Here is a 55,094-nt window from a genome sequence, read left to right on the forward strand (position 1 = left end):
CAGTTGGCTGTTCTATGTAGATTTTTTCATCTAACTCACCATTTAAAAAGGCTGTGGTGACGTCAATATGATCCATGCACAAATCCAACTGATTTGCAATAGCAAACAAAATTCTCAAGGTTGAATGCCTAACCACAGGTGAATAGGTATCAGAATAATCTATCCCTGGTTTTTGACTATAACCACAAGCGACAAGTCTTGCTTTATACCTATCTAGATTACCCGTGGAATCATATTTCTTCTTAAAAACCCATTTGTTTCTAACTATGTTTACATTTTGTGGACGATCAACTAATTCCCACACATTATTTTTAAGCATTGAGCCCAACTCATCCTCCATGGCACCATACCACTCGTCTTTCTCTGGTGAATTCATGGCATCACGAAACGTAAGTGGCTCACAAGATGAACTTGCCGCAGCAACGAGAGACGATATATGATAATCATTGTACCTCTCAGGAAGAGTACCTCGAGTACTCCGCACCGGGCGAGAGTTGGCCGGAGCAACAGGTGCTTCCACCAACGTCGGCTCGTAGTCCGAAGATGCCGAGAGTTGTGGCGGCGAGGTGACAGGGCTGGAAGGCACCTCATCCTCACCACCATCCTCGATGGAGTCCTCGGTCGTGCGATACAGCTCAGACAGAGGTGACTGCACTGGTGAGCTTGTCGCCTCCTCTGAAACAGTTTTAGAGTCTCGATTAGGTAAATTATAATTGACATCATTATCATCGTTTTGAACATTATTACAATTACTACTACCTAAACTAGTATCACAGTTAGTGTTCAAAACATCATTGCAGCAAGAATCATTAGCACTTTCTCTATTATTATTTTTAAATTGATTACTGTCATTAATAAAATTATCAAAAATAATAAAATTTGCTCCATTTGCCGCAGCATTAGCATGTAAAAGATTTTTTTCTATAAATTTGTCCTCAAGGAACACAACACTCCTAGAATAAATAACCCTTGTAGGATTAACAGGATCTATTAGGCGGTATCCCTTGCATGATTCACCATAACCTACAAAAATATGCTGTTTTGCCTTTGCATCCAGCTTACGTCTCCTCTGATTGGGTACATGGGAGTATGCGACACAGCCAAATACACGTAAATGACTAAGATCTAACTTATCAGATCCGGTCCATTCGCAAATGGGAATTCTACCAGACAATGCTCTGGTAGGCGACCTATTTTTTAAATAGATTGCTGTCATTACAGCCTCGCCCCAGTAGCGATCAGGTAACTGAGATTCCTGTAACATGGCTCGAGCTTTTTCAAAAATGGTCCTAAAAGCTCTTTCGCTGGTACCATTCTGAGAAGGTGAATAAGGACAAGTAGTTTGATGAATTATGCCTTCTTTTTTAAGGAAATCGGACAAAGTTTTATTGCAATATTCAGTACCCTGGTCAGTACGCAAAATTTTAATTCGCAATCCAGTTTGGTTTTCGACTAAAGCTTTAAAATGAACAAAACAAGAACTCACCTCAGATTTATTCTTCATAAGGTAGCCAAAGGTGCGTCTTGACCTGTCGTCAGTGAATGTCAGCAAATATCGAGCTCCGCCCCAGCTAGCAACATGCACTGGTCCGGCAACGTCACTATGCACCAGGTCGAGGAGATTGGCAGCACGCCCCGAGCTTGACTGCGGAAACGATGTCTCACACATCTTCCCAGTAAGGCAGGGAATGCACCTAGTAGAAGTGTTGTCTTCAGGCTGAAAAACGACACAACATTTATTCCCTCCACCCAGTAATGACATACCGTACCTGCTTAAGTGACCTAATCTTTTGTGCATTGTAGAATAAGGTACCGCATGAACAGCAGCGATGCCACTCATGGATCCTTGCCCATGCAGGGACATAGAGTTACCTAATTGGGGGTCAGGTCGACCTTGCACATCCACTTTCAACTTATAAAGCCCATTATGCTTATTAATCGTTGAAACCTTATTGCCTGTGATCTGACATACATTGTAAATATTGCAATTATTATTTGTAAACACAACAGTATAACCTTTTTTGTAATTTCACTAACAGACAATAAATTATTAGATAAACCAGGAACATAAAGCACATTATCTAAAGTCACATCAGATGAAATAAAAGTCTTACCAAAAACTTCACTATTAAGTTGCTGTCCATTGGCTATAGTAATTTGACATTTCCTATTCTTGACATCATGAAGAAGTGAGAGGTCTCCGGACATATGAGCCGTAGCACCCGAGTCCACGACATATTCCTGTGTATGTGAAGCGGTGAAAGCAGAAGCAAAATTGGTGTGCTCCTGGCCATTTTTCTTCCCTTCTTCTCGCTTCTTCTTGAAACAACGATTTGCAGTATGACCCTTTTTCTGACAATAAGTGCAACTGATGTTGGTTTTCTTCTTCTTGTTTGCAATAAATGCTATGTTGTCTGTAGTGTTACATTGGCTTCGCCGGTGATCTTCTTGAAGTAATCTGGTTCGGACAGCCTCACTCGACAAGGTCCGGCTAAGGTTAGCTGTCTCAAGGCTGGAAACGAGCACATTGAACTCCTCTGGTAAACCCGATAGAAGAATTTCAGCAATTTCTTCATCGTCAATCACTTTCCCAATGTCGGCGAGTTGCGTGACGAGCGTCAAGACTCCTTCGATGTAGTCAGACATGCTAGCAAAATGACCGTACTCCACTCTGTGCAGTTTCCTTAGTAGCAGCACTCTTCTGTACAGTCCTTTGTCTTCAAAAGTGTCTGACAAGGCTTTCCAGGCAGCCTTCGCGGTCTTCGCATTGCGCACAATCTGGTACAAGCCGGGTTCAATGCCTAAGCAAATTTTGGCCAAAGCACGTTTGTCTTTCGACTCATCTGCTTCGGTGCCGTCGATGCAGCCCCAGAGATTATCCAGAATAAGGATCATTTTAATGGCGAATTTCCAATTTATCCATGTATCCACTCCTTTAAGTTTCTCGAAGCTAGACATGGAGGTTGAGGTTATACACGTGTTCGTCGACCCCGTCTGCGCCATTTTCCCGTAACTCAAGTAATCTGGCAGTTTGCTCAGTGCCTTTTCTAGCTTTTCTTTTTAGCTTCTAGTGTCTGGGCCAATTACCTGTTGGAAATCAGCAGAGGTACAGGGCACACAGGGAAGCCAGGCACTGGACACTGAGATTACGGGATGGCGAAATGATACTTCACATTTATATTATATAGGGTCTATTTAGCTCAGTTAAACTGACACACTATACATTATAATAAAATTAATAAATCATGTGTGTAAAGGGCACGTATAAAAATTAATTAATTAAAATAAAATAAAGTAAACGGGGGACGACACAAATCTTACATGTATGCTGCTTGAGCGTGAGCTTAGAGAAAGAGAAAGATCTCGCTTTACTTTTTAATACCATAGCTAATATATAGCATAGACAATCATCAATATCTATAACAGATGATCTATTATGTTCAACATGCATCAGCCTGCCACAGACTACTAAGCAACTACTAAGGGCCCGCACACACGGATGCAACAGTTGCACGGCGACATTTTTTGTCTCTGTCGTCACTCTTAGGACGCACGACAGAGACAAAAAATGTCACCGTGCAACTGTTGTATCCATGTGCGAGGAGCGTAAGAAGATACTAGTGATACTACCATCTTTTTGGCCTAACTACGTAATCTAGCTTAATATCACTAAATCTAAGAGTACGACCGTCTATTAAGGCGAATCGAATTACTTTTTCTGAACGTACTGTTATTTATTCTGTGGTACTTTCTATGACACATGACCACTTGTCTTGTCACTGTCAGTGTCATTGTCACTCGTCGAGTCGGTCGTCGCTCGTCGATACTCAGCGTTGTTGTACTAATTGTTGCCTTCATTTATTTTTGTTTCAATAATATCACGAATATTTTGCATAAATAACTATTATAGAATGAGACACTTTTGACACAATTGTATGTCTTTTGAGAGTGCGAGTTGTGACGCGGGGTCGTGAGAGATGGAGACGAGTGCCGAGTCTGGCAGCATGTCGCCGGCGCGCGTGAAGCTGGAGCCCGAGACGGACCAGTCGGAAATGAGTAAGTTCATACAACATGAACCTGAAATTTATGTTTTTAGTTTGACTACTGTGGCAGGTAAAACGCATTCTTTTGAATAACAAGGATATCCAGTCCATTACATATTGCCACTACTTTAGTAAACTTCCATACTTGTGGAAATTTTCCTGATCACAATGATGAGTTAGAAATTGCCACTTTATCACACCACCAACGCCTATATACGTTCACCCTCATACAAGTTTGTTTCTAGGCCTCGCCCCCTGAATGTGTTGTAGTACTTGTAGTGGTTTAAACAGGTGCCTAGCACATTCAGAAACAAACATTGGTGATTTACTGTCAGGAGCAGTACCCTTTTTGACATCGAGACCAACTAGTTTCTTTGATATTGCAACATATTCTTACGGATTGATCCTATTGCTATAACAGCCATTTATTGTTTCAGGCATTGCTAAAGAAGAAGCTGTATTCCTGGATGAAGAGGAGCGTGTGAAGGAGGAGTGGTCGGACAGCACGGCCGGGCTCGGCGTGAGCGAGGCAGCCATGCTGGCCGACTTGTACATCGAGCACGAGGTGAAGGACGAGCTCGTGCTGGGGCCGGAGCGCCCGCACCGCCCCGTAGTCGCCCCGGCCGCGCTATATAATCGTGTCGCAGCGTCCGCTCTCGTCTCCCCTGCTGCGGTGTCGGGTGTGCGCCGCTCGTGCTCGGTCAGGCTGGAGCGCCTGCTGGTGGACGCGGCGCGGCGCACCTGCCGGGTCGCGCGCCGCACGTACAAGCTGCGCGCCGCCGAGCCCGCACACACACCCAGCGCCATCGCCACCGGCTATCAGTGCCACCATTGCGGCAAGCGGTTCAGGAACAAGTCAGTTCTGAAGAAACACGTACACACTCACTCAGACGAGAAGCCTTTCACTTGTAGCCATTGTGGCTACAAGTGTACAAAAAAAATTACGTTAAAAATTCATCTGAGGACTCACACTGGCGAAAAACCTTTCAGCTGTAGCCACTGTAGCTACAAGTGTATATTAAAAACAACTTTACGTAGGCATCTCATGATTCACACAGACGAGAAGCCTATTAGTTGTACTCTATGTAACTACAAGTGTAGAACAAAGTCAGATTTACGGAAGCACCTAATGACTCACACAGGCGAGAAGCCTTTCAGCTGTGCTCACTGTAGCTACAAGGGTAGATTAAAAACAGATTTACGTAGGCACCTAATGATTCACACAGACAAGAAGCCTATTAGTTGTACTCTATGTAACTACAAGTGTAGAACAAAATCAGCTTTACTGCAGCACCTAATGATTCACACAGACGAAAAACCTATCAGTTGTACTCTATGTAACTACAAGTGTAGAACAAAGTCAGATTTACGGAAGCACCTAATGACTCACACAGGCGAGAAGCCTTTCAGCTGTGCTCACTGTAGCTACAAGGGTAGATTAAAAACAGATTTACGTAGGCACCTAATGATTCACACAGACAAGAAGCCTATTAGTTGTACTCTATGTAACTACAAGTGTAGAACAAAATCAGCTTTACTGCAGCACCTAATGATTCACACAGACGAAAAACCTATCAGTTGTACTCTATGTAACTACAAGTGTAGAACAAAGTCAGTTTTACGGAAGCACCTAATGACTCACACAGACGAGAAGCCTTTCAGCTGTGCTCACTGTAGCTACAAGTGTAGATTAAAAACAGATTTACGTAGGCACCTAATGATTCACACAGACGAAAAGCCTATTAGTTGTACTCTATGTAACTACAAGTGTAGAACAAAGTCAGTTTTACGGAAGCACCTAATGACTCACACAGGCGAGAAACCTTTCAGCTGTAGCCACTGTAGCTACAAGTGTAGATTACAAACAGCTTTACGTAGGCACCTAATGATTCACACAGACAAGAAGCCTATTAGTTGTACTCTATGTAAGTACAAGTGTAGAACAAAATCAGCTTTACTGCAGCACCTAATGATTCACACAGACGAAAAACCTATCAGTTGTACTCTATGCAACTACAAGTGTAGAACAAAATCTGATTTACTGAAGCACCTAATGACTCACACAGACGAGAAGCCTTTCAGCTGTGCTCACTGTAGCTACAAGTGTAAATCTAATCGTAGTTTAAAGAGTCACCTGATGTCTCATAGAAACTAGATTTTTTTTTTGCTGTAGCCAAAAAAAAAATACAGAATCATCTTATGACTCATAAATGAGAAGACTTTCAGGTGACCCACTGTGACTACAAATGTAGAAGAACAACAGATTTACGGCAGCGCCTAATGACTCGCACAGACGAAAAGCCTTTCAGCCAGCCACCCAGTGCCATCGCCACCGTCTATCAGTGTCACCATTGCGGCTGCAATGCTGCATTTTTCGTGTGCGTGTGGATTGAGTGAGCACCTTCCGAAAATAAAAAAAATATTCTGATCATTTAGTAAAAGTTCTAAACACAGAGAACCTCCTATAGAGTGGCAGTCTTGTATATTTGGTTCGCGATACGAGTCACCAGTGTTTGGGGTGCGAGGAGCGGGCGGGGAATGTGTTAAGCGCGCTGTGATTGGCCGTTTCAAGGACGGCGGGCAGTCGCGCCAGATGAAAAGGGACAGAAGTATGACTGTCCCTCTACTGACGCGTAAGTGGCCAATGTAAGTTGACCTATGCCGGCTCTGAATAAATTATAAATATGACTTATTTGTGGAATGTAATGCCGTCTGTTTTTAAATTTGAGCTTCTTGTTACCTTTCCACACCATTTCACACTACAGGTGGACATCTTTAAGGCATCAAAATACCCTTTTCCAATTTTTTTGTGCGAAAAACACGCGCTGCTTTCGGGTCTGTTACTTGGTCGATACTGATCGGGCACGGCGAGCGCCCGCGCTTATATCAGTGCAAATACTAGGAAGGCTGGCCACCGCGAGTCGTCTTGTAATAGATGTCTATAGGGGTTGGTCTGTGGTTCTAAAACAATTGTAAAATGAATCTCTGGTTTTATAAAAAGATAAATCAAAAGATACACTTATTAACATGTGCTCACTCAGTTCTCACAAACTATCGACGAAAACAGTGAATGTATTCATTTAACATATAATATTTATTTACAAACATTAAGAAAAATATATGCCAACTTACCTCTATAAATTTTAGATCACCTAGTGATGTATTAATTTTTTTACAAATGGTTTCTTATGCTCACTCAATCCTCACACTTTTGAAAACCCGAATTTTGATGAAAAACATAAGATTTAGACCGCTAGAATATGTGTATAATTTAGTAAAAGTCATATGGGAATTTGTAAAATACAAAACGAACCACTAACGTGTCAGGTTTTTTATAATAAATTTTTGTAAGTGCTCACTCAGTCCACACGTTTTGAGAAAGTTAAAAATGTAAATATCTTTAGATTTGTAGCACCACAGAAACTCTAAAGTACTTCAACATTTAGTAAAAAAATTTACTAAATATCCACCATCTAATATTTTATATTCGTTGTCTGGTTTTAAAGATATTTAGATATAACTTTTCTCATACAAATGTATCATGTAGGGTGACCACACTATGTCGGCTCCTGATTTTCCCCGCCTTCCCATTGTCATATTGATTGGGGAATTTCGTTCAATTTTGATAATAGTTTATCATGTAGGGCCTACATGATACATTTGTATGAGAAAAGTTATATTTGAATATCTTTAAAACCAGACAAGTAGACAACGAATATAAAATATTAGATGGTGGATATTTAGTAAAAAAAAATTACTAAATGTTGAAGTACTTTAGAGTTTCTGTGGTGCTACAAATTTTAAGATATTTACATTTTTAACTTTCTCAAAACGTGTGGACTGGGTGAGCAACTGAGCACTTCCAAAAATTTATTATAAAAAAACCTGACACGTTAGTGATTCGTTTTGTATTTTACAAATTCCCATATGACTTTTACTAAATTATACACATATACTAGCGGTCTAAATCTTATGTTTTTCATCAAAATTCGGGTTTTCCAAAGTGTGACGATTGAGTGAGCATAAGAAACTATTTAAAAAAAATTAAATACGGCACTAGGTGATCTTAAATTTATAGAGGTAAGTTGGCATATTTTGTACTAAATGTTAGTATATAAATATTATATGTTCAATGAATACATTCACTGTTTTAGTTGGTAGTTTGTGAGAACTGAGTGAGCACGGTGTACCCTTGTTTCGCCGACAAACTTTTCATCGAATAACATTTCATCGACAACAAATCATCGAAAGTTTAGTTCGACTAAAATTGTTTCAAGTAATTTTGTTTCAACTACTATTTATTTGAATTTTTTTTTTTAGTTATTATAAATACTATTCAACTAATATTTCTTCATCGCTGATTCGTTTCAAAGTACTTCAAATAGCAGAACTACAAAACATCGCAATTCATTTATTCGACGTATTATTACAAAACTTTCTCATTTGTCGTACTACACATTTATAGATGTTTCTATTCTAGGTAACTTCAAATTGTCTATTTTATCGTGGCAGATCACATACGTCCATAATTAAACTATGACCATTGGCTTAAATCCTATATTAGAGTAGGTTTAGGTTAGGTTAGAACTGCGATGCTTCAAAACGATGAACGGCTTTTAAAGTAGGTTTGGTTAGGTTAGAACTGTGACTACACACAAAAAAGACCAGCTTACAGAGTAGATTTAGGTTAGGTTAGTACTGTGATCACACAGAAACAAACGGCTTACCGACTAGGTTTAGGTTAGGTTAGAACTGCGACCTACACTACACCTAATGGCTTTTAAATTAGGTTTAGGTTAGGTTAGAACTGTGACCACACACAAAAACAGACAGTTTACAGAGTAGGTTTAGGTTAGGTTTGAACTGTGATTACACAGAAACAACCTGCTTACAGAATAGGTTTAGGTTAGGTTAGAACTGCGACCCTACACAACAACGAACCTTTTTTAAAGTAGGTTTAGGTTAGGTTAGAACTGTGACCAAACAAACAGTTTACAAATTGTATAATAAAATTTTAGTATTGTAGTATTGTATCATAATTGAAATAATATTATGCGTAATGAATTGTATTTAATGTAAAACAAAATGAAATGAAAAAACACGAAACGAAATACTACGATATAAAGTATACTCAGAATAACTTATCTACGAAATAAAAGTCTACGGTTTGATTTTACTTGTATCGATTATTCTACGATATGAACTGTCGATGAAATGAAATTATTTGAAACGTTGTCTTTGAAATAATATTCGAACAAGTGTCTGTCGGCGATTCAAGGGTAAACCGTGTCCTTATATGCCTCTGTAAATCTCCTTTTCTTTTACACTTGTAGATACAGTGCTCACAGCTGAAGGGCTTTTCACCTGTGTGATCCATTAGGTGAAAAATGCGTGTGCGTGTGGATTGAGTGAGCACCTTCCGAAATTAAAAAAATATGCTGATCATTTAGTAAAAGTTCTAAAACAATTGTAAAACGAATCTCTGAATTTGTAAAAAGATAAATCAAAAGATACACTTATTAACATGTGCTCACTGGTTTAAATAATATTCGAACAAGTGTCTGTCGGCGATTCAAGGGTAAACCAGTGAGCACATGTTAATAAGTGTATCTTTTGATTTATCTTTTTACAAATTCAGAGATTCGTTTTACAATTGTTTAGAACTTTTACTAAATGATCAGCATATTTTTTTAATTTCGGAAGGTGCTCACTCAATCCACACGCACACGCATTTTTCACCTAATGGATCACACAGGTGAAAAGCCCTTCAGCTGTGAGCACTGTATCTACAAGTGTAAAAGAAAAGGAGATTTACAGAGGCATATAAGGACACACACAGACAAAAAACTTTTCAGTTGCGTCTGACAAGTGTGTAAAAGAAAATACCTGTTAAACTGTCACCTACTGAGTCACACTAGCTGTCGCGAAAGAACTCGATTTTTCATAAATAATCAGTAAATTTATGATAAATAAAGTTTAAGTTGTATTATATTCTTGTTATTATCCCTTATTTATTGGAACCCTAGGCCACTGTAGAACTATGTCATAGTGACGTTATAAAATAGAGAGTAATAAGTCTCTTACTGCTTGTCATTTGGACATGGTTGTATAGTGGCCCGTGTGGTGACGGATTGAGAATTTCACCACCCCTTTCTTCCCGTGGGTGTCGTAAAAGTCTACTGTAGGATATGGGTTCAATTATTGCGTAGGCGAGACGCTGGCAAACTGTTACAATACAATGTCACAATTTCGTTTTCATTGAACCCTTATTTGCCAAGAGTGGCACTGAAACTTGAGTAGTTTCATGTGATCTGCCTACCTCTTTATCGCGGCATCGCGCGAGTGGTTAAGCCTGGCGTCCACTAGGCTCGCCGAGTCAAACCTCTTTCATTCCCTTTCTGCATTTCTTACGAGACTGCGACCATTATGACGGAATCGAGCAGCGTCGAATCGCATTCAAAATGTATGTATGATGTATACAATGCACAGACCAATACAACAATGTATGTGTGTAGGACTCGATTCCGCGTTAGTGGACGCCAGGCTTTACAGGTTCCTGTTCCTGGATACTTGCCTGGGGATACCTGGATACAGCTATCGGTTATAACCATAGACAATGTAACTTGGTTGAAACTGTAGTTTTTTCTCGCTCTAACCACACAGACTGCTCTATGCTCTAACTTTACGTGAAAAAAAAATCCAAGTCGCCGTCCTCGCCGTACGGTTTTCAATTCAAAGTCGAATACACAAGGCATTTATACTCGTACTCGCCTGTACAATGGGTTGTGTTCTGAAGGACTGTTTGACATGATGCCAACGGCCACTTTTCATCATCGCACCGCTCGCCATCGACAGGGCGCTCATCCACACACCTTGCAACCTAAATGCTCGCGCACCGTTCGGTTTCAGAAGAATTTCCTCCCACGAACGCTCCGGCTGTGGAATGAGCTCCCTGTCGAGGTATTCCCGATGAACTACAGTATGGGGTTCTTCAAAAAGGGAGTGTACAAGTTTCTAATGGGTCGGCAAAGCGTATGTGACACCCCTTGAGTTGTAGGCGTCCATAGGTTACGGTGACCGTTTTCCACCAGGCGGGCCGTATACCTGTTTGCCACCGACGTGGTATTAAAAAAAATGGTTTATTTAATGATCTTATATTTTTATTTGCGTTATAGTTTAGACTAGGGTTGCAAAAAAACGGTTTTTTTTTCTGGCTTGAAAAACCGTGAAAAAAAACAGTACACGCAAGCATCGGGGATTCCCCAATAAACTTTGTATACTGAATGTTAATTGAATTAAAATGTACGTTATTGTTATTAAAACACGTTACAACTCACGAAAAACCGTTGTTGTCGTATTATTTGTTCATCTAAAAAAAAACATATTTAGAAAAAAAACCACGGTGCTCGGTTTTTTTTCACAATTCTGAAAAAAAAAAAGTTTTTTTTTTCTATTTACAACCTTAGTTTAGACGCTTTGTGTGTGCGGGGCTTGAGTGGCGGCATCAAGAGCGCGTGCAGAGGCGCCTCCACCAGCGCGACGAGCGCCGCCGCCGCCGCCAGCGCCGCCGCCGCGTCGCCGGAGAACCTCCACAGCACAGCTAAACACATTGATGTTAGACAATCTTCAAAATAAAGTCCCATTTAGATTGTACGAGTTTCTCGTCCGTCTTGGTCGAGAAACTAGTATGATATTATCGTATGGGATAATCGCCTGGCGAGTATCGTACGAAAACGTTCGAGAAATAAAAACTCGCATACGAGTACCTAATGTCATACAAGTTTAGACTATATATAGCATTGACGCATAAATAGTTTAGACGGAGAGTTGAATTTTCGGGAGATATTTCCATAACATTTCTCAACTCGTCTGCAACAGACAGTCTTAGGCCGGCAACAGGCAGTCTTAAAATTCATAATCTTATGAAATCAGATCCAGTGCACGGATTTCCATACAATTTCGAAACTCCACACACAGTTATTTTTGACGTGATAACGTCTAATAACTCGTTACTACGGGCAGCATGCACGAAAAAGATGACGTCATTGTCCCGTTTCCTATATAGCGAAAGCGCCATCTATTGGCGCACGTAGGAACTAAGCGGCTGATCGATGCGCTCGGTATGGTTGTAGCGTGTGGCCTGAGTAAAGCACCACAGCTGCGACAGATGGCGCGCCCGTGTTTATTATTTTTAAGTGTTTGTAATTTAAAAACATGAAAGATTGCATTAAAATAAGCATCTTTTATAGAATAAGTTGTTTGAAATACCTACTTATTTAGGAGTTAGAGCAGTACGAAGTTGCGAATTTTCCCATAGTATTTACTAAGGCGCCAGAGACTTAATAAATTTACGATGATTTTTTTTACCAATATAACCTATGTTAATATTGATAAATCATATAGAACACGTTTAAATAAGGATGTTTTGTTATAAGTATAAACTTTTTCTTCTCCATTAATATTTACTGAGATATTAGGGTTCTAAGATTAGTAAATGGCACTAGCACTTTAATAAAATTAACGCGTGTCTCGCAAACGGTCTAGGATACAAAATGACGACTTTTATATAGGTATAGGTTAGGTTCGTTAGGTATCTTCAAACGGCCGAAGGCTCCTATTCTGTGCAGTTTCTGTAATAAGCGGGGCTCCGTCGATATCGCTTTCTGTCTCTGGCGCCTTAGTAATGCTACGGGAAAATTTTGCAACTTTGCACCACTCTAACTCCTAAATTAGTAGGTTTTAAAAATAACTTTAATTTATAAAAGATGCTTATTTTAATGCATTCTTTCTAATAAGAACAAAACACTATGCTAGAAAGAGTGCAGAGGAAGTTCTGTAGGCACATTTACAAACGACTGTACGGATATTACCCATATATGTATCCATCTCTATTCGTAACAGGAATGGTTGGTCTTCAAACTCTAGAAACCAGACGGAAACTGCTGCATATTATGCATTACCGCCAACTGTTTCACCATAGAGTAGATGACGCATCCGTGCTTGAGATAATGGGGCTGCAAGTGCCAAGAGCGAATGTGGTGGTTGGCAACTTGGCATGCCGGGCGCGGTGCCGGCGCGGCGGCGGCGGCGCACCGCTCGAGCCCGAGCTGCTCTTAACCGCATCATGTTGGAGACAGACGATATTGACATATTTGCTGATAGTGTTGGTGTGTTTTACAGAAAACTCTTAAGGTTCATAGACTCTACACTCCTTAGGTGATTAATGTAATAACCATAGTTTATTTTTTAAGTGTGTTTGCTTTTATTTATGTCAATTTAACATGTACATAATTATATTACCACATAAGTGCTTTGGTGAAATACTGTTAACTTTTGTGTATTTTTAATAAATATATAAAAAAACGTGAAAAAAGTCCCAGAATCGGGCCCCTTTTGCTGTACTCTGACCGCCCCTGTCTATACTACTGTAATGTTTGACGTTATCACGTTAAAGTACCGTCCGTAAACCGACTTTACAGACAACCAATTTTTTTAAATGGTTATAAGCCCTCACAAATGTGGAAATTTACTTCAGTGTTGTTGATTGCCCTGGTTACCTACCTGTCTAAGTACGAACTGAAGGTAAGTAATTGAAACACGATGGGTACAGGGTTCAATTAAGAACATGGAATATTTCAAGCTTTTCAGAGATTCTTTATTAGATCTCCAATCTTCAGGGATGTATATGTGTCATCTTGGCTGTTTAAACGATATATATATAGCCTTATATATTTTGAATGTATTAGCTTACACAAAGCTAAAGGTACAATAAAATAAATACTCTTTATTGTGAACCTCAATACAGAAACAATCCAGTAACTAACACTGCAACTTAAGAAATTGTACACCTACAGGCAGTTGGTCACTAAAGGGAAATTTATACCAGCCAACCTTTGTGCACTAAGAGCTCATAAAAATCTTGAGTCGTTAAGGTTCTGAGCCATTTTTGAGCTAAAAACTTTGCCTTTGCCGTTTGAGTCTTCAAAGCTTGAACCTATTAGAAAACGTGTAATATACCCTTTTCATAATTGTACTGGCAATACCAATATTTTTGACAGTTCTAGACTGGCTTTCTCTTCCGGCTTTGTCACTTCCTTTTTATCTGAGCTCTGCAATGGCCGATTTAATATTCTAGTCTCTCTAACTCTAATTTATTATGTGAAGTTTAATCGTGATACATCCTTAAAGGATGTAAGCAAATTGTATCGTTATTTATATGGAATAAATATTATATTTATATGGAATAGCTTGATGGCTTACAGAATTATTCAAACTGGAAGTTTGCAATGAAGATGTTACTAACCCTAGATGGTCTTTGGGGTTGCGTGGATGGAACAGACACCGACAAGACCCACGACAGCCGCGCTTTGGCCAAGATATGTTTGACGATCAAGCCGTCCCTATATCAATATGTAAGAGATGCCACGTCTGCAAAGGATGCATGGAAGAAGCTTTCCGACGCCTTCGAGTCTAAGGGCCTCTACAGGAAGGTTCTCTTATTGCGGCAACTTCACAAAATTGAATATAACGAATACGGCAACATAGTATTTACTAAGGCGCCAGAGACTTAATAAATTTACGATGATTTTTTTTACCAATATAACCTATGTTAATATTGATAAATCCAATTCTAAATCTATGGGACACACTTTTTGACCTAACTAATCATTCTGGTTTAACTGTAATTCTGTGCATCTGATAAAGTCGTGGTTCACAACTGGCAACACAATTGTCGCCATTTGCAGTTTGCAATTTTTTTTTTTTTTTTTTTGGCGGGAACTCAAAAAAGAAAGTAGGGAAAATTTCGCTCCGTGTGTTAAAATTGTAAAATAATTGTAAAAATCGGTCAAATTTGTATTTATTAGATTTAATTTTGTACAAAATAACTTAAGGTAGCATTTTAAAATGACTGACGACGAGGGGGGCGGGTCTAACCCGCCCACCTCCCACAAGAAGCGCTCCAAAGTTCGCGATGGAGCCCAGGACGATGGCGGTGGCGGTGAGCGTTCGCATGAACTTTACTTACCGTACTTTAAACCTAATTATAAAAGACTATTTCCAGAAAACTCTACCACAACAGACTTTAAAGTGTTTGTGGAGCACATTGACTCACAGGACAGGCTGGGCAATAAAAGCCCCATATATTTAAACCATGTCTTTACTACAGGCATTAAAGGTGTGACGGCGATACAGCGAGTGAACGCGAATAAAATTGCAGTAACTTTTAAACAGTATAATACAGCAAATAATTTCTTGAACAACACTGCGTTCCTAGAACAACACAAAATGAAAGCCTATATAAGCGCAAACCAAATTGAAAAGACAGGAATAATAAGGTTCGTTCCAGCAAATATTTAAAATAAGGACTTATACGGTAAACTGAGCTCTATTTACGAAATTATATCAGTACGACGCTTCACAAAGAAAATTGGTCAAGACCGCGTTCCACTACAAACAGTCAGTATAACATTCTTATCGAATGTACTACCAGACAATGTACAATATGATCTGTTTTCTTACAGAGTATTTGATTATGTACCACCACTGCAACAATGTTTTAAGTGTTTCAAATTTAACCACTCTGCTCGAGTGTGTAATGGCAAGCAAAGATGTTCGATATGTTCAGGTGACCACTTTTATAAAGAATGCGACAAACCTAATGAGATCTCCTGCATTAATTGCAGTGGGCCTCATCTAGCTATTTCCAAAGAGTGTCCAATTAAGATGAAAAAATTATTAGAAAAGAAAAACAAAATTACATACGCAAGTCTTGCCCAAACTAAAATCCCGGAAACTGAATATCCCTCCTTGCCATTGCCAAAACAGCCATTGCAAAAAACTGGAAAAATTGTAAAAAAAAATGTAAATACAAACACTGTAAATAAAAATGTAAATACAAACACTGTAAATAAAAATGTAAATACTGTAAATAATGATGAGGTTCAGCCTCTGGACCTCAAAGCGCTGATCATTCGTGATAAATCTGTACGTTTGGCCCTCGTGCAGACACTTGTCGATCTGGGCAACAACCCCAACCCTGTGCCAATCACCACAGAGGCAATAGAACAGATGCTAGTTAGGAATCTGTCATAATGGATTTAGGTCGCTCTGGAGACTCTCAATTACGTATTGCGCAGTTTAATATTCAAAGTGCAAATAGTAAAAAGCCTCTTCTAATTAAGAGGGCATTCAACGAAAACGTCGTAATAATGTAAAATTGATAGTTTTAGTCGGCAAAATGCTACACTTTCATAGCGAATGATATTCCGCTTTGTGTAGGAGGTAGGGCATAGCGAATGATATTCCGCTTTGTGTGGTAGGGCACAGCACAGCGGATATCGTCTCGCTCGAATCTAGAGCAGAGCCCAACTGGGGTAGTACCTCCGCCTTACAGAAGACCGCAGCCAAATAGCACTAGACCCTACTCATAGTGTTGTGTTCCTGCCGGTGAGTAAGGCTGCCAGAGCTCAACGAGGGTGCGGTGCTGATGACGGGAGGACTTACGGAACTAACTTGTTCCGTATATTGTCCTTTAGAGTCGTCGGCAACCCGAACCCTCCTTGGAACTTGTACACTCCTTTTTGCTGTGTACTTAACACAGCAAAAAGGAATGTACAAGTTTCTAATGGGGTGGCAACGCGCATGTGACACTGTTTGCGTTGCATGCGTTCATAGGTTACGGTGACCGCTTTCCATCAGGCGGACCGTATGCTTGTTTGCCACCGACGTAGTATAAAAAAAAAAAAAAAAAACTTTCCGTCATCTAAAAGACTTATTAAGTTCAGGATTCGATTAGGACATCTTCTTAACTTACATGTTGTGAGACTGGATTTTTAAAAACTAACTCACTTAATTAATTATGATTTTTTTTCTGGTGCATGTTTAGGAAAACCCGCGAAAAGTGCTGACTTAGTCCGTCTAATTTGTAAAATTTGGATAGTTTTGAATGCTTCAAGTGGTAAATTTGTATTATGTATATCCTGTACTACAATCTTCTGAGACTACTTCTTTGTTATAAGGCTTTAGAATAGAGTAAATGAGGATATGATGAATCCAATTTGTTTCAGAAATCACCTCAGAATAAGTGTCAATTTCTTCGAAAACTTACGTGTTTTTGAAGTAGTTTTAATATAAAAATAATCTGCAACGCTTACTCAAACAGATTTTATGCAAAAGTTTTCTATTAATTGCAATTTAATATTTTTGACGATTTTTTAAAAATGCCTCCTTATTACCGGTTACGCGCGCTTGCGATGTCAGTACCGCGGCAGAGCTTGTAGAGGCAGGACGTATGTTAGTCCGCTCCGCACGCGGCTCGACGATCGCGAAGTTATTTTGTCATTGTGTGCGGCACCCGCCGTGTCCAAAACCGCACTTGTGTGCGTGTTTGGCTGTACTGTTGCATGTATACTGCGATCGAAAACTTTGATCCTTGGGTTGACTTTGGTATCTAACTAATTAACTTGACTAATATTTTTAGTAAGTATTATTTATTATTGAATCTCATTTTAGCTTACTGACTCGTCTCAACAAAATCTTTGACAATAGATGGTACTCAGGATCTGATGATGAAGTCAGATGGTAGTCATGAGTTCTCATCAACCAGGTCTTGAAACCATTTCGTGTTTGGGCTCGTTTGATTCGCCTCAACAAGATCTTTGACAAGAGGTGATGGTACCCAGGATCTGAGGATGAAGCCGGAAGGTAGTCATGAGTTCTCATCAACCAGGTCTTGAAACCATTTCGTGTTTGGGCACGTTTGATTTGCCTCAACAAGATCTTTGACAAGAGGTGATGGTACCCAGGATCTGATGATGAAGCCGGAAGGTAGTCATGAGTTCTCATCAACCAGGTCTTGAAACCATTTCGTGTTTGGGCTCGTTTAGTTCGTCTCAACAAGATCTTTGACAAGAGATGGTACCCAGGATCTGATGATGAAGCTGGAAGGTAGTCAAGAGAATTCATCAACCAGGTCTTGAAACCACTCCGTGTTTGGGCTCGTTTGGTTCGTCTCAACAAGATCTTTTGACAAGAGATGGTACCCAGGATCTGATGGTGAAGCCGGAAGGTAGTCAAGAGTATTCAACAACCAGGTCTTGAAACTCTTCTGTGTTTGGGCTCGTTTGATTCGTCTCAACAAGATCTTTGACAAGAGATGGTACCCAGGATCTGATGATGAAGCTGGAAGGTAGTCAAGAGTATTCCACGACCAGGTCTTGAAACCACTTCGTGTTTGGGTTCGTTTGATTCGTCTCAACAAGATCTTTGACAAGAGATGGTAATCACTCTTTTATACTCTGGCGCATCCACTGTCTCATTGTGTCAACAGTCAACTAAAGCAGGTAGGCGTAGCGTAGAGTTGTATTTCCTTACAAAAAAACTAATACATAGATGTGGACCTTCCTGTGCTCCATGCAATTAAAACAACATAATATTTAAAAACCGGCCGAGAGCGTGTCGGGTCACGCTCAGTGCCTACACTGAGCGTGGCCCGACACGCTCTCGGCCGCGTTGGTAAATAGCCGCTCGGCTCTTCCGTAGTTTTCCATATTTTTCAAAAACTACAGAACCTATCAAGTTCAAAACAGTTTTCCTAGAAAGTTTATAAAGTTCTACTTTTGTGATTTTTAAATATTTTTTAAATATATGGTTAAAAAGTTAGAGGGGGGGGGACACACTTTTTTTTCCTTTAGGAGCGATTATTCCCGAAAATATTAATATTATCAAAAAACGATTTCAGTAATTCATTTTTAAATACCTATCTAACAATAAATCATACGTTAGGGTTGAAATGAAAAAAAAAATCACTCCCTACTTTACGTGTAGGGGGGGTACCCTAATAAAACATTTTTTCCACTTTTTATTTTTGCACTTTGTCGGCGTGACTGATATACATACATATTGGTACCAAATTTCAGCTCTCTAGTTCTAACGGTCACTGAGATTATCCGCGGACGGACGGACGGACGGAGGGACAGACAGACAGACATGGCGAAACTATAAGGGTTCCTAGTTGACTACGAAACCCTAAAAACACATTTTAAATATAAAAAAAAACTACTTAAAATTAAAGAAAACCGATCTTAGTTCCATTATATATATGTACCTAGAAAACATCATCATCTTCCTTGCGTTATCCCGGCATTTGCCACGGCTCATGGGAGCCTGCGGTCCACTTTGACAACTAATCCCAAGATTTGGCGTAGGCACTAGTTTTTACGAAAGCGACTGCCATCTGACCTTTCTACCCAAAGGGTAAACTAGACCTTATTGGAATAAGTCCGGTTTCCTCACGATGTTTTCCTTCACCGAAAAGAACCTAGAAAACATATCATATACAAAATGAAATAAAACTAAGAAAACGGATTATATTCATTATACGCGATATAATCTGATTCCATAAATTTATTTCATGAGTAACTATCGCGGTGACAGAAGACAATATTATATACACAATTTATTATATTATAAAAGTTTTTTAATTTATTTCTTCCAAGGCTACACACGTTTTAATAAAAAAAACTGTGATAAGTTTAATAATTAAACTAAAAGGTCAAGTATTTATGCACGAAATCATGTATGCAAATATGTAATATATATGGTGGTGTTTTTACGCAAGTAACAATAATGGTTAGTCCGCAACGCTACTGACGGCGTGGCGGTACCGACCATGAATGCTATCCCTTTCGCTCTAGCCGCACGTAAGGTTGGTTTGAAGAGGATCGCACGCTATGTCTGTACCGCAGGCTACAATCGTTATGCTTCTGGTTATAGTGTGCGTCTGCACACAGGCGCACGCCAGCGCCGCCGGCGTCGAAATGCGAGCAAGCAGATTTTTTGAAAGCGCTCTTAAATTCTTACAAGAAAAGAACATTGATGTATGCTTACTCAATGAAACTTGGTTTAAAGAACATCATAATTTTAAGATTCCTGGCTAAGTACAATCTTCACTACAGATTATCTAAAAATCCCCATAATGGTGTTGCAATATTAATTAAACCACACTTAAAATACAATACTTTAAATACAACTTTTTATGAGGAAATTCAAACAATAGCTGTTTCCGTATCCACCGAACGTGGTAATATAACCATTCTTTGTGTTTACTGTCCTCCCTCTAATGGGCACTGTTACGAACTCTTTTAGTGTTTGTGGTCAAGTTAAATGTCAAAATATTTAAATTTATGTTTTCTTATTGATTGTTATGTTCTTCTGTATGTCACTCTAGGAATAAATGGCGAAACGTATCGTGGTAGTTTTCTTCCAGCTCATTAATTATTTAGTTTCCTTCATCTGGCGACCGTTAAATAAGATGGAAATACTAAAAAAAGAACGTAGTGTAGCCAGGAGGCTTTTTACAATCGCGAAAAGTGAAATTAACGCTATTCTAGAGTCGGCAAATATCGACGATATCACCGCGGCCTTCAATAAACTCCAGCTTCGAGCCGATTCCCTGTTCAACGTTGACCAGCGTATAAAGGAACAGTGGCTAAAAACGGACGAGATGACTGAAGACGAAATTTACGAGGATTGCATGACCAGCGATAAGTATATCACCGACTGGGAGCGTATAAAAGTCATGTACGACAGCGTTTCCCGGAAGAATGAACGCGTGAAGAGGTCTCGCAAGTCTAGCGGCAGCGATGTGTCGAATAATACAGATAAGTCTCATCAATGTTGTGAGAAGTCGACATGCAGTACAGCATGTCATACAAGAAGATTTCGCCTACCAAAATTTGAGTTACGCAAGTTCGACGGAAATTCTAAAAATTGGATTGGTTTTTGGTGTCAATTTCAGAAAATCCACGACGACGAAACAATTGACGACGGAGATAAGTTTCAGTACCTCTACCAATGCACTGTTCCAGATACTCCAGCACGAGAGATCGTCGAGAGCTTTCCGCCGTCGGGAGCTAACTACAAGAAGGCTATTGAGCAACTGAAGTCCAGGTTTGCGCGTGATGAAATGTTGATCGACATTTATGTGCGTGAGCTCCTTAACCTTGTACTAGCACAAGCAAAAGGTAATACTTCTTATAAATTAGGCCACTTATACGATAAATTAAATACGCAATTATTAGCACTGCAAAGCTTAGGTGTCACTATAGATAAATATGCTGCTTTACTTTTCCCTTTAGTTGAGTCCGCCTTGCCCGAATCTGTTTTACGAGCATGGCAGAGATCCCATGCAACCGAGGAGAAAGGCGACGATCATCTGAACCGGCTTATGAAGTTCCTGAAACGCGAAGTCGAGTCGGAGGAGCGGATCCAGCTCGCGCGCAGCGGGATAGCATCGGGTGACAGTTTGCATTGCGTTCCTACTCAACAACCTACCGCGGCATGCTTTGTGTCCACGGAAGACGCAGGTAAGAGAATTTGTTGCGTTTGGTGTGAAAAGGCATCACATAGCAGCTTCGAGTGCTACAAGGCTAATAAAATGTCGTATGAGGCTAGGAAGGAAGTGTTAAATAAAAAAGGAGCATGCCTAATTTGTTTGAAACCGGGACATAATGCGAAAAAATGCAAGAATTTTACAAAATGCCTTTTCTGCTCCAAACGTCATTCTGTATTGATGTGCCCTGACATTAAAACGTCAAGTCAAATTGAAAACGTGAAAAATTCGAATATTGGAACGTCAAACTTAAGTAACAACTTGGTAACAACGTAACTCAATATAAGGCTAGTACCACACTGTTGCAAACGTTTATGGCAAATATTGTCAGCGATAATAAATGTATACAGGTACGATGTTTTATCGACTCGGGAGCGCAGAAGACATACTTACGTCGCGACATTATTGAAAGCTTAGGCTTGAAACCTATCGGTAACGAAATCGTGTCAAATTGCCTTTTTGGAGGAATAGAAACTGAAAAGGAACTGTTTCATACATACGCGATTACTTTAGGAAGCCTTGATAAAAATTTTCAATGTACAATGACCGCGCGAGGGAAGTCAACGCTCTGTGGGTATGTTCCTCGTTTAAATATAAATCACGAGATGTTCAAAGAGTTGCAAAGGAATAACATCACGTTGAGCGACGTCGGCGACGCGGCCACACCCGACATCGGGCTACTGATCGGCGCGGATCACGCAGGCGCCTTGCTCACTAAAAGTTTTCTGGAACTGAACAATAACCTCGTTGCGATTAAAACCAAATTCGGTTGGACTCTTCAAGGACCCATTATTACAAACGCATGCAGTGTCTTGACGAACGTAGTATTGGTGAATAATTTGCAGATATCAGAGCTTTGGGACTTAGAAACTCTTGGAATACGAGATCCAGCGGAAGTTGCGAATAAGGCGAAGACAGATACAGTCATAATGGATCAGTTTAGAGACTCGATCAAGATAAATGACGAAGGACGGTACGAAGTTGACTTACCGTGGAAACCAAATCATGGAGAACTCCTTGACAATAAACATTTAGCTGAAAAGAGACTGATGTCAACAACGCAGAAGCTAGAAAAGCTAAAAGAGTTTGATAACTATGGACATGTCTTCGAAGATTGGTTAAACGACGGCATAATCGAAAAAGTTGATGACGCATCGAAGCCTAAACACTACCTGTGCCATCACGCTGTCATTAAGAATACCAGCCTCACTACACGAGTTCGTCCGGTCTTTGACGCGTCAGCGCGAGATTACAACGGGAATTCGCTTAACTCGTTTCTAGAAAAAGGCTTGAATTGTCTGGAATTGATTCCAAAACTATTGATAAAGTTCAGAAAACATGCTATTGGGATAACGTCCGATATTAAAAAAGCATTCCTGCAGATATCATTGAAAAAAGAAGATAGAGAATATCTGTCATTCCTGTGGTGGAAGAATAATGAAAGGAAAGAGTTTATAACCTACCGCCATTGTCGAGTCGTATTTGGTGTAACTTGTAGTCCATTTCTTCTAAGTGCGACAATAAACTACCACTTAGAGAAGTACACCGAAGAGTTTAAGGATACAGCCAAACGACTAAGAGACTCATTCTATGTTGACAACTGTGTCATCAGTTTAGAATCGGAAGAAGAAGCCGAAACCTTCATAGAAGAAGCAAAAAGAGTTACGTCAGATGCGAAATTTGATTTAAGAGGTTGGGTGACTACTCCCATGTCCAAATGTATAGAAACTATTTCAAATGAAAATAACTTGTCTGTACTCGGCCTTATGTGGGACGTCAATATGGACCAACTATTCTGTAACGTCAACTTCGCACATGGTACTGGCATAAAAGAAAACGTTACAAAAAGAAGTTTGCTCTCTATAACTCAGAAAGTTTTTGATCCTGTCGGCTTGGCATGTCCAGTGACACTTGTACCTAAGCTAATATTACAGAAAACTTGGAATTTACGCCTGAGTTGGGACAGTGAGCTACCTGATAATTTACAAAAGGAATTTTTGGAGTGGTCTAAACATATTCACTTGCTGAACGACTGCCGAATCCCACGTCGACTTACTTGTAAGCCTATAGACAAATGTGAAAACAGTCTGCATGTCTTTTGTGACGCAAGCAAGGTTTCATTTGCAACTGCTATCTTCTTACGAAGTGATTATGAAGGAGAAGTCACTGTACAACTAGTCCAAGCCAAATCGCGCGTGTCCCCAATCCATGAGGTCAGCATACCGCGTTCGGAACTGATGGCAGCATTGATTGCTACACGGTTATATCTTCAGGTTAAACAAGCCTTAGATATGTCAAACTGCCGCGTTTTTTTCTGGACTGACGCAAGTGTAGCTTTTACCTGGATTACTACTGAAGGTGATTGGAACATATTTGTCAAGAACAGGGTTAAAGAAATCCGACGACATACAAACGTGGAAGATTGGCGTCACTTACCAGGCATAATGGACCCTGCCGACTTACCATCTAGAGGCTGCAACGCCAAACAACTGCTGAAAAGCAAATGGTGGGAGGGACCTGCCTGGCTAAAAGCAAAAGAAAGTGAATGGCCTAACTCTCAATTAAACGTAGATAAGCGAGAAGCTATTACGTAGTTATTACAGCATGCTGATATTGCTTTACCACCACCTTTACCTCATGACAGAATATAACCGGCTACCGCCTTCGAATTGACAAGTATAAACCTAGCCGGTCTTCTTTTTCTGCGGTCGGGAGGGGAGGTATGGATAATTTGGGAGCGTTTAATACGTTAAATTGCTCGTTCTCTCAAAGACCTCCTTAGACGAAACTTAGACCAGAAGATATTAGCATACGAAGAGCTGATGACTTTGATGCACGATTGTGAGGCTTTGATCAATTCAAGACCTTTAACCTACGTCGCGAACAACTCCGATAAGCTAAAACCCATCACTCCCGCGTGCTTCACACAAGGGCTTCCTTCGAGCGAGATGCCGGACTTAGACCAGCTCGATCATGACTCACTCAACAGGCGCCTCAGGTATCTTCATAAGTTGAGGGAAGATCTACGAGAAAGGTTCAGGAACGAGTACATCGGGATGCTCATCCAGAAGGGCAAGGAGAGGGACTCTCATTTAAGGGTAGGTGATGTAGTTTTAATAGAGACAGACTCTAAGCGTATTAAGTGGCCTTTAGGGAGGATTGTAGAAACCTTTGCTGGTGCTGACGGTTACATAAGAGTAGCCAAGGTACGCACTGCTGATGGAGAGTATACACGAGCAGTTCAACGTTTGTACCCACTTGAAGTGCCATCAGACACAATATAAGGAAGAGTTTTGGGCCTCTGCCCCAAAAGGTGGGAGAATGTTACGAACTCTTTTAGTGTTTGTGGTCAAGTTAAATGTCAAAATATTTAAATTTATGTTTTCTTATTGATTGTTATGTTCTTCTGTATGTCACTCTAGGAATAAATGGCGAAACGTATCGTGGTAGTTTTCTTCCAGCTCATTAATTATTTAGTTTCCTTCAGGGCACATTAGATTGAATAGGCTGCGCAATACTATAAGAGATCTTCCTAAACCTATCTTTATTGGCGGCGACTTTAACGCTCACCATATTGCATTTGGTTGCTTATCGACAAAGGGTCGTGGCAAAGACCTATACGACGTTATTGATGAGTGTGAATTGTGCATTTTAAATGATGGTAGTTTTACTACAGTGAACCGTCCCAGAACTAACCCTTCAGCCATTGACGTCAGCCTTACTAGTGATTGCTTGACACCTCTTTGTGAATGGTCTGTACATGACGACTGTTTGGGAAGTTATCATTACCCGACTATAACCACAATATCTTTGATTACTGAAAAGTACCAACTCAATGCTCCTATTGAAAAATTTTTGTTCAAAAGAACTGATTGGCGTAAATATACTGAACTTTCTAAAACCATGTTTGAAGACTTCTCAATAAATTTCACAGATCCATTAGCTACTTATACAGAATTCTGCAATCGTCTAACAGCACTCATGCATAAAACAATCCCCAAGTTTTCCAAATCTGCTCATTTTGCTAGCAGACCTCCTACACCTTGGTGGAACGAGACCTGCGAGCAAAGTGTTATCAAATCCTATAATGCTTTAAAATTATACAGAAGTAATCCTACCATGGAAAATTACATAACATATAAAAAACTAGATGCATTGAAAAAGAGGACTATTTCAGAACAGAAAAAAATCGGCTGGAATGATTTATGCCATTCTTTTAACAGAACTACTCCTATAAGCAAGATTTGGAATATGGTTAAAATATTTAAAGGTGTAAAGTCCAATATTAGATCCTACAAAGATGAATTCATTTCCCCATTTTTAGACAAACTCTCAGATAATAGTAATTTAAAAGATACTAGTACCTTACCTAATTACTTTAACAAAAACAACGACAATAATAACTCACAGTTTTTAATGGAACCATTTACATGGCATGAATTCATAACTAGCCTATGCTCCAGACGTAACACAAGTCCAGGTTTAGACAACTTTCCTTATATAGTAATCAAAGAACTACATGAATCTGCCCAGAAATTGTTTCTTGATGTTCTTAATATGTTATGGCTTAACTTAATTATTCCTGAATCATGGAAATCGCAGTGTGTTATTCCAATACTTAAACCAGATAAACCACCAGAACAGGCTAGTTCCTATCGTCCTATTTCCTTGTCTTCTTGTCTTGGTAAACTGTTTGAAAACATGATCAAAGTCCGTTTAGATTGGTTTGTGGAGGCTAATGATATCATTCCATTATTGCAGTATGGCTTTCGTCGAGGGCGAAGTTGCGCTGATAGTTTCATTTCACTCATCTCCGACCTGAAAATGTCAAAAAACTTAAAATCACATACTGTTTGTGTTTTCCTTGACGTTCAAGGAGCATTTGATAATGTAGATCCAGCTATCCTAGTTAATATTATGTCCGATGTAGGAATACCTGGCAAACTATGTCAGTGGATATATAACTTCTTAAGCAACAGAACATTATTTGTTAAATTCAATAATATATTACAATACAATACAATACAATACAAATGGTTTATTCGCAGTAATATGGTTACAAAATGGTCTTATATACTAGATAGTTCTACATATTACACCTTTCCAGGCGTGCGAATTTTAAACAGTCAAGAATTCAAAATTCTTTAACTACTTATACCTAACATGCAACTTACTAACTAATGTCTTAATAATAAGAGTCCTCATTGTAAGCGAAGAACTCGTTTACTGAGTAAAATACTCTAAGAGTAAGCCATTGGTGGAGTTGAGCTTTAAATCGATTCAAAGGCAAGTTACGTAGTTCAGCAGGCAGTTGATTAAAAACTTTGATGGCCATTATGTAGGCATTCCTTCTACAGTAGTACAGATTTGTTTTCGGTAACACTAATTTTCCTTCATTCATTGTTCGTTGTACTCTGTCGCTAACTTCAGGAAATTGTTCTGGGTTTGATTTTACAAATATCGCTAACTGTTTAATGTATAGACATGGTAATGTGAGCAGTCGTAATTTCTCGAATAGAGGCTTGCATGAGTCTAATACATAGGCACCACAAATTGCTCTTAGACATTTTTTTTGCAAAATAAACAACTTGTTTACATGTACTGAATTTCCCCATAACATCAGTCCATACTGTAGGACAGACGAAACGTAACCATGGTATGCAGTAATACTCGTTTCTTCAGATGCCACTTGTCTTATATGGCGCAGAGCAAATATAAAACTACTAATTTTTTTACAGACATTGTCTATGTGAGGCTTCCAGTCACAGAGACTATCAAGAGTAATTCCAAGAAAATTTGTATTTGTTGCTTCTAAAATTGATTCATTATTATATTGAATATTAAAATTAATAGATGGGGCTTTATAAGTATGAAAGCGCATAAATTTTGTCTTAGAGAGGTTGGCTTTTAAATTATTTTTCTCTAGCCAGTCAATTACTTTATGTACCGTTAAGTTTACTTCATTTTGTAGTTCCTCGGGATCTTTTCCCTTGATAATGACTGTCGTGTCATCCGCAAATAAAATACACTGATGTGGTATAATATCCGGGAGATCGTTGATGTATGTGAGAAATAGTAAAGGACCGAGGACACTGCCTTGCGGTACCCCGTACCTGTTAAATTTTGACTCTGATTTAAAACATTTAATACGCTTATCTGCTTGAAGTTGGGTGATTTCAGTATATTGAACACGATCTTTTAAATAGCTATTTATCCATTTTTCGGCAACTCCCCGTACGCCATACTTATTTAACTTATTAACTAGTCTATCATGGTGTACAAAGTCAAAAGCTTTCGTCATATCAAAAAATAAGGCTATGACTATTTCACCCTTATCGACGCACTCCGTTACAGTTTTTACAAGTTTAAATACAGCTAATGACGTAGACAAATTTTTTCGGAATCCATTTTGTTCACATTTTAATACATTTTGCTGATCAAAGAAGTTATTCAACCTTTTACACATTATTTTTTCATAAATTTTTGAAATGATTGGTACAAGGGTAATTGGGCGATAATTATTGAGTTCCGTAATATCACCCTTCTTATGCATGGGCTTTACAATAGAGCATTTGAGCTTTTCAGGAAAAGTACCTTCAGTGAAGGATAAGTTAATTAAATATGCTAATATTTTGGCAATGTGTGATGCACAGAGTTTTATAATTCTAGTAGATAACCCATCGTATCCAACAGCCCCTGTATTTCTTAGATGGCTTATTACGTCGAACACTTCTTGTTCATCAGTAGGTTTCAAAAATATACTGGGAGAAATATTTTCAATCTGATTTTTAGTATCGACTCCGCCATGTATGTTAGTTATATCTATAAAATAATTGTTAAAAATATTTGCTATATCGTAAGGATCTGTGACTGTGGAGTTGTTTTTTATTATTTGTTTGGTAAAACTTGCTGGATAAGAATTTGCTGATTCAGATTGTATTACTTTCCAGGCTGCTTGACATTTATTTTTAGCGTTGTCGATATATTTTTTGTTGCTATTCTTTTTCGATTCATTGATACATTTCTTAAGAGTTTTCGAATACTTCTTGAAAAGCATTTTGAAATGAACTTTATCATTTGTGGCATATTGATACTGAAAATACAAACTTCTCTTAACTATACAACTTCTTCTTAGACTTTTAGTGAGCCACTGCATTTTACGTTTGTTTTTATTACTCATTTTTACCGAGATTAGAGGAAAATTTAAGTTAAATAACAGTGTAATTATATCATGAAATTCAACAAAGGCCGTTTCACTATCTGTTTCATTTAGAACATCAGAGAATGAAAGGGATTCAATGCATTGAACAAATTTGTCAATATTATCTTTATTAAAATCTCTTTTCATGTGAAACCAATATTTAGGAGATCTTTGAACCTTTAACCTAAATTTGAGAATTTGTCCAGTGTCATGATCTGAGAGACCTAGTTTATGAACTGACCCGGTTGCAGATTTGATATTACTAATAAATTGATCAATACAAGAGAATTTCCGAGTCGGCTCTGAGATATGCAATTTTGTATTAAACGAGCTACAAATGCTTATTAGTTCTTCTGCATATTTATCATTTTTAAGAATGTCAATATTAAAATCCCCGGCAATTACTATTTTTTTATTTTGCTTTTTCGTTAATCTGTAAAGTAAGGATTCTAGCCTCTGCAGAAACATAATTTTATCGGCCTTTGGAGTTGTATATACACATACAACAACCAAATTGCTATCAGAAAGGGAAATACCGCAACATTCAAAGATATTCTGAATGGAATATTCTTTTGTTATCTCAAGGTTAACAAAGTTAATATCTTTTTTTACAAGTATGCACACGCCTCCTCGCTTTATATTTGGCCGTGACCAATAAGAACCCAGAACATGATTTTCTAGTCGTACGTTCCTTTCGTCGCCCTCGGAAATAAATGTTTCACTAATACATATTATGTCAATGCTTTTAGTTGCCTCTTCAAGTTCTTTTACTGCTATATCTAATAAATCCTGTTTATTCAAAAGACCGGCAATGTTCTGGTGTAGGATGACTAAGTTTTGAGGATTTTCAGGGGATTGTTTCTCGAAAAAACGTTTCAACTTCAGCAGGTTCTTCTTGCTCCTGCGAAGAGCCTGGAGTTTGGTCTTCAGCATGTTCTTCTTGCTCTTGCGAAGAGCCTGGAGTTTGGTCTGTGGCAAATTCTTCTTGCTCTTGCGAAGGGCCTGGAATTTGGTCTTCAACTTTGGAGGGGTCGTTTACTGGTTTTGGAGTGTAATTAATTTTGACCTGTCTTTTTGCATTAAAGTAATCGGGAATTTTCCGTTGAACAAGTTTATCTATGCATTCTCGTGATCTTCTTGTTGTGGTGATGAAATTCGCTATATGATTTATTATATTTGTCATTCCACTGTTATTAAGTTTACCTGATCTTCTAGAAAACATATCTAGAGTTAAATCTAAGTTTGAATCGAAGGAGTAGTGATGTTCATGGAATGGTATGTTGTTTCGAGGCAGGTAGTTAAAGTTTTCGACTATTGCGTTGAAAATAGGCTTACCACATATATAAGTTGGACACGTTAAAATAATATTTGTGTTTGTAATCGGGCCCAAAGCGTCATTTATATATTCGATTAGTTCATTGTGATTACTGTCTCTTTGCATGTCCTCTTCGCCTATGATAATAACACAATAATCCTTTTTCGTCAATTGCGCGGTTTTCTTTCCAATGTTTTGTAATAAATGTTTAGTGCTTCCTCCAGGTGTAATAAAATGACAATATTCCCAATTATACAGCGTCTCATTGTTTCTCACAATATTTGAAATGTGGTTTACATTATTTGCACTAATAACGAATAATTTGTTGCGTTTTGTATCAGTTTTTTCCAGTTTTGGAGTTTTGACCTTTGCAAGGATGAGCTTTTCTTCTTGAATCTGTATTTGTGGTGACTCAGTGTTAATGGTAGGAATATCTTCAGTTGCGGTGTCATTACTATTAACTGGTCCGCTTGGCGCATTAATTGGTCCCATGGTGATTGGAGAGCGTAAGATTGGCTGTTGGCTTAAGTGTTTAGTTTTACTTGCACGTCTCTTTGATGGAGTTAATGATGATGGTGATGTCTCAGTCAGGAGTTTCTTATATGCATTTATTTGTATTTGCTGTTCTTCATTTTTTTTCCGAAGGCTTGTTATATCTGCGTTGAGAGAAGCAATTTCCTCGTGAGCACTTTCAAGTTGTAGAGATAGACTGTCAATTTCATTCTGTAGTTCTTGAACCTGCAAGTCAGCTGATTCTGAAATATTAGGCACACTTCGTGGGCTGTCATCTGAGAGAGAAAGTGAGTCATCATTTGTGTCTGCTTCCGGCTCTATATCTGAAAGAGTCAATGCCCTGGGTTGTATCATTTCTTTATGAGCTCTTCTGGTTACAACGTTTGTTACCGGTTTTGAGTTATTGGAATCCTTATTTTTTTCCGGCTTTCTCGGGGTGTCACATGATGAGGTGCTTGGTAAGTTGCTACTATCTATATTTTTTCCTTTTAGAATAATTTTCATGCAATTTTTACATTTCCACGATTTTCGTTTATCTGGTGTCATTAAATCGTACAATTTTTTTGAAACTGCCGTACATATAATATGTAGCGGTAATTTACATTTGGAACACAGTAAAAAGTGTTTTTCTTTTATCTCCAATCGGCATTGTTTGCATGTTTTTGTGTTTTTTGCGTTTAGCTCCATTTTAGTAGTAAGCAGTGACATCTGGTGAGCAAGGTGATAAACTTATTTTCTGTACCTGTCTCCTTAAACCTGCGCTACAGGTAAATTTCTGAACGAAACGTCAATGTCACTTGACAGTGTCAGTGCCAGATTTTGCCGGCTGATTGATACCTGTTATTTTCAATATTTTTTGAGAATTATCTTTATTTACTTTATAGTTTTATATGTGTGAGTGCAAGTTTGAATATAATAACGAAATTTTCTATCTCTTTTAACTAATATAACAAGTGGAAATGGCTCACCAAGTGTCCGTGTATACAGTTTTTAATAGCGGTTCTTTACGCTTATGGATTTCTTCGGATTATTTCAGGTTTGGGCAGATATTTCTATTTTTTTGTGCAATATTTGCTAGAGACTTCTCGCATAGTGTTGCTCTGTCAACTCACTCACACACACATTACATGGGCCTCGAACAACATCAAAAGGCACTATGCAAGGTGCCACGCTTTCACCACTACTGTACAATTTGTACACATGTGAAATTTGTAAATATGTAGATACTAGTAATGTAAATATTCTCCAATTCGCAGATGACATTGTTTTGTATAGTAGTAACCAAAATTTACAGATTGCCATAAATAATATGAACAGAGCCTTAGATCAGTTAGGTATGTACTACAACAATAGGTTAAACTTAAAGATTAATGCTACAAAAAGCAGCTTAATGATTTTTGGTGATGATGATCCAACTTGCAATATTATGTACTGTGGAGAGACTATTGAGAGAGTAAGGTCTAAAAAGTTCCTGGGTGTCATCATTGATCAAAAGCTGACTTTTGAAGAACATGTGAAATATATTTCTAAAAACAGTTTAAAAGGTATAAACATATTAAGATGTCTAGCTGGAGTATCTTGGGGTGCTGACCCCAAAATTCTATCTGTTTTATATAAAGCTATTGTAAGGAGCCATTATGATTACAGTGCTATAGCATATATAAATAGTCCCCATGCAAAAAAAACTGGATATTTTGCAGAACAGAGCTCTGAGAATTATATCTGGAGCAATGTGTTCAACTCCCATAAGGGCCATGGAAGTTGAGACACATATCATGCCACTTATCTTAAGAAGACTAATCCTTGCTGAAAGATATTGCCCCAAGTTATTATACTCTAACAATACAAATATTATCAACAAAATATTACCTCATCGAATCACAGTGTCAGGTCCTTTGGCAACTGGAGAAGGTCTCCTCCTTGGCAACTCTCCAATGTTATTTCAAATTTTTCTGGAAATTGAAAATAACTCTAGTAAGATCAAAAAGCAATATCCTTGGCCATGTTACTCCTCCCTATATAATAGCATTATGCATCCAATTAAAATACTTGATTCTGTTACTAGTAATGTAGATATGTTACAATTCCTTTCTGACAATATTTACTACACTATTTATACTGACGGAAGCAAAGGCATAGATTATGTACGTAGTGCAATCTATGATCCTCAATGCAAATTTTCTCAGAGCTTTCTTCTGCAGAAAGTATGTACCATATTTACTGCAGAGGCATATGCAGTTTATCAGGCCCTTCTGCGAATTGGTAATGTAAATAATTGTAAATATGTTTTAATTATAAGTGATTCTCTAAGTTTACTTGAAGGCTTGAAACATTTAAAAATTCATTTTAAAACTAACTTTATTTTGTATGCTATAAAAGAATTGTTATTTAAATGTCATCTTAAAGGGGTAGATGTTTCATTTATGTGGGTTCCCTCTCACAAAGGGATCACTGGCAATGAAACAGCAGATAAGGTTGCCTTCAAAGGTATTAACGAACTTGATGTTAGTGAAGCTATGTATGTTCCTATGTCTGATTACTTATCTTGTATAAATTTATCTATTAAAATGTTATGGGAACAAATGTGGAACAAAGATCAAGAACAAGGAAAAGGAAGATGGTACGGAAGCATACAAGAAACCTTGCCCACGAGACCATGGTATAATAACCTGCAAAGAGCCAGTCGAGACTTTATCACCACTATAAACCGGTTGCGCTATGGACACAATACTGCTCCGTCACACCTTGCCAGACTAGGAATTGTACAAAACAATATCTGCAACTTTTGCGAAGCTGAAGAAGGAACCGTTGATCATTTTTTATTCAAATGTCAGAATTTCCTTATTGACAGATTAGTGCTTGCCAGTGAAATAAGTCAAGTGTTCCAAAATAGTGAGTTTTCTTCCCGCCCGCCACCGCTTAATATTCTACTAAAAGACATTCAAACATACAAACCAATTTACAAGTTCATTAAAAATACCGTGAAAAATCTTTAATAATCATAACAATAGTGTAGTGTAGTGCAGTGTAATCAGTGACTTATAAAATTAAAGATTTGGCTTAAAGGTCTCGTAACCAGGCCATAAAATCCCCAAAAAAAAAAAAAAAAAAAAATTGCAGTTTGCAATTTTACCTGTCATCGTCATATCTTCTCTTCTTTGTGATCGTGTATATTTCATAGATTTTAACTGTAATTGTGTGGTATATTTGGTATGGATTTGGAACACCATCCTATTCGAGTATGAGTTTAAAAGTGACATCAAAGAATAATAGAAACAACGATGGAGTCAGCGCCGCAGGAAAGTGTCTGCGTGAAGGCTGAGCCTTGTGAGGAACTGTGTACAGCAAATGAGCCTAAATTCGAGGAAGTGACAGTGAAACTTGAGCCTTTATATGATGAGCAAGTAAAGGACGAGTTCGAATACGATAGTGTGCGTATAAAAACTGAGCCTTCGTGCTCTGCTTTGAGTATAAAAGAAGAGTTGCACGTTAAGGATGAGATCGAGATCGGCCAAGCGGTAGAGGAGCGGCGACCAACAGGTCAGTTGTGGGTTTAATTTACATAATAACCTAACCACAAAATTAAAATTTTGAAAAAACCCCTGACTGCGACATAGTAGACCGATTTTCATGAAACATGGCTAAGAACACTCCCAACTAACTCAGCTTTCAGACAAAAAAAACTAAATCTAAATCGGTTCATCCATTCGGGAGCTACGATGCCACAAACAGACACACACACGGACAGACAGACAGACACGTCAAACTTATAACACCCCTTCGTTTTTGCGCCAGGGTTTAAAAAAGTACATAGGCAAGGGATGGATTATTGGCATTTTATCGATTGAAGCTTTTTGCATCGGCAGTTTGATATATTTCTACACATGTGAATATGCAATGAGTTAACCCCTGGAACGCCATGTTAAACCTTTGCTACTGAATTAATAACCTTTGTGGCTGATTGATTCACAAACTGTTCAACACATTGTCACTACTTTTAAAAAATCTAGCTCACGCTGCTCCTCAAAGTTAAAACGAAGTAAGTCTATATGCATTTCATGCATACTTACTACAATTTTCTTTTCATTGACAGATGAAGATACATGTTTTTTTAAAAGTAGTGACGACATAGTTTAGGAGTTCCCCCTCAGAGCCTACCCGGGAAATCCCGATGACCTGATCTCACTTACTCCTGACACAGCTCAATGGCTGAGAACCTTGGACATCCATTTGCGACATACTTTTTATGAATAATAATCCATCCATACTAATATTATAAATGCGAAAGTAACTCTGTCTGTCTGTCTGTCTGTCTGTCTGTCTGTCTGTCTGTCTGTCTGTCTGTCTGTCTGTCTGTTACGCTTTCCCGCTTAAACCACGCAACCGATTTTGATGAAATTTGGAACAGACAATCTTTAGACCCTGAGACAGAACATAGGCTACTTTTTATTTCGAAAAAAGGGATGAAGGGGTTGAAAAGAGGTTGAAAGTTTGTATGGGATTTCTTAATTTTAAATGATAAAACCATGAAACTTTATATTTTAGCACTTGATAAGAAATCATTAAACATATATTTAAAGTCACATACAGGTCGAACGCGATTAATTAACATTATTTTTACCTTTAAAATAAACATGGTGGGAAATAAACATTAACTAAAAGCGGGTAGATTATATTTATTTGTCTACCCCGAACATTTATATAAATTAATATCGGGTAGTTTTGTGTTGTTTACATCTCCGGTGACATTTTGCTGGGACGTCAGTCTTCCGCGACCACGGCCAGTGCAACCTGGCCGAAACGTTGGGAAAAAAGGTAAAAATAATGTTAATTAATCGCGTTCGACCTGTATGTGACTTTAAATATGTGTACAAAGCGCGAGAACTTAGATTAGATTAGATTAGATTTCTTTATTTCATGATAAAAATTACACTATAAATTTGCTACATGTCAAAATTATGTTTATCTTCTCATCATGATCGTCAAAAATTACATAATAAATTCCAAATAAAAATAATTGTGTCTCCCAAATGAGGATTGTCATTTACAAAGAAAGAAAATACACATGCCAAGCTAAATAAAATTAATAAATTAAGTTACAATATCATGAAAGTATCACGAAGCAAGAAAATATTATATAACAGAGAAATATAGGTATAATTATATCGTCGGTCATTAAAAATACAAATCCATGTACTCATTTACAGAGTACATGGGGTTATCTAACAAAAAGTTTCTCAATTTGCGCTTAAATGCTTCGTCACATGGCTCATTTCTCAGATCGGCAGGTAAGTGCTCATAGTAAGTACTTAAAGTGTTATATCATTAAACATCTTGATAAGGGATAGGGATAGGGATAGGGATAGGGATAGGGATAGGGATAGGGATAGGGATAGGGATAGGGATAGGGATAGGGATAGGGATAGGGATAGGGATAGCGATAGGGATAGCGATAGGGATAGCGATAGGGAAAGCGATAGGGATAGCGATAGGGATAGCGATAGGGATAGCGATAGGGATAGCGATAGGGATAGCGATAGCGATAGCGATAGCGATAGCGATAGCGATAGCGATACGGATACGGATACGGATAATATGGGTATCGTTAGCGGGATACGGATAATCGGTCGGCGGTCTCTTACAATCAATGTGCTCTAAGACGATCGTTGTTTGCTTGCTTGAAGATTACGTTTGCGATAAGTATAAGCAAAATGTAAAAAATTGTAAGGGATAATAGAAAAAAGTACTTTTTACCCACCGATCATAGTGTCGAAATACGGGCTATGTGGGATGTTTATAAAGGTTTCCCCAGCGTATATAGAATTACCTACGCTGTGGTCGATGTGTAATATTTCTACAATCATTGCAAGCAAAAGTATTATGTGCAATCGAAATAATCGCAGATAAATATACCTACAGAGAAACCTACGGTCCCTACGGATCCAAATGAAAATCTTAATGAATACTTTTATTACGCGGGCGAAGCCGCGGGTAAAAGCTATTAAGCCGCGTATCGACTGCGGGCGGCTGCCGCGCGAGCCATGTTCAACCGCGGCCAAAAACCGACACGAACTGGTTCGCCGCGCGGCACGTTCGAGCGCGCCAATGTTCAAGCTGCCGCGCGAGGCAGACCCGTCCCCATATTGCGCGGCCGCCGCGCGAGCCAATGTTCGATGATTTGCCGCGCGCAGTCGATACGCTGCTATATACCGCTACACTTTTAATCTGCTTGGTCCAGTAGTGCAAGATCGGACAGTCGAACCTATCAGCGATTTCTCTCAAAATGCTGTTGGGACTACATCTCACACGACTTAGCAAAGACACTATTGTTTTTTCTTATTGTTTCCTGAAAACTATCCGTGCGAGCTGCCACAAACATACCCGATGCTGCATCTTCTAGGCAGTCCCATCAGCATTTTAAAAGCATTGTTGTACTGCACCCGCAGGGCATTGTAGGCTCGTTTCGTGTACTTGATCCACAGGCTGCTCGTGTACAAGGATTGACAGTAGGATTTAAATAGTGTAATTTTTACATCACTTGAGCAACGAGCAAACCTGCGAGTAATCATGTTACTCCGAACCGCCAACGCCCTGCGTTCCCTTTCAATGTCCAGGTCATCCTTGAGGTCGCTCGTGAGGACGTGCCCCAGGTATTTTACTTTATCCACGACTTTTAATGGGCTAGAGTTCAACAGAATTGGTGGTACATAGTAACGCTTAATGTTACCCGCTCCGTTACCCGCAAAAGCTACCCACATACAAGAAATATTAACGAACCATGACCACAAATAATATAGATTCTAAGGCAGGTTCACACACTATTAATAAAGCTAGTTATACAATATTCAAAAAATTTACCATTACTATGTTAAAAAATAATTAACCAATTAATCTACACAAAATTGACAAAGAACAAACTGCAAATGTCCAACACCATACAACACAAATGCCTCACAGCCTTCGTCGTGCTTGTTCCATTATCAGATGTACTACTGGATCCCAAGCCGGTGGTAATCCGTTTCCATAGTTTTATTTCATACTTTTTATGATATAAAATACTGTATACCTGTGAACCTATTTATGCCATACGATTAAATAAATAAATAACCTTTGATTTGGTAATTGAAGTCCTATTTATCTGATAGGGACAAGGCATTCGAGGGGTGAACAGTTGTCCATAAGTTCTTCAGCCGAAGAGCTGTGGCAGCAGCTTGTATTTACACCCTGTTTTTATTGAATTCCGTCAACTCTAAGTGAGACGTCTTTAGATCAAATACTAGAGATGCACCGAATATTCGGTCACTATTCACTATCGGGCCTATTCGGCCCTTATTTTAATATTCGGCCGGATACTGACATACTATCCGACCGGATACCGGATGTGCTATTTTTGATTGAATGATTTTGGAGTAAACAAATTAAGGGTCCCCCCACATCTAGCGTCTCGCGAGCGTCGCGTCGGGCCAACTGTATGGAAAAAGACGCCGCGTCGACGCGGCGTCAGGCTTTGCCCATACAGTTGGCCCGACGCGACGCTCGCGAGACGCTAGATGTGGGGGGACCCTTAATGTAAAAAAAAGCAGTTACGGTTATAATACTTATTTCATTTATTATGTATGAGGCCCTTATGTATGAGTCCATGATGCTGAGCAAAATCCACTAGGTTTCCCAAAATGTCCTATGTAGTTTGTATGAAACCTTCCTTTTTTGTTACCAGATTTCTATACATTTTCGGTAACAAAAAAGGAAAGTTTCATACAATCAACCTAGGACATTTTGGGAAATAGTGGATCTTGCTCAGCATCATGGACTCTTATCAGCCTACCAATTTTTATCAAAATTGGAGAGGTGATCCAAATTTACAAACTTTTCGGGAATTCCTGCTTTATTTTTTTAATCTTTGGTTGATTTCAGCATTCAGCGTTCAGGTAGAAGTGAAGCAGTCGGTGGATACACCTTCCGCCAGCCCTCGGAGCTCCGTAGCCAGCGGAGACTTGGCCAGCCGGCTCGATCACGAAGCTGCTGTAGAGAGTCAACTCGTGAACAAAGGGAAAGCTAAGACGAACAAGAAAGGTGAGGATACATGCATTGTTTTTAAGACATATTTAATAGTTTGTGTTTGTTTGTTTTGACGACCGGTCTGGCCTAGCGCGTAGTGACCCTGCCTGCTACCCCGCGCTCCCGGGTTCGAATCCTGGTAAGGGAATTTATGTGTGTGATATTATTATTATTTCGTTTTAGACAGGCAGCTGATGCTGGTACCTCTAACTCTAAATCATAGTTCACTTTGCACGATTTCACTTCTTAGATAGACTTGACAACATAGACTTGTTCCTGAGTCATGGATGGTAATTGTATATTATATACCTATATCGTTGTCTGAGTACCTGCAACACAAGCCTTCTTGAGCTCACCGTGGGACTCGGTCGATCTGTGTATAAATGTCCTATAATATTTATTTATTTATTTTATTTACGTTTTTGTTTTACAAAGGGGCAAATTGGAAAGGAATGGAATCTTGAGCGTTGCGAGAGTTTCAAGGCACTTAGGTTAAACAAATTTTGTCACCAATTGAAACACAAAATTGTTCAACGCACCAACATGAAGAAAATATTCTGCGGTCCCAGGTTCGAATCCCGGTAAGGGCATTTATTTGTGTGATGAACACAGTTGTTTGTTCCTGAGTCATGGATTTTTTCTATGTATATATAAGTATGTATTTATCTATATAAGTATGCATATCGTCGCCTAGCACCCATAGTACAAGCTTTGCTTAGTTTGGGGCTGGGTTGATCTGTGTAAGGTGTCCCCCAAATATTTATTTATTATAGCTAAAACATGAAACAAAATAAAAGTCATCAATTTATTTACCATTTATAATTCAAAATCATCATTTAAACAATAATTCTACCAGCCACTTTCGTTTATCAAGTTAAAATTTGTATGAAATTACAACTAGGGAATAAATCAAATTATTTTAATGAATATTTTTTGATTTGTTATTTTTCAAGTAGTCACACTACTATATATAAATGTAAATAGATATCATACACGAAAGAAAAAACGACAAGACCCACTGGTGGCCGAGCCGGGAATCGAACCCGGGCCTTCAGCTTACGCGACTAACGTGTTCACCACTAGACTACACTGGACTAGGGCGGGCGGGTGGTCTAGTGGTGAAGACGTTAGTCGCGTAAGCTGAAGACCCGGGTTCGATTCCCAACTCGGCCACCAGTGGGCCTTGTCGTTTTTTCTTTCGTGTATGATATCTATTTAAATTTATAATTTGTATGAAATTACTTTACACACTTCACTCTTTGAATAATATTGCTATTCGTTTTTGTACCAAACATAGATTAAATAAAATAATAATACCGTTAGTCTCTTTTCTCTGGTACCAAGAGAGCTTTTACCAGTTGGTACAGTGAAAAGTCATTTACAGGTCGAATGGGATTGATTAATATCATTATTTTACCTTTTTAGGGTTCCGTAGTCGACTAGGAACCCTTATAGTTTCGCCATGTTTGTCTGTCCGTCCGTCCGTCCGTCCGCGGATAATCTCAGTGACTATTAGCACTAGAAAGCTGAAATTTGGTACCAATATGTGTATCAATCACGCCGACAAAAAGGTAAAATAAAAAATGGAAAAAAATCCAAGGCAGACATTTTCCACTTTTAAATTTGTTCTAAGCCTAATGGAAAAAAATGTTAGGGTATTCCGTGAACCACCGTGGGAATTGTCGATAATGTTGTGTTCACCGAGTTTAACCCTGAGTACCCGTACCCGCTAAACCAGATCGGTTGTTCCAATTGGGGAATTAAAATACTAATCCAGTCTTATCACTGTGTGGGATCTCTTAAGGCCTGATTCGTAACGGATTTGTCAAATTCAGAGTGCTTTTTCTTGTATAATTTCTAGCTTACTTTATATATACATTACACCATTCAAATTGCCAGATTCACAAAATTATTATGTTAGAATCATGTTTAAAAGCAATTCTCAACTAACTAGATAGATAAAATTAAAGTGATCGCTGAAAATAATTCGGCGACAAATTGCTGTCAAAAACTTGATTCCTGTTGACGAAACTTGCATTTAAATCATTTTCAACACTACCAGGCAACCAACATTATACCTTATCTGAAAGGCAATTTCTTTACGATTCCTATGAAACAATGATAATGTAGATGAGTCTCCAAATATCCACTTTACTAGGAATTCAGTCGATGCAGTGTCCGTTACTAAGCATTTAAAGCAAAGTAACCACTTTTCGATAAAAAATCTACAACAAAAACTGCTGAACGAAGCTGTTCGCAGATATTATTTAATAATATGATCTTTCAACTTTATTCTGACAATAGCTGGATATCATCCACCACAGCTAATATGAAGCCAGCAGCCTGCTAAAGCCAACGCTCTTCAAATCGGGTAAAAAACTTAATTTAACGAAGTCTCATAGTATTCACCTATTAACCGGAATAGGATGGAGTGTCTAAGAAATTCATTCGTTTAAATGACACCAACCATAAACCACCAAAATATTTAAAAAAAGATAGTCCTTGATAGGACTAAAACTAAGAATGTGTCGAAAAACACTGTCGGATGTACGATGGAGGGCATACAACAAAACTTACAACATGAGCGAGGAGAAATGGAGAATGATGAATTTACTAATAAATAATAAATTTTAAATACATTTTAAACACATTATAGAAAAACATACTTTGATTCGGCCGGCTCTGGTACCGTTAAAACAGTTTTGAATTTGACAAATCCGTTACGAGTCAGGCCTTAATATTTTTTACAGCATACTAGAGATGGCCCAAATATTCGGTATTCGGCAAGTTTTTCAATGTTCATATTCGGCCGAATAATTCGGTAGCTTTGCCGAATATTTACCGAATAAACAAAGTACAAAAATAATGAAGATCTTACGTATTCCTTTGGATAATAAGCTCCTATTTTAGTAGGTTTCTACTTTAGAGTTGTTTTAATTAAGTTTTAGTTAAATCCACTAAATCGTAAGTAAGTAAGTAAGTAAATATTCTTTATTGCACCATTTTACATGTTATATGTATACAGAATGTTTAGTGAGAGTATAACTAGGTAACAACAGGCGGTCTTATCGCTAAAAAGCGATCTCTTCCAGACAACCTTAGGGTAGGGTCGTAATAACATATGTAGTTCTAGTAACATATGTAACATTTATCAATCATTCAATAGTTTTTTTCTTAACATCCGCTTTCTAAATATGGCGTAACCGAATATTCGGCCGGATGTTCGGTTCGGTAAGAGCTGAACCGAATGTTCGTCCGAATATTCGTATTCGGGAAAGTCCATATTCGGCCCATCTCTACAGCATACCATATCGTCACTACTTTGAAAAAATCTCGTATCTCACGCTGCTCCTCTAAGTTAAAACGCAGTAAGTCTATATGCATTCCATACATACTTACTACAATTTTGTTTTCATTGACAGACGACGATACAAGTTTTTTTTTAAGTAGTGTCCATATGAATACACATCGGTAACTTGTGGCATTTTGGTGGCACTTTACCGGTGTTAATAGAATAGTGATGTGACAGTGTTCCTGAATCCACGAGTCGGCAAAAACAAACCAATTAAAAGAAGGAATGTTAATAATTTAATATATTATGACATTCGTGATAAAAACAAATTGTTCTAAATGTTCACAAGTCTTAATGTAGTAGGGCTTGCAATTAGCCGCTCAATTTTGTACCCGGATAAATCGAATACTTGGAATTTGATTATCCGGATAAAACGGATAATAAACATTGGGGACACCTTACGTCACAAATCAACTTAGCCCCAAACTAAGCAAAGCTTGTACTATGGGTGCTAAGCGACGATATACATACTTAAATAGATAAATACATACTTATATACAAAGAAAACATCCATGACTCAGGAACAAATATCTGTGCTCATCACACAAATAAATGCCCGTACCGGGATTCGAACCCAGGACCGCATTAGCAGGCAGGGTCACTACCGACAGAGCCAGTCCGGTCGTCAAATTATATATTTCGAATATTTTTATTTTATTTAAGAAACTTGTCATCACTATTCTGTCAAGTGCCACCTAAATGCCGCGATTTACCGATGTCTACTTAAGATGTCATAAATAAATCATTTTGTTGCAGAAGACACTCCACAGAAGAGACAGACAGAGAAGAAGTACAAATGTAGCCAGTGTAGTTTTTCTACTAACAAAAAAAGTACTTTTGACGTTCATGCCAGGACACACACTGGTGAGAAACCTTACAAGTGTGAACAGTGTAGCTATGCTACTTCACAAATTCGTAATTTGCGAGTTCATGTGCTGAAACATACCGGAGAGAATCTTTACAAGTGTGACCAGTGTAGTTTTGCTAGCAATTACAAAAACAATTTAGTAATCCATGTAAGAAAGCACACTGGTGTAAAGCCTTACAAATGTGGTCACTGTAGTTATGTTAGTGCACACAAATTAGCTCTACGAGTTCATCTGAGAAAACACACCGGGGAGGATCTATACAAATGTAACCTTTGTAGTTATACTAGTGAACACAAATTTAGTTTACAAAATCATATATTAAAACACACTGGCGAAAGGCCTTTCAAATGTGAGCAATGTAGTTATACTAGTGCATACAAACAGGCTTTGCAAGTTCATCTAAGGTCACATTCTGTAGAAAAACCTTACCAGTGTGATCAGTGTAATTATTCTACTATCACGAAAGAATGTTTAAAAAAACACATTATAAGAATGCACATTGCTGAAAGGCATCTTAAATGTCAGCAATGTAGTTATGCTACTAGTGTCGAATATAATTTTTTGAACCATGTAAAAAGACACACTGTTGAAAAACCTTACAAATGTAATCTATGCAAATTTTCTACTACTAAGAAAAATTATTTGGAATTGCATACGAGGCGACACACTGATGAACTGCTCTACAAATGTGACCAGTGTAGTTATGCTAGCTCATACAGAGGCAACTTGCAAACTCATGTGCGGACGCACACCAATGAGAAACCTTTCAAGTGCGAACAGTGTACATTTAGTACTGCGTATAAATGTGCTTTGATAGCTCATTCAAAAGGACATACGTAAATAACCCGGCCGTAATTGACCTTGCTCGTGTATTCAGTTTTGTTATGCCAGTAGCAGAAAACTTGAACCTTAGATGTCTGAGCGTCAGGACCCCTGGACCACTACAGATATTTGATGTTTAGTACATACTAAAAGTTAGTATCTATTTGATACTATTTGGTTAATTTGGTACCTGAGTACATATATTTGGTACCTCCACTGATATCGAAAAATCGAGCGAATAAAGTGGCCAGATATTCTGACGTCAGGATGTCTGGACCATTTTTGGTTTACATAGTTCTAGACAACACTACTAATTGATATCTTAGTCAATATTTACTACCTATTTGGTACCTGTCAATATATTTTTTTCAAATTTTTTTGGCGTACCAGAAAAAAGTTATGACTGAATTTAAATTTATGAGCCCGGCCGTGCCGTCGAAGTATGTAGCGCCTGTCAAAAGTATAGAGACAAATCCGCCTGCCCTCCTGCGCGCGTCAACTTAAATAGGAATTTAGTTTTAGGCACTCGCACATCATCTCTACTACTGACTAGTGGCATTAATATAGTCGAAATATAAAAGTAATTAGTGTAATTACACTAGTTTTCCATTTTCCTCCTGAGAGACCTAAACACGTGGCAACAGTTGGGCAAATTCTAGGGGGGAAATAGCATAAACTGTTATAATTAACAGCGTCATTGGTAATATTGGTATATAGGATGTATTTTGATGACGTGGACCAGTCTATGGTCCACGAGCTCCGTTATAAGGGTTCATCATATAAATAAACCACTGCTGTTGGTAACATTTGTTTTTTGCATCGATTAGTGTCAATTATGAATTAAGAATAAATACAAACATCAAATCAATCATCTACTATCAGTACCTACAACCACAATGCCGCCAAATCTGCCATACAGCTCTACAGCTGCTGAACACTCGCAAAAATGACCGGCTGTCAGGGGTAAACTGATTTACAAATTTCTCCGCCAGGAGATGTCTCTCATCGACATGACATGAGATTAGACGTTATTGAGACTGTAGGAGGTTCTCTCAGGAGGAAAATGGAAAACTAGTGTAATTACACTAATTACTTTTATATTTCGACTATATTAATGCCACTAGTCAGTAGAGATGATGTGCGAGTGCCTAAAAATAAATTCCTATTTAAGTTGACGCGCAGGAGGGCAGGCGGATTTGCCTCTATTCTTTTGACAGGCGCTACGTACTTCAACGCCACGGCTGGGCTCACAACTTTAAATTCCATCATAACTTTTTTCTGGTACGCCAAAAAAATTTGAAAAAAATATATTGACAGGTAAGGTCAGGTGGGGTAAGGGAAACATACTTCATTTTTTATATTTTACATCGAGCTCTAATCACTTTATTTAATGTCGTATATTCATCTTGACCGACACAAAGTATGCTTCTTTAAGTCTGCTTTCTAGGGCGAAATTAATTTTGAAACTAGCTTTATTGCATGTAGCTGGAAATTTATAAAATGTTTAGGCTGGTCCCGCCGTTTCCCTTTCCCGAGTTTTGGGGTAAGGGAAACACTTCGCTAAAATCTCAAAGTATTGGTGCTAGTGTGGATTATACCGGCAATGTAAATTAAAAAAAAACATCATCAATCAAATGGAGACTTTGGTTCTTTGACATATAGTTTAAAATAGAAAATATTTACATAAATTGAAATTCGGGGTAAGGGGAACATATGGTCTTGAGACAGGGGTAGTTAACTAAAAATTATAACTGTTTTTAAAGATTTTTTTTTCAAGTTTTTTTCGAAAATTCAAATTTCAGTATTGCAAATTAAATAACGACTATTAATTATTAGTAATTATTTGTATTTAAAATACTGAAGCTTGGATTAATACAAAATTTCTGTACTTATAGAATATGTGTCTCTGAAAATGTTCATGACCCCTGAAATCGGGAAAAGGAAACATATGTTCCACTTACCCCGGCTATGGTAGTTCCCGTTACCCCGGTATGTCATTTGTAGGTTGTGTTATGAATCACGTTGAATTTTCATATTTACAGCATAGTTTTCTTAAATTCAAATACCAGACATGAACATTAAACATATAAAGGAATATTTACAGATATCAAAAGTCTTCGGACATGACTTTTTGCTACCCAAATCACTACAAAAATAATACTCGTCCAACTCGTGGTCTTGTAGCACGACAACAGATTTTTTGTTTTTGTCAAGGACGCACACTCCTTAGAGCTAGCGCTATTTTTGTTTTTGTTTTGGAACTAAATCCTTGGTAGTACCTTACCGACCACCAAATGACCCAGCTACAGTCTATAAATTCAGAGTTATCAATAAGTGTTTCCCTTCCCCCATAGTCCCCCTTACCCCACCTGACCTTACCAAATAGGTAGTAAATATTGACTAAGATATCAATTAGTAGTGTTGTCTAGAACTATGTAAACCAAAAATGGTCCAGACATCCTGACGTCAGAATGTCTGGCCACTTTATTCGCTCGATTTTTCGATATCAGTGGAGGTACCAAATATATGTACTCAGGTACCAAATAGTATCAAATAGGTCAAGCGCGGATCCAGCTTCGTGCCCAGGGGGGGGTCACGTGGTAAAGGACCAGGCCCCAGGGGGGGATCACGTGGTCTATTTGTATGGCCAACCTAGGCTCCAGGGGGGGGTCATGACCCCCATGACCCCCCCCCTGGATCCGCGCATGAAATAGGTACTAAATTTTAATATGTACTAAACATCAAATATCTGTAGTGGTCCAGGGGTCCTGACGCTCACTAGATGTGCGCTGCTAAAGCCGACCTATTTTTCCCTAGTACATGTCTACCCGAGGAAAAGAGCAGTGGTTATTACTTGTGAAATACCTAATAGGAATAACCTAATAAATAATACGCCATAATGTGCCCAATCCAACATGTAATCAACCTTACGTATTTTTTTGTTGCAAGTTATTTTTTTATAACACCAACTGGTGAAAGCTCTCTTGATACTTATAAAATGAATGACAAAGTTGTATTTTATCCAGAAGGTACTGGTCCCACCCAGAGCGAGTGAGCGATGAGTCATCGGCGATAGAAACAGGACAAAAGATAGTCGCTCCCGTGTGAATAAAAGAGAGCGAGCGAGTTATATTGTAGTTCGTCGCCGAGCCATGAACTATACATCGCTCGCTCTCTTTTGTTTACACGGGAGCGAATATCTTTTGTTCGTGTCTGTCGCCGATAGCATACTTACTTGCTTGGTGGAAGCAGTGCCCAAGAATGCAAAGTAATTTTATACGTATTTTTACTTGACGTCCTATATACATAGGTAGAACTGTCTTATAATGATGATTTTTAACGGACTTCAAAAAAGGTTGATAATAAATGCTTAATAACTTGATGAATTCGATTTAGTGTGAAGTTTCACAGTCAATATTTTCCTTGTTCATTTGATATTTGCTAGTCGCTTTTCGGTGAAGGAAAACATCGTGAGGAAACCGGACTAATCCCAATAAGGCCTAGTTAAGTTAATAAGGGTTGGAAAGTCTAGAGGAAGGAATAGAGAATATTTTGATTGATTGAAATTTCGCACACAAGTTCCGGAAAAGTCATTGGTACGAGCCGGGAGTCGAAACCGCGATGTACGGCTAAAAAGTCGCACGCTCTTACCGCTAGGCTACCAGAGTTTTGTCTCTGATGTGTTATTTCTTAAATATCACATATTCTTCCAGATAACACACTACAGAAGATACAAACAGGAGACATCCTTACAAATGTAGCCAGTGTAGTTATTCCCCTAAGAAAAAAAGTAATTTTGAAGTTCATGCTAACTACACACTGGAGAAAAACCTTAAAAATGTGACCAGTGTAGTTATGCTAGTGCAATCAAATATAATTATGTAATTCATGTAAGAAAACACACTAGCGAAACTCCTTTCAAATGTGATCAGTGTACTTATGCTAGTGCAAACATAGGTGCTTTGCGAGTTCATGTAAAGACACATAGAAATGCCAAACCTTACCAGTGTGATGACTGTAGTTTTTCTACTATTACGAAGTCTTACTTGAAAAAACATATTATGAGAAAGCACAGTGGTGACAAGCGTTACTAATGTAACAAATGTAGTTACGCTACCAATGTCGAATATATATATATATATATATATATATATTTTAGTATGAATAGGTAGACGTTTGACCACGAAAATGTAAACTGTGTAACTTTTCTACTTCCACCAAACATTATTTAGTAATCCATACCAGAAGACACACCTCCCTTTTTTGTTACCAGATTTCTATACATTTTCGGTAACAAAAAAGGAAAGTTTCATGCAATCAACCTAGGACATTTTGGGAAACCTTGTGGATCTTGCTCAGCATCATGGACTCTATCAGCCTACCAATTTTTATCCAAATCGGAGACGTGATCCAAATGTACAAACTTATCGGGAATAGATACAGATTTAGATTGACAGGTTAAGAATTTCACCACCCCCTTTCTTCCCGTGGGTGTCGTAGACGGCGACTGTGGGATATGGGTTAAATTGGGCTGTAGACGAGAGGCTGGCAACATGTCACTGCAATGTCACAGTTTCGTTTTCTTTCAACCCCTTTTTTTGCCAAGAGTGGCACTGAAACTTGAGTAGATTCATGTGCTCTGCCTACCCCTTCACAGGATACAGGGATTGTATGTATGTAATTTGTCTAAGAAACAAGTGTCTTATTCTTACTATCATCGCGTTATTCAAAAAATAAATTCAATGGCGCAATAAGTGTATATAAGTGATACAATAATCATTGTTTAGGATAATTGCTTTGTATCGATGAATCGTAATAAATAACTTAAGATACAACTGTTTTTTAATACCAACCTCATTTATTTGGGATCACCATTCCATCCTTATTTATTTGGGATACCCATATATTACGTGTGTACGTGGTATTTGTTGACACTCCCAGTCAACGGTATCCTGACCCTGAAATTGACGGCGGAGCAGTTTGAATTACATGTTATAGAATATTGTGTTATATTTTCTCATCTGTTTTGTTTTTTAACCCTCGACGCAAAACGACGGGGTGTTATAAGTTTGACGTGTCTGTCTGTCTGTGGCATCGTAGCTCCCGAACGGAAGAACCGATTTAGATTTAGTTTTTTTTTGTCTGAAAGCTGAGTTAATCGGGAGTATTCTTAGCCATGTTTTATGACAATCTGTCTACTATACTATGTCACGTCACTGTCGGGGGTTTTTTCAAAATTTTAATTTTGTGGTTAGGTAGTATGTTCATGTGCCCACATAATTTAAGGGTCCCCCCACATCTAGCGTCTCGCGAGCTTTTTTTTCTCCTATCAGGATCGAAAGACCATGCGATTCTTGAGTATGAATCGCGTAAACAATACCCATTATACAAAAAAAGTGGGGTGGACAACTTTGAAAAAAATGGCCCATTAGTTAGTGCCTTGGTTTTACTGTTATGCAGTGTAATTTATGTGAATAGTAAATAAATAAATGTTGGCAAACATGTGGTTCGGTAGATCGCTTAATACAGTTAGCAATATATTATGTAAGTAGGTAAATTATTTATTTTACTCTCACCTAACCTATAAAAATTAAAAATGTTATTTTTTAATATTTGCAGGCGATACATACCTTGTGTTCATTTTCATACAAAATCATACCTACAGGCATTGAATGTGTTAATGATAGAAAATTGCCATTTTAATGTCTTATTTGGTCAAGTGGGCTATCGTTAAAAAAAACTCAAATTGTACAGTACAAACCATTTTTATATATATTTGTTGTAAAAAAAAAGAAATTTGTAGGAAAATGTAAATAAAAATACTTCCTCTCCCACTCTCATCTCCAAAGACTAACATTTATAGGTATTTAAGTACATAGATCAAGGAGAATGATTGCACTCTCGGAGCGCGAGTTAGACTGATTGATTTATTTATTTACTGATAAAACATGTTTTACATGTCAATATTATAAAAAAATATAACACAATAAATAAATAAATATTATAGGACATTCCTACACAGATTGACTGAGGCCCACGGTAAGCTCAAGAAGGCTTGGGTACTCAGACAACGATATATATAATATATAAATACTTACATACATAGAAAACATCCATGACTCGGGAACAAATATCTGTGCTCATCATACAAATCAATGCCCTTACCGGGATTCGAACCCGGGACCGCGGCGCAGCAGGCAGCGTCACTACAGACTGCGCCAGACCGGTCGTCAAATCAAATCAAATTAAATATTAAAATATTTACAAATAATAAACTTATTCATTTTTAACAATTAGATTTTACATTAATAACAATTTAATTCAGACATTAAGCATAATAGACTAACTCGGAATTACCCTGTTTTTAACCCTCGACGCAAAAACGACGGGGTGTTATAAGTTTGACGTGTCTGTCTGTGGCATCGTAGCTCCCGGATGAACCGATTTAGATCTAGCTTCTTTTGTTTGAAAGCTGAGTTAGTCGGGAGTGTTTTTAGCCATGTTTCATGAAAATTGGTCCACTATGTCGCGATCGGGAAGTTTTTCAAAATTTTAATTTCGTAGTTAGGTCTTTCCCATCATGTTTTGTCTTTCCCATGGTGTTCCGGATCTTTGGGAGGCGTGCGCGGGGCCGAAGCCAACGCGTAGAGTCCCTTTTGACACTTTAATGAAATGTATGGGTTACACCGAACGGATGTTGCCCTTGCCCGTATCATGGGACACACGCAGAGGCAACACTCGCCAGGGTGCAAGGACTATTTGAGAGTTAATGGAATCTAAAATGAACTGGGCTATTTTGATGAAAGTGATGGACTAATACTGGGCTATGGATAAAGAACCGGACACCTGCCTAATAAAACGGTACCCAATTTTATTTCCGGTGACTCGTCCCCACAAGATGGGCCAAGCGGCGAAGCCACAAAAAGCGACATCCAAGATGGCTCAAGGGCAACACCGGTGTCGAGAGGTGTACACTGCTTTCTGTGTACCAGTAGTTAGGTTATTATTACACACAATAGGCTCAACTTTTCCAAGAAATAGAAGGATAGAATATTTAATAGAGACTCGCACATAACAATAATACTTTCACCTGGAAGGCTTCTTGTCTGCGTGAGTCCTCAGATGCCTCTGTAATACAGTTTCTAATTTAAACTTGTAACTTCACTCAATAGCTACTCGCCAGTGTGACAATGAGTCACCGTCAGGTGCCTTTTTAACTGATCCTTTCTTCTACACTTGTGACCACAATAGCTGCAATTGTAAGGTTTCTCATCTGTGTGAGTCTTCAGATGCCTCCGTAAATCTGTTGTTCTTCTACTTTTGTAGTCACATTGGCTGCAATTGAAAGGCTTTGTGTCTCTGTGAGTCTTCTGGTGCACCAGTAAATCTCCTTTCAATCTAAACTTGTGGCTACAGTGGCTACAGCTGAAAGGCTTCTCATCTGTGTGAGTGATTAGGTGCTTCCGTAAATCTGTTTTTGTTCGACACTTGTAGTTACATTGCTTACAACTGACAGGCTTCTCGCCGATATGATTCATTAGGTGACGTTTTAAGTGGTCTTTTCTTCTACACTTGTAGTCACAGTGACTACAACTAAAAGGCATTTCTCCTGTGTGCGTCATTAGGTGAACTTGTAACTTATCTTTTCTGCTACATTTGTAGTCACACTGCCTACAACTGAAAGGCTTTTGGTCTGTGTGGGTTCCCTGGTGCCTTAGTAAATCTCTTTTAGTTTTACTCTTATAACTACACTGGCTACAATTGAAAGGCTTCTCGCCAGTGTGAGTCCTTAGGTGACTCTGTAAATGGTATTTTCTTCGACACTTTAAGCCACAGTGGTTACAGCTGAAAGGCTTCTCGCCTGAGTGAGTGTTTAGGGTTACGTGTATCTTCAGAACCGACTTGTTCCTGAACCATTTACCGCAATGGTGACACTGATAGCCGGTGGCGATGGTGCTGGGTGTGTGTGCGGGCTCGGCGGAGACGAGAGCGGACGCTGCGACACGATTATATAGCGCGGCCGGGGCGACTACGGGGCGGTGCGGGCGCTCCGGCCCCAGCACGAGCTCGTCCTTCACCTCGTGCTCGATGTACAAGTCGGCCAGCATGGCTGCCTCGCTCACGCCGCGCCCGGCCGTGCTGTCCGACCACTCCTCCTTCACGCGCTCCTCTTCATCCAGGAATACAGCTTCTTCTTTAACAATGCCTGAAACAATAAATGCCACTGTTGGGTCTGGAAGGTCTCTGGATGTCAACAAGGGTACAAGTGGGGGCACATAAATTTAGCGCTGAGTGAAATGTGGAGGGGATAGCTGCGCACGTGGACGCATACCCTTCACCCCCTGTAATCAGGGGAATCTGTTTTTGATTCAAAAAGATTCAAAGATTTTTGTTTGCTTAAAGCCCCATTTAGATGGTACGAGTTTCTCGCCCGTTTTGGTCGAGAAACTCGTATGACATTATCGTATGCGATAATCGCCTGGCGATTATCGTACGAAAACGTTTACATTCGTGCGAGAAATAAAAACTCGTATACGAGTATCGTATGCGATACTCGCCAGGCGATTATCGCCAGGCGAAATAGTCTAGACGGAGAGTTGAATTTTCGGGAGATATTTCCATAACATTTCTCGACTCGTCTAAACCGGTTCTCGTATGACATTTCTTCTCGAACGTGCGATTATCGCACGAATCGGAGCGAACCGATTTTCATGCGAGTTTTGCCTGCCAACTTGCGTGCTTAGTTGCTAATTAATTAATTATAAACACATATTATTATGGTTTTTTATAATATTGGACATCATTTACGTTGGATTTATTTGAATTTAAGTTGAATAGTACCCAATAATATTAAAAACACTGTAAACTATTTATGACGGTCTAAATAATAATTATATAATAGGGAAAATAATGAATTCGACCGTAGCGTTACTTAGCTAATAAAATCTTAGTTGCGATACTTGCGATTAGGTTTAGGATATAATTGAGCATAGAATATAGATAAGATTTACATACACCCCATATGGGGTAAAATGCCAGTAAACATTAACTCTATAATATTGATAATGATAACCCTAATTATTTATTTTTAGTTTCAGCAGTTACTGAGAGTTAGCAATAAATAACAATACCATGATTTACATGATTTCTGTTTCTAGGTAAAGAGAATTCATTTCGACTGAGTAGCGCATAAACTCGTATACGATTCTCGCATACGTGTTTTGTTTACACGGAGACATACAAACATCAAAGGCGAGGCGATTATCGCCTCCTCCCGTGCGATATCGTACGCATAGTTTACATGATACGATATTTTTTCTCGTACTTCGATAATCGTACGTTCGAGGCGAGAAACTCGTACCATCTAAATGGGGCTTAATTTATAGGTAAGTTACAAGATGTTCAATAAACTGTTTTCAGTATCACTATGTTGTGCCTATTGGCATAAAAATATATTAATGATATATATACACTACGTAAGTAGTAGTTAGGGGCGTAGTTTGGGGCTAAGTTGGTATGTGTAAGGTGTCCCCAATATTTTTTTATTTGGCAACTCTCTCTTCTCAAATGTATACCGGTTGGCCGCGTCCCTTCCCCGCGGACCCTCTTACCGCGCGGAGCCGCACCTCAGCCGGGCGTAGGCTTGTGCTGCCGTTTCATTCGTTGATCGGAGGTCTCCGATCTCGTTCAATCGCTCCAGCGAACTAGTTCGCTCTGTTAGGTCTTTTGCTCATCACTTTCGAAACCGGGCTCTACGCGGCGCTACGACATTTTCGCTACATACGGGTTTCCCCATGTAATCGGCTACGCTTCTACGAGCGGTGTGCCCGACAGTCGGGTTCTTGGTAGCGAAAGTGTTAAATTCGCAAAGAGTAGAAATTAATAAGTTTTTTGAACAAATTTGATTTTTGGCAGAAGCTTTTATCGCCGACTGTACTTTTCTTTCAACAGTCATCTACTGCTCTCCAAAACATTTCTAAAAACCCCTAACGCCGTGTCTTGCGTGGGCGACGGTCGCGCGACCGTCGCCGTCGCGTCTCATACTTCAGATTCAGATTCAGATGATTTATTTGCCATTACAAGTATAAATACATGCAAATATAGTTACAAATCATACTCTAAGTACTTAAATGCTAGGATTACTTATTCTATGCTGATGTACAAGATCATGCAGTTGTCCATTAAAATATTGAAATTATTACATATAATGTCATGTTACAAGTTACAACTAAATAATTACAAAAAAGTCAATAAAGATATCCATATCGATAAGGTTGGATTTCGTATGCGTCGCATCGCCGTCGCGCGATCATCGCGCGTCCATCGCCCACGCAAGCAACGGCGTTACTCGATGGGGATATGACGTTTCATTACAGAATTCATATGACCACCTTTCTGCCCCATCATCGGATCAGCTCCATGATACCATTGTGACGTGATTTACATATAATGTGTGCAAAATCTCAGCTCAATCCGAAACCCTGAAGTGGGTCAAATGTAGCTTCTAAGTTTTGAGGCACACTAACATACTGTTGTACACAATACTACGAGGGAGAGTAATGTTGTAGTGTTGTGTACAAGTCTTAGTTTATACCTTGTGTCAACACCTTAATAAATATGCCAACGCCAATGTTTGAAAATAGTTTTAGAATTCATTGTCATGTTACAGAATATAAACCAGGGATGTAACGGAGTTCTGCTTCTGCTTCCGTTACTGCGGAACTTCCGTTTTGTTTTACACATCCGCTTCTGTTCCGGTTCTGTTATTTTTCAAACGGAAGTTATAACGGATGTCGGAACCTAGCGCGACGGTGGGACATGAGCGGCGTACATCAAAGACCAACAGGTCTATACCTGTCATTCGCTCATCTCTCCGCTTGCCACGTGCTGCGATACTAAACATTAATCGCTTCATTCCATTGCGCGCCAATATTTGTCCTGTCCACCTAGTTAGTAGCGAGTGAACAACTATTCAGTGGTGCAGGGCTTATCAACGATCCCCTTAGAAGCTCCCCTTAGATTTGTTTATTAAATACAGTTTACTTCTTTTACAATCACTCCATTTAATTTAAAAATTTAATTGTGTGCTAACAATTACACATATAATTTTTACTGGTTAGTTTTGGATTGTATTATACTACCTACGAGTAAGTTTTCTTTTCGTTTCTAAAAACCTTTTACGGCATAATAAAGGTTTAAAAGGATTCTTATGTGATTTTTAGTGATTACCTAAACAACAAACAATCTTAAAGTTCAAGGTGATTTAAATTTTTGGATTGTAATAAATGATATACTTAAGATAAAATATCAGGTAACTTTTCTTTTCGTTTTTAAAACCTAAGTGGGCCTAAAGGCTGATTACAAACTGCTGATTACAGGCTGAACAGTAAACACCTAAAAGTTCTAGGTAATTTAATTAGTTTTGGTTTATGTTATACCTATGTGGTATTTTTTCATTTCGTTTTTAACATCTATAACTTCCGCTTCTGGTTCCGGTTCCGCTTCTGCTTCCGTTAAACTGAATTCAAA

General features: G+C 38.6%; 2 protein-coding genes across 2 annotated transcripts in view; one reads left to right on the plus strand and one right to left on the minus strand.

The window, feature by feature from the left end:
• The first annotated feature begins 33,611 nt into the window (after window positions 1-33,611).
• LOC125239131 (zinc finger protein 431-like) lies at window positions 33,612-43,654 on the plus strand. Its single transcript, XM_048146634.1, has 3 exons — window positions 33,612-34,004; window positions 38,379-38,537; window positions 42,631-43,654. Exons 1-3 carry the CDS (start codon window positions 33,746-33,748, stop codon window positions 43,581-43,583), a joined length of 1,371 nt encoding a protein of 456 aa, XP_048002591.1. The 5' UTR covers window positions 33,612-33,745; the 3' UTR covers window positions 43,584-43,654.
• Window positions 43,655-50,478: 6,824 nt separating this feature from the next.
• The window catches only part of LOC125239138 (gastrula zinc finger protein XlCGF8.2DB-like), a 5,535-nt gene continuing 919 nt past the window's right edge, over window positions 50,479-55,094 (minus strand). The window contains exon 2 of the mRNA XM_048146642.1: window positions 50,479-51,771. Coding sequence (XP_048002599.1) covers window positions 50,738-51,771 — 1,034 coding nt within the window. The 3' untranslated portion in view covers window positions 50,479-50,737. The remainder of the gene's footprint in view (window positions 51,772-55,094) is intronic.

The sequence above is a fragment of the Leguminivora glycinivorella genome, chromosome 25, assembly GCF_023078275.1.
Source record: "Leguminivora glycinivorella isolate SPB_JAAS2020 chromosome 25, LegGlyc_1.1, whole genome shotgun sequence".
Taxonomy (NCBI): Eukaryota; Metazoa; Arthropoda; class Insecta; order Lepidoptera; family Tortricidae; genus Leguminivora; species Leguminivora glycinivorella.

Excerpts from the sequence above, each read along its gene's own strand:
- LOC125239131 (XM_048146634.1), top strand. The coding sequence starts at position 33,746 with ATGGAGTCAGCGCCGCAGGAAAGTGTCTGCGTGAAGGCTGAGCCTTGT. Across the intron at positions 34,005-38,378 it reads AGAGGAGCGGCGACCAACAG|CATTCAGCGTTCAGGTAGAA; the intron begins GTCAGTTGTGGG and ends GGTTGATTTCAG. Across the intron at positions 38,538-42,630 it reads AGCTAAGACGAACAAGAAAG|AAGACACTCCACAGAAGAGA; the intron begins GTGAGGATACAT and ends ATTTTGTTGCAG.